Genomic DNA, 62,774 nt, shown 5'->3' with positions numbered 1-62,774 from the left:
TACAATTTAGTTCATCAGCATTTCTATCTATTTTGTCGTTTAATTCGAATTTCTTATTTGGAATCTCTTTTACTTTTCTTTTTCACTAGAAATCGACTCATATATCAATCTACGTGTCTTCCCTCGTAAAGGAAGTAGTTATGGGAGACTTTATCCCTAAAGGCAACGGCTAGGTAGGGGTCTCTTGGATAATAATATGATATATATTTCGCTAGAGGTAGGGGTCAGGCTTGTAACATCTCGCAATTTGAAATAACTAGGAAGAAGCTAATAATTGGAAATAGTCATTTTTGGAAAGAATGAAAATCTGGAAATTTTGTTAAGTTAGAATAAGTTGAGTTTTGGCCAACTTCAAACGGCCATAACTTCTAGCTCACGATGAGTTAGAGATACTTCCCCATATGGTAAGAAAGCTATTGAAATAATGTTTCCAACGCCGCTGAGTTTGCGTGATTTCGAGTTTGTATGAGTGAGTTATTCCCTTTGAAAGTTGGGTTGTTGGAATAAGGAAAGTCCAATCCGGATTTTGAAAGGGTAGTTTGGTCTTTTTCTTGCCCAATTATTTTATTTTGTTTTTGGTAATTAAGTTAGGGTCTAATCAGAATTAGATCAGTTTACGCTTTTACCAAAATATGCTAGGGCTTGGAGAAAAGAGAAAAGAAGAGGACAAAGGAGAGGAGAAGCAAGATTCGTCAATATCGTCGAGTTTAGCTTGTGGATTTCGTCGGGGGTGATCCCTACAAGGTATGTGAGATCACATAGCGTTGGGTTAGTTCACCCAAGCACCAACCATGATTCAATTCAGTGAATTTAAGTCTTTGAAAGTTTAGAAATTGAGTTCTTGATGATCATTGTTGAAGGTTTCGTTTGAATTCTTATGGGTTGTGTTGTTGAAGTTTATTGTGTTTTGATTCATGTTTTCCGGGTGTAATTTCGATTTGAATCTACCGTATATTAAGAGTATAAATTATTCTAAGTGTTTGGGGAAAGAACTAAGTAAAATTAGAGAGTTTAGAGTTGAAAAACGAAGAAGAAAATTTGGGATTTTCTCGAGAAAGGGCTGGGGCTCCGCGCCTCTCAGTGCGCCCCAAAACAGTCTCTGAATGTGGGGATCTGGGGCGACACGCCAGCCAGAGCTCCTCAACTTGTTCTCTGAATTTTGAGGATTGGCGCCCCGCGCCTCTCAGAGCGCCAGGGACGCCAATTCTCCCCATTCATTCCCCACCTTTTCATACTTGTTCCTTAGCAATGTACCTATGTTTTCTAGTTGATTCCAACACTCTTAGGTACATCTAAACATCATGAAATAATCCATAAACATGAGATCATTAACCTTGAATCCATAATCCAATTCAAGGAAAGCTAAGATCAAAGTCAAGAGAAGTTCTTAGAGTTTTCCAAATGTTTTAACTTTGTTTTAAGACTTAAAGTTCAAATTGAGAAAAGATTAAAGAGTAAAGTTTGAAGTTCATTTCTTCAAAGGTATATGGGGACTATGTATTCCGAAAGGGTTAAAAATGTTTTCACATTTAAACAAGAATGGAAACCTCGATTTTCAAAGAGCCTTTGGGATAGTTTTCAGAAAAGAGTAATCGTTTTCTAAATGAAGCAATAGAGGAAACTTTGATTTCCAAGATAGCCTTTGAGCTAAGTTGTTGAGCACTAATCTCAAATCACAGAAAGAAGTATGTTTTAAACATAAGAGCTAATATTATATTTTTGGGAGTAGTATTGAGCACTGATATGGGGGAGAGTTCAGACAACTCACATCCCCCATAAACCATAAAGCCATCATGGGTAGAAAAATGTCATACTTTTTAGATGATTCCTTTAGTGCTTTTTAGCATAGACTAGTGGATCCACTTAGTAGTTCAGGTTATATACCCTCGACAAGGTATAGGGCGGCCCTGGCAGCGTGAGGCAAAACGTTATATCATCACAATAGCTCTTACGTGATGGTTGTCGGTTAAAAAAACTCCCACAAAAGTAATTGTATTCTTAAATACACAGTTTATTGTATTTTTGCATACATTTCAGAGTTATATGTATCTTTGCATACACACAGAGTTGACATCATGTTTTAAACAACTTTTCTTTATATTGCACTTGTTTAAAACTGTTTTATATTGAAATAAGTTTAGTTATGTTAAGTTGAGTCGAGCCAGGTAAGTTCTTCAGATTTTTTTCAAGTCTATGTTGTGTTTTGCATTCCAACTAGAATACTCGTACATTCAATGTACTGATGCCAGTTGGCCTGAATCTTATTATGATGCAGACACAGGTAACTAGGATCGGCATCTGGCGCATCGTTGATCCAATGAGCACTCCAGAGTCAGTTGGTGAGCCTCTTTGCATTTCGGAGGACTCATTTTATTGCTTTCAGTTACTTTGTTAGTTCATTAGGATGTCGTGGGGTTGTTCCGACATCTATCTTAGTTGTTTTGGAAGCCTCATAAACAGTCATATGTTAGTTCTTTAGTCCTTTCATTGTCACTATCTTGTGTTAAGACTTGAGTTTGCCTTAATGGCCAAGTTGAATGTTCCATTATAACATTCCAGTTTATTACATAGACTTGTCTTTGTTGAATTAAGTCTTTCGATGAGTAAGTAAGTCAGGTCAAGGGTTCGCTTGGGGCCATCAATGGTTCTCGAATGCCAGTCCCGCCTAGGGTGTAGGCTCGGGACGTGACAAGGCCTGTCTGCAGTAGGACGTATTGGGTATTTTAAGATAGACCAAATATATATAATGACCCAACGATCAATTAAATTAGTGTTACTTTTGTCTCTCTTACTTCTCACTCCAAAGAAATAATGCATTAAATCCTTATATGTTTGTCGAAACAGTGAATTAAGCACAAATCACATCTTTGACAATATCGTTCTTATTGCAGTCTTAATTGTATAATACTGCAATTTAAATTTTCTCTCTAATACTATCAGTATAATTAAAGAATAAATATATATAAGAAACACTCAAATATTACTCTTATCAAGTAAGTCACCTTAATAAACTATTAAACATCTTTTAGCGAATGTTTGGAAAGCCACTAGGTAATTGGAATTTGTGTAATTACTAAAGTAGTAATTACCATCCTAGTAATTACACAACCTAGTAATTACATTGGCATATTTGTTTACCATATTGTACTTATCAGTGCACTGTTTGGTTGCACAATTGTAATCATAAGGTTGTATTGAATTTTAAAAATAAAAATCAATTGTCAAAATTAAAAAACAAATATTAGACAATAAGGGCCTTTATAAATTATATTAAATTGAACATTTAAGATATATATTGTCTTTTGAAAATATATTAATTATTAAACATATGTTCTTAATTAATATTATAAAAAATAATTGGTTTATATTTTTCAATTTAGTATATTTTACTTAAATTAATCATAAAAATTAAAAGCACACAATTTCTATGAACAACGTAAAATGCATGTTAGATTAATATTATAAATATAATGTCATAAAGTTGTAAAAACATTTGAAAAACAGATAACCTATCAAGTCTAACTAAAAAAATAGTTTGCAATGTAAAATATTCCGTCAATACTTCTAAAACAAATAAAATTGAAAATGTAACATAAGTTCTAAATTCAAAACAAAAAATTTAACATAATACTCTTATGTCAAGTTTCAACATAACATACATAAATATGATTTAAAAGAAAAAAAATATATGTCTATAACCTTATTCAACAATGGATTCTACTTTAATTTAAAAATTAGAGTACTGACAAAATTATACTAACGAAAAAAATATTAAAAAATAGATAATACGAAAACAAATTGCATGGAATCACATGAAGTAAAGGTTGATAATGAGAAGGAAATGAAATATAAATAATATAAAATAAAAAATATTTTTAGAAAACATTAGAATAATAAAAATAAAAAAGAATTTACAGTAATAAAAATAATAAATAAATTATAACGAAAAAAATAAAAATAAAACTAAAAGGAAGAAATTAAAAAATAATCAACTTGTAATTACCAGCGATTCACAGCATCTCCCTCTGAATTTGTATATATTTATTTTACGGAAAAGGGACTAAAATACCCTTGAAGTATTGAAAATGGTACAAAACTACCCCTCATCCACCTATTGGCTCCAAAATACCCTTGTCATCCACCTTTGGATCCAAATTTGACCACTTTTTTTTTAGAGAATTTCATTTTAATTATTTTAATATTATTTTAAATACATGGCGCTCAACCATTGGTTATAATTTAATTAATTAATATAATTTATAAACCCACCCATTACTAATTAAACCCACCCCAAATCCGACCCAACTAATAAACCCGCCCCGAATTATTATTGCCCACCTATTTGTTATCTCCTGTATTCAGATTAGCAAACCAGAAATAATAAAAAATGAAAAGAAAAACACAAAGAACTATTCGGGTCTACAGAACCCACTATGTGTCCTTAAGAAATTTAATCCCCTCAAGTACCCGAGGTTGTAGATTAATTCCTCTCAAGATAAAACGGATTAACCATTAAAGAAGTAGCTATACCTCAAACTTCGATAATTTCAACGAACTCAAAATGACAGCAACGAATCACACACACAGACACGATCGATCGATTTTGTTTTGTAAGAAATGTATGCAAAAGAAGGGAAGAATTCGATACAGAAAAATGAGAGAAAACCTCTCTATTTATAGCCAACAAAGGGTAAAGGTCACAACCCTTTGGAAAGAAGACAATCTTTCAGAAAGAAGACAACCTTTCAGAAAGGTCACAACACTTTGGAAAAGGCATAACCTTTCAAACGGTCACAATCCTTTAGAAAGGACACAACCTTTCATAAAGTTCACAACCTTTCAGCATAGTCACAACTCTTCAGGAGAGTCACAACCCTTCATTTCATGTTCACACCTTTAAAAGCCAACAATCCCCCACATGAATAGGGAATGGCTATTGTTAAAACATATACATGAAAAAATGTGTGATTCATAATTAAGGATTGATTGCCTCTGGATAAGTGGGTTTTCCTTTGAAATTTCCGTAGTGAACATATATCGGATATAGTCGGTTAATCAGTAGATTTGATATCTTTGAACCGTCGAGCTTTGGTGTATACCTAGACAACATAAGTCACACAATCAACCCTTGAACTGTTTTTGGTTCTCATTGTTTTGTTCGTTTCAGCCATGAATACGTCTCGATTTATAAGTGCGTAGAGAACTAGCCTTATCGGATTCTCCTTGAAGCGGCTTACACGTGACACTTACATATGTGATTTCTAAATGTGTTATCCCGTAGATGCACCATTTGATATACCCTGTATCAAACTTAGAAATCATTAAAAAGTCTTAATGTCTTTATCCTTGTTACTGAACATTGTCTTATCATGAGAATGGACCATAACAAATATTTTGACAATGTTGAACCATCATCAATGACTTTGTTTGATCTCCTTGAACCTAGATCTGGGGATCTCCAGTCTTCTAGGTAGAGTTACTGCCACAATGACTTGTTCTCGGCCATAGTACCATTCCCTTTGATAATCTATCAACTCCCTCTCTAGTTAGGCCTTTTATAAGTGGATCCGACACATTATCATTTGACTTTACATAGTCAATTATGATAATTTCACTAGAGAATAGTTCTCTAACGATATTATGTCTACGTCATATATGACGAGACTTTTCGTTATACATCATGCTTCATGCCCTACCTATTGCAAATTAACTCTCATTGTGTATGCATACTGGAGCTAAAAGGTTTGGGCCAAAAATCTTTCAAGAAATTTTGGAGTCATTCAACTTCTTTACCGGCCTTATCTAGAGTGATAAACTCAGATTTCATAGTAGAGCGAGCGATACATCTCTATTTGGAAGATTTCCAAGAGACTGCTCCTCCACCAAGAGTAAATACATATCCACTCGTGGATTTTACTTCATTTGACCTGGGGATTCAATTTGCATCACTATATTCTTCCAATACTGTTGAATATTAGTTATAATGTAAAGCAATAGTTTTTTTTAAGTATGTTTTAAATACTCCAAAACTCTTTTCATTGTCATCCAATGAGTTTGATTGAGATTACTCGTGAACCAACTTAGTTTATTAACAGCATATGCTATATCTGATTGCGTACACTTCATGATATTTATCATACTTCTCAATACTCTAGCACAATTCAATTGTGAGTCACTTTTGCCTTCATTCTTTTGAAGTACAAATCTCACATTTATTGGAGTCTTGACAATATTGAAATCCAAATGCTTGAACTTGTCAAGTACATTTTCAATCACATCAGTAACTTTAATGTCTTTCATATCGAAGTTACTTTCTAGCATATGCTTAGTAGCATTTATGTTAGAAATGTCTCTTTTGACGATCACAATGTCATCAACATAGAAACAAATAATGACCTTGTGATTTTGAGTGTCTTTAATGTAAAAACATTTATCACATTCATTAATCTTGAATTCATTTGCCAACATAGTTTGGTCAAACTTCGCATGTCATATTTGGGCGCTTGTTTTTAGTCCACAGAGTGACTTAACAAGTTTACAGACTTTCTTTTCTTTACCAGAACCACAAAGCCCTTGGGTTGTTCCATGTAAATTTCTTCCTCCAATTTTCATTTAAAATAAAAATATTTTCACATCCAATTTGACGAATTTAAAGGCAATATTTCGCAACTAGCGCAATTAACATCTGAATTGATGTAATCCTAGTTAGTGCTATTATCTGTCAAACAAGGCTTTCTTATTGTCTAAAGCCTATGACAACAAGTTTGTCTTTGTATTTGTCAATAGTTTCATCAACTTTCTTTTCCTTTTGTAGATCCACTTTGAATCCAAACGTTTATTTCCTCGAGGAAGATCAACCAACTCTCAAGTATGGTTGCTCAAGATTGAATCTATCTTACTATTGACAAACTTTTCTCAAAGAGAATGAGTCCACAAAGGACATAACTTTTAGAATATATGAGACTCATTTTCAAGAAGAAATGTTACAAATCAAACTCGTAGGAAGTAATTTGTCCATTGACATTTACTACGCCTCTGAATCTCTTTATTAAGTACATTCTCCTTTGGTTCTTTCCAAGGTCGTTTAGACCCTTCACTTGACTATCCAACAGTTCGGACTTATGAACCATAAATCGACATGCTTTACTATTTGTAGCATATCCAATGAACATACAATCCAAAGTCTTAGGTCTTATTTTGACCCGTTTGGAATAGTTCCCTCATTTCTATTTCTCATATGAAATAGACTGTATTGGGAATTGTTTGATCACTATCTTTCAAGAGTTATTGCTTGTATAAATTTTAAGGGACGACAAACAATTATCTATCAGGATACAACAAAGACTAAACAAACACAACTTTCTGTTGCTCCCTTTCTTAACAAACAAACGTTTTTTTTTAATTATTTGTTACTCCCTTTACTAACAAACAAAACTTTTTGTTTCTCTCTTTATGAACATACAAAAAAAAAATTGTTCTCTTTTGCTTTAATGATAGCACCCCCCACAAATTTTATAGTAAACCTGAACTTATAAATAGGACATTCAACATTTCCTTCAAAGTTCGATTTTTTCCTGTCAACAATTTCATTAGATTGAGGTGAGAATGTGCAGTAATTTGATGGATGATTCCATTTTCCAAATATATTTCTGCAAAAAAAGATTCATATTCTCTACATCTACCACTTCTAATCATGACAACCTTTTTATCCAACTGATTTTCAACTTCAGTTTTATATTGCCAATATGTTTCTATTGCTTCATCCTTACCATTCAGTAAATAAACATAACAGTATCTAGTGCAATTGTCAATAAGGGCAATATGACCCAATGTTTGTTTTACAACACAAACATAACATATCACTTTTCACCAATGTTCATGTCTATAAAAAAAATTAATAGACATATCTTTTCATGAAAAATCACAATATTTTAAAGTGAAACTTTTTCATCAAAGAATACAATTTTTTCAATGAGTAATATAATTTTGTGGTTTCATACTAGTCATATCATATACTAGTAAAGAGAGACTCAACGACCACAATATCAAATATACTCCAAGAATTTTGTGGGTCTAACATAATACAAGATTGTCATTAAATTTCATATCTTGTACTTTCAAATTTAAATTAGATAGGAAGTCTAATTTTGTCTTTATCACAAGTTAAGAACCCCCCACATTTTAAATATGTTCTCAAAAATATTTTTCAAGTATTTCAAATTATTTTCCACATATTTTTTCTCATGCTTACACATTGGCAATACGAAGCCTTCTTTTGGAGATTTAATCCATATAAACACCCATTGCAGGCACAAAAACCACTAATTTTATGTCACTAGTGTTTTTTTCCCTTTTTTTTCACAACTAGACAAACCACTTAGTATTTAGAATACTAACAATAAAGATTCTATCTTTATACAACTTGTTTCTAGTTTAGCGATGAAGTTTTTATATTCTTCTAATCGATAACCGAATGAACCTTGAATTCTGATGAAGTTTTAATATTCTTCGAATCAGTTTCACATTCAGACAGAGTAGTAAACCAAAAAGGTTTTAATCTCCAGAAACCTCAAATACAACACTTTTTCAAGCTAATGATGAAGATTTTTTTTTTTCAATCATTTAGCCTTAATATTCTTGACGAAGATTTTGTACTCTTCAAGTCAAAATATTCATTCAAACAGAGTATTTAACAAATTGGTGAAGTTTCTATATTCTTCAAACCAATGCACAATCTGATTTGTTTGTGAAGTTCTTATATTCTTCAAATCAAAGGAGAAAAAAAAATCTCCAAAAGTCAAACACAATCAAATTTCACATGGTGTAGAAAACTACAAAAGTTTTATTTTTCCTCCTCTAAACAGAATACATATTAATAATAATAAAGATATATTCTGAGATCATCACAAAATGATCATCTATCCTAACATTTATGAAATAAATTTCATAACTTATAAAGGATAGAAAAAGAAAATAATAATCAAGAAAAATAAAGATAGAACCTGATTTTTACTCTCATTGAATCATATTCTATCTGTCAGCAATAATTCCATGCAAGTCACTTTTCATGCTAATTTTTTTTTCTTTTCTCAGTTTTCATCATATTCCTATTTTCCTCAAGAAGACATTTAATTTCAACAAGAAACTAAACTCATGTTCAAATATTGTTAGGAGACAACATACTTCTTCTCATAGTTATATAAAACCAAGAATATAGGGAAAAAATTAAAGTGCTCATCTTAGCCTTTATGCACAAAATAACTTTTCTCATTGAAAATAAAACTGAAGGGGTGTAATGCTTGAATGCACTTGGGAAGAAAATAAAAATAATCTTACCGATCCAAGGAAAACTTACTACAAAAAATATACTCGAACATATTAAAGTAGTACTAATTCATCCCAAATCTCTTTTATCATATGATAAAATAATTCTCTTTTTCTTCTTTTTCTTTCCCCATAAAAAGAACACAGAAAATCGAAGTAATTTCCTTACCACAGAAAATACCAACATTAAATTTCTTAAGCTTGTTATCTCATGTATTCAGATTAGCAAACCAGAAATAATAAAAGATGAAAAGAAAAACACAAAGAAGTATCCGAGTCCACAGAACCGACTGTGTGTCCTTAAGAAATTTAATCCCCTCAAGTACCCGAGGTTGTAGATTAATTCCTCCCAAGATAAAACGGATTAACCATTAAAGAAGTAGCGGTACATCAAACTTCGATAATTTCAACGAACTCAAAATGACAGCAACGAATCACACACAGACACGATCGATCAATTTTGTTTTGTAAGAAATGTATGCAAAAGAAGGGAAGAATTCGATACAGAAAAATGAGAGAAAACCTCTCTATTTATAGCCAACAAAAGGTAAAGGTCACAACCCTTTGGAAAGAAGATAACCTTTCAGAAAGAAGACAACCTTTCAGAAAGGTCACAACACTTTGGAAAAGGCATAACCTTTCAAACGGTCACAATCCTTTAGAAAGGACACAACCTTTCATAAAGTTCACAACCCTTCGGCATAGTCACAACTCTTCAGGAGAGTCACAACCCTTCATTTCCTGTTCACACCTTTAAAACCCAACACTATTAAACAAAACCCTTCCCCCTTCATTCCCAACATCTTCTTCTTCCCTAGTTAATTTGAAGGATAAGACTGAATATTAAACGAGAAAGAGAGTTTGGTAATGGAAAAGTCACTTGATACCTTTAGGTATGAGATTTAAGCTGTAACTTTCGTATATGAAAGCTAGTATTTTACGAGTGTAGCCAACTGACTTATAATGCCTCAATAGGTTAACTCTCACTCTCCTAGTTAATTCTGTTTCCAAAATGGTCTCCTATTTAATTATGTTTTCAAAATGGTCAATGTCTTTAAGTTGCGAATTCTAGCAGGAAGTCCGGGGAAAAAATGGTTGCACTTATTTTAGAGTGTTTGATTAGGAGGATGAACCCCTAGAGGCAGTAAATAGTAATATAGACTAGTTTCTAACAAATGAGAGGTAACAGTAATTACAAAACATGAACAATATAGGAAGAAATTAACTGGGGAAAAAGAAGATGTTGGGAACGAAGGGTGAAGAGTTATGTTTAATAGGCGGACAATCATAATTTGGGGCGGGTTTATGTAGCGACCCTAAAAATTGATAGGTGAAACTAGAGCCTAACGTATGAATTTTAAAAGTTTAAGCATAAATTGGCGTTATGAAATTTTCCAAAAAAATTGGAAAATTGCCTTAGTTTTATTTGGTAAGTCCATGTGGGCAAGGGACGTTTTCGTAAATATTAATTTTAGTTAAATTAAGAAGTAGGTACATTTTATATTATTTCTAATTTCTATATATGGTATTAAAACTTTTAAAAAGGTATTGTTTTAATTCATTCTTCAAAAAAAAAGGAAGGGTTCTCTCTAGAACACCATTGAAGGCCAAGGTCAAGTTGAAGCTAGGGTTGAAGATTTCGAGTGCTTTCTTCTTCAATTTTTCGTGGGATTTCAACTTAGAGGTATGGTGACCCTTGATCCTTGATCAATCTTTCTTTCAAGGAGTCCAATCAAAAGGATTTCAAAAGTGTTTCAAAGAACAAAAATCTCAAATTCTAATCTAAGCATGGGTTCATTGGCAAAACGTTTTCTAAGCCATTATATTGATGAATTAATGTTTGATTAATGTTTTTAAGATGATTTCATATGGAATTCCTTGAAGAACCCATGTTTTCCCTAAATTCCTAAATTTGCTTATGAAGTGGGTCTTTTGCTTATGATTCAAAGTTCATGAAATTGTGTTTGGATTGGATTGTATTAGTGACTCTTATGATTTTCTACATCTATCTATGATGAATTGATGATGTATGGATGAATTGAAAGTTGTGGCCTTATCGGCAAGTTATGGATGAATTCTCTTGTGGTAAGTAAAATGGTTTGGACTTGAGTGTTGTTGATTATGGCTTTGGAGGATGGTAAGTTTGCTTAATCTCTTATAATGGATAAAATTGTTCTTGCTTGGTTTGATCCACTTATGGTGGAGGTGTTTAATTATGGAATGTATTATGAACATGGACTTGAAGGCATTATCTATTGAATTAAAGTGTTATCAAGTTATGAAATGTTATTGTACTATGTGAAGGTATTCTTATGGTTATAAGGTGATCTTGTACAAAATGTTATTGTAGTGTAATTGAAAGTATGTTCTCTTTAAATGTTCATATGTGATGATGTTGGACTATGAAGAGTCCCTATATGGAAATGTTATGACTTGCTTGGTAGACTTAGATGTCCCTTCTTGTTACTTGAAAGCTCTTTGAATGAATGAATGTCTAGGATCGGTAGACCTAAGCATGGTGCCCTTTCTATGAATGATAAAAGAGGACTTCTAGATTATATCTTGAATAGGCTAGACCTAGCATGGTACCCTTTTCATGAGTAAGTCTAGACTCCTAATGTGAATGTTAAACCTTGAAGTGGTGAACCCTAGGGGTAATGACCTTCTTCTTGTGTGAAATGATAGACTTAGAGATGGTGGACTGGAATGGTAACAAACTTTCTCTAAGAAAGTCAATGAGCTATCCTTGAATGAACCTTGATCGGCTAGAACTAAGAAATGGAGCCCTTTTGGTAGAAGAACTATGAGTTGGCCGAACTTAGAAATGGGGTCCACTCTAGTGCATACATGTGAATGAATTACTCTATGGGAACTAAGGCTAAGCACCAAGTGGATGTGGTTAGGATGGTGGCCCTACTTAAGTATGAGACTAAGGCACAATGAACATCCTTGGACATCCCCTAAACCATGTACCTACATGGGTTGCTTATTAGTTCTACCTTTGGCAAGTAGAACACCTTCCACGGAGTAGGGTAGACTCTGGATTCCATGCTTAGCTAGTATGGTCCATGTCGGTTAATGCATATTCCCATCATGTGGGATGTGCACTCTAGTTATTGGATAGGTTCTACAAAGTGTAGGTGGTAGTATGGGATGCTATCTACACATTGCACGAGTAGGCCTAGAAGATGCTAAAGTGAGTTCCCTAAGTCTAAATGGCTATTATGTGAAAGTCCCCTAAATGCTTAAATGTCTCCTAAAGTGGTTCATTAAAGAATTTTGACTTAGTATGTTATATTGTAATGGTACATTCCTTATCTATGGTAACCCTTAGGAACACTTAGGTGTATATAAAGAGATTGTATGGGCAGTCACTTCATGTTTCACTTAAGTGTGGCTTTGGGTAACTTGAGATAGAGGTCATGAAATGATGAAAAGGCTTACTTGTCGATTATGTTCATGTATTGTACATTGGTACTAGTTGAGTATGTCTATTATGTGGGTATTGTCTTATATGTGAATGATGATGTGAAATGTGTCTCTTATAATTGTGATATGAAGGTTTTATCAAAAATGGCATGAAAGCATATATCTCAAATAAATGTCTGTTTTAGCATGTTTTTGCATGGTCATCATACTTAGTACTTAATTGTACTAATTCCATATTTTCTCTATTTTCTACAAGTGTAGGTTCCGGCAAGTGAGCGGGTTCTATAGTAAGCTTGGGATTTGAAGTTCTTCCTAGATTTTGTGATATGTCCTCATATGTCGAGGACAAGACTTTTCTATTCTAGTTTTATGATAAGATTCTTGTAATAGATTTAGTAGACTTTTCTTTTGATTGTAAAGGGTCGTGCCCCTAGTATGTTTTCAGGTTTATGTCTAAGATGGCTAAGAGACTTAGTATTCCTCTTGTGTACTTTTGAAAGTTGTTTTATATATATATATATATGACCTTTGAGTCTTATGGATTTTGTTTTTAAAGAGTTCTTAATTTCGCACTATTTTACATATCTAATGTGATGAATACTAAGGGCTTGTATAAGACCTCCGAGAGGTCGAATACGCATGTTACGACTTGGGGGTGCTCTCGGGTCGTGACAGTTTATCAATTGGGTCAGATTTGGGGTGGGTTTAATTAGTAATCGGTTGGTTTATAAATTATATTAATTAATTAAATTATAACCAATGGTTGAGCACCACGTATTTAAAATAATTTAAATGAAATTCTGTCAAAAAAGTGGTCAAATTTGGACCCAAAGGTGGATGACAAGGGTATTTGGAGCCAATAGGTGGATGAGGGTTTTGTACCATTTCCAATACTTCAAGGGTATTTTAGGCCATTTTTCGTTTATTTTAATAATAAATGTTAATGTAACACCCTAAAAACTGCTAACCTAAGCTCCGAACTATTTTTTATTGGTGTATAAGGTCGTATCGGATGATTCTTAAATTGTTCTTAGGTGTCAAGGTCAATTATATTGTGTGGGGATGGATTTGGATATGAATTAAGGTCACAGGAATCCCCTAGCACAAAGTTGAGTTGAAAGCTTCCTTATCGATTACGTTTTGATATAAGATTCTCCTTAGGTCAACATAATGAATTAGGTGATTCATGACCTATCAAATGAAAGGTCTATGAGTCCTCTTTCCAACGCCACCAAGTTTATCTCATTTCGAGTTCGGAGTAAAACGTTATGGCCATTTTACCAGAGATTGCTACATTAGAATTTTCATTTTTCAGAGTCACTGACCTAAAAACCCGATCTACGAGTCGTAGAAAGAGGTACGACCCCGTACTGGTCACTCATGAAAAAAAAATGAAAGTCAATTTTTAGGTCCAATTCTTAGGAACTCATCTACGGATCGTAGAAACTTCTATGGTTGAAGTTTGAGCCGATAGAATGAATTTCTTAGCCTTAAAATATCAATATGAATTCAACGAATTTGATCTACGGTCCATAGATCAAACCATGAACCGTAGATGGCCCTATGGAAGGTTTTCGACAGCTTTTTAAGTGAGGTTTTTTTGTCTTTTCCCACTTTTTCTAAACCCAAGCCATGACGTTTAAACTTCAATTAGGGGAATATATTTCACCAAGTACTCAATTTTCTTTTAATTCTACACTCTCAACTCCCCAACTCAAAAAGAAAACCGCAAAAAAGACAAAATGTAGGGTTTCAAGGCTTCCAATCAAGTTCTTCTTGAAACTTCTTCAAGAACTTTGTTCTTCCAGGTATGTGAGGCTTCAATGAGAGTATTCCTTACACTCTCATATCTAAAGTATTTTGATTATATGATGAATTATGTTTAAATCTAGGGTTCTACTTCAAACTTCTTCAAGAACTTTGTTCCTCCGGGTATGTAAGGCTTCAATGAGAGTATTCCTTTCACTCTCATGCCTAAAGTATTTTGATTATATGATGAATTATGTTTAAATCTAGGGTTCTACCCAGTCTTCTTCAAGCTATGATTTTATGCAAAATAGAGTTTCTATGAAAGATTTCTCATGCATATCAATGAATTACTATGAACTACATGTTTTATTATATGATTTTGATTCTCTAAGTATGTGTGAAAATTATTTATGAAAGCTACTTTTGAGTATTTACATATTAGACATGATTTCAAGTAAATTGTCTCATGTTTAAAGTCATATGCACAAAAGTAAAGATATGCCAATAAAAGATATATTTGAGCACTGCCTCACAGCACTACGATTCATGATTAGTATCACAGTTGGGTATGTCATCAATGTTTAAGCACTATGACATCTCGATATGTCATCAATGTTTATGCAGTATGACTTTTCGAGTCATCAATTATCAGATCATAATATGATTTTAGATATAATTTTCATGATTACAATCTAAGTACAGGTTATTTCAAGAGTTTTAAGGGAACTTAAATGATCCCAAATATATTATTTTTACATTGAAAAAGAGAGTACTATTTTTCAGAAAATAAATAAATAAAGAGTTTTCAGATAGATTTAGTACAGTTCAATTACCTCTTAAAAAGACCATTTTTAAGTAATCATCTCAACCTAGTTAGTATTTTACATGAGCATACAAGTATATGTTTTGGAAGTAGTATTGAGCACCGATTTTTGAGTGAGAGTTTAGATAACTTATAACCCCATAAACCACGTAGCCAACATGGGATAGAATCGTAATGACATTCAAGTGATTCCTCACCGCCTCTAAGGAGGCCTATTAGTTGGATCCATGCGTTAAAGTTACGTCTCATACCCCGACAAGGTGTAGGGCGGCTCTAGCAACGTTGGTAAGATGTTGTATCATCACGAGGCTCATAGTGATGGTTGTCAGTTAGAGAAACTCCCTAGTAAAGTAAAATATATATTTTTTTAATATATATTTTAGTTCAATATTTACTATTATGGCATTCTTAAAGTAAGAACTTAAATGATTTTCATCATGATTTACAATATACTTCAATTGAATTACTTTCAGTTTTCTATTCAACTATTACATACTCGTACATTCAATGTACTGATGTCATTCGATTTGCACCATTTCATGATGCAGATTCAGGTATTTAGGGTTGTCAATGTGAGTTCCATTGAGATCACATCATCCGCTCGTCAGCTTTTGGTGAGGCGTCTTTGCTTTTTGAGGACTCCATTTTTATGATTTGTTAGTAGTAGCGTTTTGAGGTGTCGTGAGTCTTGTCTGACACCTATCTTTATATATAGAGACTTCATAGATAGACAATTTTGGTCAGTTTGGCAGTATTCAGTTTCAGATATTTTATTTAAAACTTTATGTTTAATACTCAATATTTTCAAATAGATTTGAGATTTAATAAACTATTTTTAAATGATTCTTCAGTTCTAATGCTTGTGTATGCTCGAGTTAGTTTTTCTGCTTGGTAGTCAGTAAGGACAAGGGTTTGCTTCGGGACCAACAATGATTCTCGAGTGTCGGCCACGTCGCGTCCATGGTGCAGGTTCGGGGTGTGACAATTAATTCAAGTGTATAATATTTTTTAGAAAAAAAAAACATTTTTAATCAATAGTAACAATAGGATTATTTTTTAACCAAGATATTGATGTCAAAGATATTTTTGAAAAAAAATATTAATAAACATCTTTATTCAACTTTTTGTAGTTTAAGCTCAACCCATATAATGTTATTTTACAATTTGAAGATTATAACTGTAAGAAAAATGTAATAACAGTGTAGCTAAACTCAAATATTTTACACTAAGATTTTGATAATAAAATTGAAACAACATTTTAGGTTACCATTAAGACTATACATTGAATTTGAATAAACACTAACGGGTTGTTTGGTAGAGTGTATTAGCAAAAATAATATATGTATTTAACTTTATGTATTAGTAGTCCCTTGTTTGATATACTTTTCCATGCTATGTTAATTCTACACTCTATTGTGTATTGATGAGTGTATTACTAATACCATGGATTTCTAGGTATTAGTAATGCAAAGGGATTTAATACATGTATTAGCATGGTTAAAGATTGTGGAGGATATTTTTGCAAATAAATACTTTTATATAATGCATACTATTTTTAATATACCAAACCAAACAATACATAAGTTTATGCATAACTAATACAAGCATAACTAATACAAATATTAGTAATACACTCTATTATGCATTATTTTTATACACTCTACCAAAGGACCTCTAAGATTAATTTCATATTGAATTTGTAAAAAAGACATACTAATTATTTTGACTCCCTTTAAAGAAGACTAATATTAGCATAATGTATAAATAATAATAATGGTCTCCCTTCAGCCTATGAACACTCATGATTAGGAGTATTCGTGGTTCAATTTGGATCAGTTATTGGTTAAAATCAAAATCAAACTAATTTAGTCGATTTTTAAAATTCTGAAACCAAACCAAATCACACAAAAAAAACTGTCGATTTGGCTCGAAATTTTTTATTTATTTTTTCAATTTGAAGGTAATTAATTAAATTTTTTGAGAGTATAGTACACATATCAATAGACATTGAACAATCCACAATTTCTTGTGGATTCAATTAAGCAATACTAAAGTTATTATTATACGAATAAAAAAATTCAATTAAGAGAAAGTGTGACTATCTAATGTGACGTAAGGTAGGTAAAGATTAAAGTAATAACTTTTGATGGACTTGGTCTTAGGGTTTTAATAGTTGGGACAAAATTCAATAGTTGAGCTTGAGAAAATGGTAAAGCTAAGACTTAAGTTAATTAAAATTTAACAAAATATTTATATTGTTTTATTTAAAAATAGATGTAAAGGGAAAATGACTTAGTTTTCGAAAAATCGATTAAACTTATAGTTTAAGAGAAATCGAATTTCCAAAATGACAGAGTCGCCACTTAATTTTTAGTAAAAATCAATAAAAATCTTAAGGTTTTTTTCAAAAGATTTAAAATAGATAAAATCAATTGAAAAGGGTTCAAAGTTCAATGTACATTCCGAGAAGGTGTTAGGCCCTCGAAATGCCCGCTAACTTGCGGTTGACCGGCGATTTGACTAAAAGTGATTTTTTGACTAACTTTGAAATTTTAACTAAATAAAAGAACTCATTTATATTAACAATATATTTTTTTGAAATTTTAACTTAGTAAAAGAACTAATTTATATTAACTATATATATTATTTTTTTATTTTTTTTTTGAAATTGACTTAGTAAGAAAACTAATTTATTTTGAAATTTTAACTTAGTAAGAAAACTAATTTAGTTTAACTTATTTATTTATTACCATTATTATTTTTATCACTTTATTTATTTTAAGGGGGAATGAACTAAAGGGGAGTTTTCAAAAGGGGAAATAACTTAAGTGACAAGACAAATAAAATTAAAGCTAAGTATAAAACAAAATACTTTAATTTACATACATACATATATATATAAATAAATGAAATGGCCATCTCGGGGATTTTAATATATATATATATATATATATAAATGAAATGACCATCTCGGGGATTTTAATTAAATTAAACCATAAGAAATAAAGATGTTAGTTGATATAATGACAAATAATAAGAGCAAGAAATCTAAAACTAAAGTTTGCTCCCAAACAACAATGGACTTTGGCCCATTTTCGCCTCCCTTTTTACCCTTGAAATTCAGTGTATACGTTTAGCGTATACCACTGTATATGGGCTGTATTTTGGTCCATTTTCGTGTATATTGGTCTGTATACCAAGTGTATACAGCCCTCTTCAACTCCTGCAACCTGTATTTCCATTTTTAGCCTTGTATTCGCTGTTTTCCAGCTGTATACTAATGTATACAGCAGGTATATCAGCCTGTTTTTGACTTTTCCGGACGTTGAAAATTCAATTTCCAGCATTTATCTCGCTGTTTTCAACATGTACACCAATTTCGCTGACCCGGTAGTGAGGCCAACTCGAGCAAGGAGAGCAAGTTTGGGCCTTCACGGCCCAAATCGGAATGCAAAGGGGAATGGAAAAGTCCATGAGGACCCAAGGCGGATTCAAACATAGAAAAACCACAAAAAAGAAGATAAGAATTAGTCATGGAGGACATTTTAAATTTATACAACACAACCAAGATACATAGAATAGAAACAAGGCAAAGATGCACATGATTAGTTCACCGTATCAATGTTATACAAAGAGGATCAAGGGAAGCACATAATATTTAGAGGAACCAATAAATTAGATTAATTAGTAGTATAAAATAAACTAATTCCATACCCAATGACTATAGGAATCCGACGGACACACATTTAGATTTTTTACAAGGATACATTAATAATACACGCTTGAAAATTAAAGCAAACTTCACTAATGCAAATCATAAATAAATACATGCTATGATATGCAATGCTAGGAAGTTGATTTATATTACTACCATTTTTTAAAAAAAAAAAAAATCTGCAGCTAATGCATCTTTAATGAATCGCTGCTACATAAATAAAATATGTGCCTCAAACTAACTTCTACATGGCATATGGGAACTTGGAAAATTAACTAAAGCAACTTCCGACAATTTAAGCAACTTTCAACACCTTAAAGTAACAAACACATATAATTGGACAAATAAAATTAGAGGTCATTCAAGGGGGGAAGAAAATAAGAGCAGATTATACTACAAGCATCAATAAAGAAACCAAACATGCTGGTGATATAGTAATGAAAACAACTTAACTGTAACATGTAGTCATGCTTCCAAATTTGACCCAATTGACACACAATTCCCAGGGAACTAAATATAACAAATTGTCGGAGAATCGACGTAAATAAACTCCGACATTTGAAGAAATAGAAACATTTAAGATCCACCGAGCTTAACAGCTAAATCATCTCGACGTCGAACCAAAAAGAAGGGAAAGACATAATAATAGGAACAAGAAGAGAACTTAGATGCGCAAAACAATATTTTTACTACTGAAAACGAAAGCAAGGAAATGACAAACAGAGAATTTAGCGCATAGTTATCCTCTAAGCACAAAAACAAAAGGAAACTGTGAGGAGATATAGTCTCAAACAGACAAGAAAAGTGTGACCAACTTAGATGATGGAGCCAAAAATGCTATTCGACTAGATTACCACTAAATGAGTTTAAACATAGAGAAAGATAAATGTGAGAAAACGAAACGAAAATCAGAAGCTCCATCATTTAAAGAGTCCTAACTAGTGCAAGAGCAACTAACAACAGTCCAAACGAAAGGAGAGAAACATCAAATATGCTTATCCATACCTCAGCGAGCTCAACAACAAAAACATAATTTCGGTCCAGACTAAGAAATCTCCGTTAAGCGCAAAACAAAGGGATACATAATCAAACAAACAAGGCTAAGAGGAGAGGTTTTTACCTTCTTTAGGGCAGCGAAACTCGGACGGCTACGAACAGGACGGAAACAAGCCTCCACCACCGAGACGTGATTCCCAAAATTCCGATGAACAACAAGAAAACAACAAGAGCAAGAACTGAAACCGAAATCGGAATTCCAAGAGGTCCTAAACAATGGTGTAGCTAACAATTTTTTTTATGTATATTTTGTCTTTAAAAAGTTAGTCGATTCCTTTGTATTTTCCAAATTTTCTCTCCACTAGAAGAAACTCTCCAATCTTTTCAACAACGTTCTCTAAAAAAATTCCAACTCTCCAAAAAAAAAAAAATCCCCCTTCAACTGAAACGAAAAAAGGAATATATAGAAGGAGATAGGGTTCGATTTTGGGGGGGGAAAACGGATCCAAATCCGAACAAAAGGAGCCCAAATTCAAATTCAAACTTCAAAATTTCTTTCACCAAATTAGGCGAACCCCTTTTCCTCTGAGATTTCAACCCATTCCGTAAGAGGAAAGGGGGAGAAACGTGTGCTTGTACCCTGCTACGATATTAATAATCGAAAGGGACGCGAGAGAAGAAAACAAAAAATCGCAGAGTATCGCCTGCTGTGTTGACCCCGTTACTGCTTTCCGTCTATCGCCGTGAGATTGTCGTTTGTGAGAATGTGGACGTTGGAGCTGGACTGGGCTCGTGATTTGCTGGGCTACTCACGTTGTTGGACTGGTTTGCTGTTCATTTTTGGGTTTAGAAGGAAGAAGAGGAGGACGCAGGGGTGGGGCCGGCTGGTACTGTTGTTGTATATTGTTTCTGGGTTCCTTTGTTGATGAAGGAATTGGGCCGGGTCGGGTAAAGGAATGGGCTGAGAATTGAAGTGGAAAAATAAATGGGCTGAATAGAGGGTGAGTTGGGTCGGCAAATTTGGATAAAAAGTGGATTGGGATTGCTGGGCACTACTGGAAGCAAGTAAAAAGGCCCAAATTTGGCCTTTTGATGGGTTTTAAATTGAAATTAGAAATGGTTAGGTTTGTAATAATAATAGCCAAGTGTATTACGAATTTAGCCCCAAATTGAATGTTATGCAGTGAATTTGGATAGAATTTCAAATGAGATGAATTAATATAATTAATTTAGGAGCTTCTCAATCTTAACGAAATAAAATAATTAATTCAACTATAAACCAATTAATTTTTAAAATTAACCATAATTTAAACTAAATTAATTTTAATAGAATATTTAAAATAAAATCTTTTTGAGATGATTTTAAAATTTTTATGAAATATACCGATTATATCCATAAAACTATATGAAATATATTTACTATTTATAAATTATGAAAATCGACTAAGATCACTCAAAATGACTTTGAAAAGTATTTGAATTTTATAAAACTAATTATTCTAAATCGTTTGAAAAATCAAGAAGTTCGGAAATTGATTATCACCGGAGAGGGTCAAAATTGGGTGTCAACATATATTTTATTTATGAATAATATATAAATAATTATAAAGATTATATATATAATTTATCAGTTTGATTTTGTTATTTTTGCGTTTTTTTAAGTAAAATCAAAATCAAACCAAATAATATCGATTTTCAAAATTTAAAATCAAACCTAACCAAACTACACCAAATATCAATATTTTTAATCAATTTAATTCAAATTGCAATTTAGTTTAATTTTTCAACCATAACCATGAATAGCCTACTCATGATCTCATACCACAATACATAAATTATGTCCGTCTTATAAAATATGCATAAACTTGCACACACCTTTACAAATATGTATAATACTCTATTGATATTTGATTCCATATTTCAGTACTATATTGAGATAGTTTAATCTTAAACTTTTACATACACCTTTACAAATATACATTCTCCTTAAAAATAATTGTTCAAAATGAACTTCAAACATGCCAAAATATGTTTGAAACTAACAGATGAACATGTCAAAATTTAATTAAGAGTTTATTATAAATCAATAAGGTGAATATTATATACAGTTGGAGAAAGTACACAAGTGCGCAGACTTCTTGACAAATAAATGTCACAAACAATTTTTAAAAAATTGCTTGTATGAAAAATGCAATCAAGAAAATGAAGTTGACAAATTTAAGCATAGTAGCTTATGAAAGATTTTAGACTATTTAAAATTTTATCCTAAAAAAGTAAGTTCAAGCAAATGATTTGTAACTATTGTCATATGTTAAAAAATATATTTCTTCCAACCAAAAATTAATATACTAAAATTGGAATGACGTTCCTCACTTGACTATTTTGTGATAATAATTGTATATACACCGTCTTTTAAAAGAAAAAAAAAACTTGTCTATTTTATAATAATAATGACTATTTTATTTTATGTATTAAATTAAGAGTATATATATACATTTGATAATGATCTATGGTTCGACAAGATTAATCAACACGGATGAAATTATTTTTTTAATTCAAGATAATGACTTTCACTATCTAGGGGCGTCACATTTAATTATTTGACTAGATCCACCTACTTCATTAATTATAAATTAAAAAAATTGGTAGAAATTATAAACAAGTTATGCAACCTTAAATCAAGTTTATTATATATTGATAATTAGTTTGCTCCATTAATTTATAGCAAAAAAGTGTCTCTTGAGAGGGTGTTGAAAAATCTATCATTTCCATAATATCTGAAACATTTTATTAATTAATACAAGAAATATAGTGTTGATCTTTTCTCCAAATGTTTCCGTCCCTTAAAAGATTGGACTCGTTTAGTTGGAAACAAGTTATTTTGAAATTAATTATTTTGAGATAAATTAATTTGGGATAAACTTTTTTATCAAATATATGCGGATGCGATAACTTATCCCAACATTAAGGTATAAAATGGTGGAATAAATAATCTCAAGATTGCCTAATATCTCAATAGTTTATAATTTATTCTCTAGCAACTAAATATTTATTTGGGTTAGCTGATCGTAAATAATTGATAAGTTTCAAGTGTTTGGAATTTAGAAAGTCAAGCGTTGGATAAAAAATTCAAACTAAAAATAAGTAATTGATGTGTTTGACACATAAATAAATGCTAATAAGTTATGTTTTTGTTAAAATGACTAGAATACCCTTCTTCTATGTAAAAAAAAGACTAGAATACCCTTCTTAATTGTAAAAAAAATCTTAATTTGTGAAAGAAAAGGAAAAATGATGGATGTAGGATGAAGAGAAAGATTAGGATTTTATTTTGGACAAAGTATTTTGAGAATTAGAAAAAATTAATAATAAGGATAAATTACGAAAAAATTGGTAAAAAAAATTAAAAGTGCTTACAAATTGAAAACTCATAAGTTAGGAATAACCAATTTATGACTTTTGACAATGTTAACTTATAAACACTTTAAATCTTTATCAAACATATTAATAAGTCAACAAAATATTTATAAACTAATTTGATCAGTTTATAAGCTTAGATAAATATCCTCTCTGAAAATATTTTTGAATTTATGTTTATTTGAAACAAATGGAGAAGTTACAAATGTCACCATTTTTTTTATTAATAAATAAAAGCAAATAAGTAAAGAAAACTTCAAAATATAGTGCACTCCAGCATGACTTGAGGTCAAGTCAACCATTTTCACAACTTCAAATTTATAACACGGTTTGATAAGATAATAATATAGTTTAGAGGTGGACTTGCTTCTTAAAATTTACTTGACTTTGACTTATTTTAAAGGGGTTTTTGTTTACATAAACAAATTAATAGCATGTACAAAATCCTTTGTAAAAATTAAAGATTTTTCTAATTTTCTTGACTTCTTTACTCGTTAGGCCAACAAGCTTTACATAAGATGCACCCTGGATAAATCATTATTTAACTTGAATAATTTTAAAAGATGAAAAAGAATGTAATAAATTTTAATTTATATTTATACTATATTAAAAGCGAAAAGTTTCAAAATAAAAGCTGAATTAACATAATGGCTATCAAAACTTGGAGAGATCGTTTTATCCTTTACTCAAATACTATTTCTTTGATATTTCTCTATCAAAAAAGTAAATTTATTTTTCAATAGATAAAGTTATACTAAATATATCTTCAACAATAGTTGGTAAATGAATTTAATTGCAATTGTGTTTGGAATTTAATATATGTACCTGAAAACTTTTAAAGAACTTATTATAATTTATGAATCCAAACTTTTAACAATTTTCGATACTAAATCGTTTATATTTTTATTTTTTATAAATTCTAAAATAATCCGCAGTCGCTATCATCTCTGTCACATTATTGCTAAAAGGTAAGTTCACTATTGATAAAAGGAGCAAATTTTCACTTAAGTTTTGCAATGTTGGCACACATTCGACAACAGGCTTAGGAGCAAAATGCAATTCAAATATTGGTTACTTTAAAAAGTAGTTTTATGAGTGAGGTCAGGAAAGAAATATAATAGTGAAAGAAGTAATGCAGAAAATAATACTAAATGAATAATAGCTACAAAAAGTAATATCAGAACATAGAAAATAACATGTAATAATAAAATAAAAAAATAAGACAGTAGAAGAATACTAATAATAATATGGATAAGGGAAACTAGACAACACTCGACTACCTATTAAATTTCCATTTTTATCATTGAACTACATATCCTCTTATCTAGGGTCATGTCCTCAATAAGTTGCAAGTGTGTCATGTCTAGTCTAATCACTTTTCTCCAATACTTCTTCGGCCGACCTCTACCTCTCCTCTAACCCACCATAGCCAATCTCTCACACCTTTTCACGGCATATATTTGTGCTTCTCCTCTTTATGTACGAATTACCTTAGTCTCATCTTCCTCATTTTGTCTACCACAAAGGCTACTTTCACCTTATCCTGAATATTCTGTGTTCATTATTTTATCTCTTCTAGTGTGCCTACAAATATATCTCAACATCCTAATTTTCGCTACTCTTATTTTCTGGACGTGCGAGTTCTTGACCAGACAACGCTCCAATCCATACAACATATACTTAATCTAACAACCACTCTATAAAACTTAATTAACTATAAGTTTTGGTGGCATATTCTTATCGCACAAGACACCAAATACGACCCATATCCATAGAGCTCCAATACGATGTGAAACGTCATCGTTAATCTCCATATTCCTTTGGATTATTGACCCAAGCTATTGAAACTTCTTCTCTTGGAGATGACTTGTGTATCAATTCTCACCTCCATAACTGCCTCACGAGTTATGTCACTGAATTCGTACTCCAAGTACTCTATTTTAGTCTTGCTCAGCATGTATCTTTTAGAGTTTAGGGTTTGTTTCCAAGTCTCTAGTCTATCTTTAACTTTGCCTTGTGTCTCGTCGATCAACGCTATGTCACATGCATGCGAAAAATACACCATAACACCTCCCGTTAGATATGTTATGTCAATTCATCCACCATCAAAATCAATATATAAAAATGGGTCAAAAACTAATCCTAGTTTAATCCTATCAAGATTGAAAAATTGTTCTAGCTAGTCTCCTATTATAGTTACAACTAGTAAATGGGCCGCGCTTTCCGCGGTTAGAACATTCTTCTTTAAAATTATTAGAATAGGACTTTTCTTGTATTTTGATGTTATAGTATTTTTATATTAATCTATTTTTAAGAGTACGGTGGTTATTCAATTGTAGTTTACCATTTGTTTTATTAAAAGAAAAGTCAAAAGTACAAATGATCATAACATTATTTTCTCCTAGTTTACATAATTTTATTTTATAGATTCATTAATTTGTTTTTGAAATTTTATAATGGTTAGTTTATTTTTATCATCTATATGCATGGTTACATAGTGTCTTTAATTAGAGAGTAAAATAAATATTTTTCTCAATTTTCTTCTTTGCAAATTTCGTTAGTATAACACTATCAATTACTTTCAAAATATTAAATATTTTATTATATATATATATATAACTAATGTGTTTATCAAGAGCAAAGGTTCCATAATCATATGATATATCAATAGGTAATAATGTAGTCATTATGTGTTTTAAAATTAAAATGCAATCTTCCAAAATCCAAATTTCATATGTAATATAATTATGATAGTTTGTGGAATTGAAGTTGTGCACAAGCAAAACATTAGGGCATGTTTGAAAGGCCACAATGGAATTGGGAATTGGTGTAATTACACCAAGTAATTACTTGGTAAGAGGGGAATTGGGTGTAATTGAAGGGGAGTAATTACACTCCTCAATTCCCAAGGGAGGGTAAGGAATTGAGTGTAATTACACCATGTAATTACATGAATTTTTTAATATTATATTTTTTTAATATATTTTTGTTTGAAATACCAAGACACTTCTTCCTTTTTTGTCTGGACATTTCCATTTCTAAGAACGGCAGCACCGCAACAAGCCCTGTACTTCTTATTTCAAGTAAGATTTATTTCTTGATTCATTTTACTTTCATATTTTGATGTCTAGGTAGATTATGTATGAATTTTATTTTTGTATTTTCTCATGTTAGTTTTGAGATTAAAAAATATGAGAATTAATTTTTTTTCTTTAATTTCTGATAATAATAATAATAATAAAAAATTAAAAATTAAAAATCGATTCTAACAATCAGTTATACATAGTAATATTATTTATTCAAAATCTGATCTATTTTAAAATTTAACTGTGTAATTACATTCGTCCAACCAAACAGGACAAAGGAAATTACACTGTAATTACATTGTGACAACCAAACAGGTCAATGTAATTACTAGACTGTGTAATTACTAGGCTAGTAATTACTACCCTAGTAATTACACCAATTCCAATTACCAGGTGGCTTTCCAAACAGACCCTTAAGGATCCTTGAAAAGGGTGAAAGAGAAGTAAGGGATAATGAGAAAAAAGTTCAAAAAAATACTTTGATGTGAGAGAATAGTCATCATTGTGTATCATGTAATTGTAATTAATTGTTAGTTTTAATTCTATCATTTGACTTTCTATTTTTTTACTCCGGTTAATATTAACATTATTATGACAACAACAAAAAAACATATAATTTTTAGGCTTGATTTCTTGGAGAAGAAGATATTTCTTTGGAGAATGTTATAAATAAATGTATTATGTAAAAAGTTATTTGTGAATCTGCAGTAGTTGGATTTACATAGAGTCTGTACTAACAAATACTTACAACAATAATTTTACTGAAACATAAATAACAAAGTTTAAAACATGTACTAAAAAACAACAATTAATATCATAAGTATAAATTAATGACTGGAAAAAAACATACCAGTATCTGTAACAATAGAATGAAACAGAAAGGAAAAATCGAGCCCACTGAATGCACAATGTCTCCTTAAGAAAATCATTTCCTCTAGTACCCAAGGTTTAAATAAATCCTCTCAAGATGAAACGATTTTATTCACCAGTGTAATGATACAAAACCAATAGTGTCAGTGAGCCACTCAACATGAGCAAAGTACACAAATATTTAATTGTGCAGAGAAAGAGAAAGAAGAAGAAGTTCAGAATCAAATATTTAATTGTGCAAAAGAAGAAGAAGAAAAAGTTCAGAATTTTCGTTGTTTTAAAATGAGAGGAAATTCCTTTATTTATAGACAACAAAGGGTAGTGTGAACAAATGCTTATTGTGCCTTACCGAAAAGGTCACAACTCTTTGGAAATGCCACAATTCTTCGGAAAGGTCACAACCTTTCATAAATATTAAAACATTTCATAAAAATCGCAACTGTTCATAAAAGTTACAACTTTTTAGAAAAATCACAACTTTTAATAAAAGTCACAACTTTTCAATAAAAGTCATAATTTTTCATAAAAGTCATAACTTTTAATAAAAGTCACAACTTTTCATGAAAGGAAAAAGTTAATTTTGGAAATAAATAAATTAAAAGGGAATCCTTGTTTGTGATGGCGCCACGTAAGTGGGCCTAGGGTTTTCTTTTTATATATATATATACATGATATATGATGATTTCTAGCATAAAGTAGCTATTTACATGAAATAATTGTTTCTTCTATCTTTGATTAGTTAAGGACTATGTACGCAAAATTGAGTTCTCCGTAAAAATGTCAAAGAGCAAACAACTAAACACAGTGTAAATTATTTTAAATAATATAATATAAATTGTAAATTAAAATACTTAATTTAGTACTAAATTAATTATTTTTAAATATAAGTTGTAAATTAAATTAGTGTTTTAAATTCACTTGTGTGAAATGTCTGGAACGTGAAAGATTACTATTTTTGTAGCACAAGTTACACCTCCACTAGATTCCCCTGCATGAAGGAAGTGGCCAATCAGAAATAGATATTACCTCCATTTTAATATTTTTTTTCCAATTCTTTCTAAAAAGAATGTTTATCTCATTTTGTAACTTCTTAACCTTAATTTTATTCGTGACCAAATTAAAATTATAATAATAATTTGATATATTTTAATTTATGATCATAAGAATTTAAAATAATTTTATTTTTTAATTTCATGTCAAATTTAAATCATCAAACATATTAAAAAGCGAGGAAGTACAAATATGGTGTTCTTTTGTTTTTATTTATTTGGTGTTCGATATTTATATTGAAATTCAATTAATTCGAAGGAGCGTTCCTTACCAATATTTTTTTTATACTCAAAGTTTAAATTCGAGACCTCTCGTTATGATAGTTTTATATGTTCCAAAAAAATAGACTGAAGTGTTAAAATACATCTAAACTATCTATTTTTTTGAGATAGTGATATTTTCATCTTTAACTTTTAACACTATAGATATAAAATTACACTTTTAATAATTTAAATATAAAAATAAAAATTTATATGAATTTTGACGATAAACTATTGACGGTCTTAAAAAGATGTTAAAGATTGTTTTCGTATGTATGAGTGTCTGAACTCAAACTGTATTCCATTTCGGCGGCTCCTTTTTGCTTCAATACCAATACCCCCTCACCCCCTTCCCACTTCCTATAACGACCTTTCTTCGTTGCTTCCTATTTTCCCTTTTCCCCTTTTTTCTACCGCTCTTTAACCCATATACACTTTACTCTCTCTCTCTTTCTGTTGCCCTCGTTTTCCCCCTTTTTCTTGCCAAAATCTTGAACCTGTTTTGACCAAATCCAGTTTTCTTTCATTAATCCAAAACTTTTTGATTCTTTAACCAACCCCCAGTTCAATTTTTAAGTGGAAGCTCAACTAGTGTTTTAGATCGGAGCTGGGTTAGTTCTTTTTGTATGGTTTTGGAGCTGGGTTCATGGCAGACAGTAGGCGTTATGGTCTTAATGCTCAATTAGGTAACTTCTTCTATTGGGATACATTTAATTGCTATCGATTTTACTGCTGTTCATTTCTTGAACTCTGTTAGGGCTTTGGTTAATAGGAATCAAAGAAGCATACCCTTTGAAGCATTTTAGTGAAAAGACTTAAACTTTGGACTTGAATCTCCAAAATCACTGATTTTGTTAGTTTCAGAACAGTGAAGAGATAAATTGATTAGGGAATTAGTCTAATTAGATGTTATCATGGCTTTTAGTTGAGCATGTTTACTATAGTTTTAGTATGTACTGTAGCTGGAGGATTGGTTGGTGTTGGTGCATGTTTGTTGAGGAAGTTTGTTGTTGAATGCAGATATTGAGCAGATACTTTTAGAAGCGCAGCATCGATGGCTACGCCCAGCTGAAATTTGTGAAATTCTTAAAAATTACCAGAAGTTTCGAATTGCTCCAGAGCCTCCAAACAGGCCTCCAAGTATGATCATATAGCTGATTTTTTTTCCCTGTTGTTAAATGTGGATGTTGTAGTTGAAATGGGGTTTTCTTGCTTCTACATGTGCTTCCTTGATAGTGAATTTTCCAGTCTACTATATGCAGATAGTCGTGCATATGCTATTTATACCAATGTGTATGTGTCAGGATAAATGCACTTATGTAACATATGCATGTCTGTGTGCATACTTGAGGCGACATGCTCGGCTTTTCTGTACGTTACATACCCTTCTGCAGTTCTGCTTGTGAAAGTGGGTCAACTTCTTCTTTTCTTTTGGAGGAGTGCGCTGTACCATATACCCAAAATAGTGAAAAAGTTGTTATTGCTAGTCTTATCCTAATTTCAATTTGGTCTGATGACGCTGTTACTTTTTTCCCTTTCAATCACTCAATTCACTACTTGTTGTCGACCAGTAAAGCTCCTCTAGTTCTCTTTCCCTCCTTCCTCCTATTAGATGGAGGCTATTTGTTAAAGTATTCTTATAATAATCATTGACGTCTTTTTTTAGCTCAATTGACTAGCTTTCAATGTATAGTCTTTGTATGTGCTGTAAATTGTATTTCACTTTTGTGTTGCTCCCTTCTTTAGCCCTCTGCCTAGATCATTTACTGCTTGTCTTGAGACCACCCTCGGGACAAAAAGACATGTTCCTCTTCCATCAGGCCTATACTCAACTCCCTTCCACCTCCATGTATAGTAATTTCTTAGGTTTTTCAGAAATATTTTCTTATTTTAGTTTCCCTGTCAATATAACTCTCGTGGCCTGCTCCTTGGCTTAAAGATTATTAGTTGCCTCCCTTATGAGAACATATACATAATTGGTTTTGTTTCACATAGGTCTAAGTACCGTCATCTTGTGCAATCAACATTATGGTCTGTGTACTCTTTACTTTTCTTCATTATATTTGTTTGTAGTGAGGAGAGCTTTCAAGGACATCTAACTATTCTTGAAACTCAAGCTCTGTTTAATTTATTTTATGTTTTTTAATTTGCTTGTATGGCCCTTCAGGTGGTTCATTGTTCCTTTTTGATCGGAAGGTTTTACGGTATTTCCGCAAAGATGGCCATAGTTGGAGAAAGAAAAAAGATGGAAAGACTGTGAAAGAGGCTCATGAGAGGCTCAAGGTAAAGTTGATGAGAATCTTATGATTGTGTAGAAGCCTATTAAATTTATATATCCTTGATTTCGATGTTGGTTTGGGATTGAGGCGTAATTGTTGTTGTACTCAATTTCAGTGTTTCCACGAGTGTGCTACCTTCAAAAAGGCAGAATGCTGTTATAGAATCCACTATTTTATAAATAGAATAAGCTTTATGTCCTAACCAGGTGACGTGGGGCGATAAGGATGCTTTATCTAAACTAGGCTAGAGAACTTGATTAACTTTGCTACTTTGATAGCATCTCTGAACGGCAGGTACCGACAACTGCTGTAACAAAGGAATACGGAAGCTAGTAGAAATATGCTTTATTAGTGCATTACAAAATAGAGGAAATATAAGTTACCATGGGCAGAATAGTGGTACAATACCACTTATTCTTTGGAGACCTTTGTTCTTGTATCAGGGTGCTGATCAGAAATTAATATTCTTGCAGGCTGGAAGCATTGATGTGTTACACTGCTACTATGCTCATGGAGAAGAGAATGAGAATTTCCAAAGACGCAGCTATTGGATGCTCGAAGAGTAAGTTAAAAGAGTATATTGTTGTTTTGAGTACTCAGATTTGCTATTATAGGTGTTTCGCTCCAACATTGGAGCTAAAAGTCAATTCAGACTGTTGATATTCGTGTCTTAAGAATTATGATCAAGTAGACATCTTTAGTGGACATTTACATGCTAATTGCATGTTAGGTTGGTTCAAGTTCACCTTGTTCATCTCCATAATGATAAGAGTGCTATTCTGGCACTGTAAAATTATTTGTTGTCATGCTTGATAAGTGTTACTTCTATATGATATTTGGCTTACCTTTTTGCTTCTGATATTCTTCATGATCAAGATAATTAGATGCTCTATAATGCTGAGGGGTCATTATTCCTTTAAAAGGTTGACGCAGGATCGACTAATCTATTAAAGGGTATCTTGTGCACTCTTTGCGTCTAAAACAAATAATCTTATTGTTGTTGAATAACATGTACTCCTTATTTAAAACTTTAAATCGTTAGAGAAGGACACACTTATTTATACATTATAGATCTTTCACAAGCTCCTTCATGTACAAATCCAAGTTTTTTTCTTATATCAAACACATGAAAATAATTTTTGTTAATGAGGGGGTGGTGATCAGAACTTTTTTGCTTGTTCTAATTCCATGTTGCTCGAACTCTCCAAAAATGTTGCCACACCAGTTCGGATTCTCCAAAAATGCACTACTTTTGGAGTATCCAAGACATTTTTGAAGAGCCCAAGCAACATAGCAATATTGCCTCTTTGGATAATAATACCCCTGTAAGTTAAAGGGACACCATATTGTTTTGAATCTTGAATAGCATGGACTAAGTTAAGATTTGAAGAGGTAAAGTTAAGATTGTCCAAATGAATCTGCAATTAAGTTTACTGTTGTGCGGTAAAGTCCCGGAGAGCACGCACACACACACTTCCACACATACTTCTTCTTTTCCTCTCATTGTTCTTTTTCTAATTGTGTATTTATGTTTCACTCCCTATGAAATGTTATTCCCCCTTGAGAATTCTTTGGAGTTCACAATACAATAAGTGTCTCACTGTTGGTTCTGTTAACCCAACATGCGTAAAAGTTTGTTTTGGTTGGCGCATCACTCACTTTAATTTCTAATCATCATTACCTTCTTCAAGACCAATTTCTAACCATTGCTCAGCATGCTAATTCTGTTTACTTTTCCAAACACTTATTCAGGGAAATGTCACATATTGTTCTTGTCCACTACCGGGAAGTAAAGGTATATGCTTGCCATCCTCTAATTCTTTCCTATATTGCTTCTTTTCTTTGACCTTTTTGTTTTTCCTTTAGTGTCAGTTGTAACTTGTAACAGTCAACTTACAGCTGAGAAGTGGTTATGTTTCCTTCCCCCAGTTTCTCAAGGCAGCATAGTATAGAAGAAATTCATATGATATGATTTACGGGCACAATTTTAAATGAAATAAAGAGTAGGTATAAAATTGCAGATTTGCATTGTAAGGAGGCCTAGTCATGTACAGGCAATTTGTATGGTAGGTTGGAGGACAACAGGCTCTCAGTTCACGATGCTAGTATGGTATCTTAACATCAAAGCTGTGTACTGCTTGTAATTTAAACGTGTTCAGAAGTTCTCTTTATTCAAGAATATTCATCCAACATTTTATCTTAAGAAAGTGAAACTGATTTCATTTTTTTGTAGTAAATATACCTGGCAGAGTACCTAGTAGTTCATGTTACAATTTTTTTCAAAAATAAAGTTTTTACAGAATGAATGTACTAAAGAATAATGCAAAAATAAGATCTAATTATTAAATTAGGACTTTTGAGAAGTTCTAATCGAGCCTACAATCTGACAAACTAAAATAGCTAATGTTTAAACTGAAAATTATAGAACTTAAGTGTGATCTATGCTTCTCCCTCCACATAATCTGGCTCATATCCTTGAAACTGATTTCATTATTAAAATAAATTTCCTCATTTTTGTTTATAGATTTGATTGCCATGGTGTTTTCCTTCTGTAGGGTAACAGGACAAATTTTAGCCGTATTAGAGAACCTCAACAAGTTACTCCTGATTTGCAAGAAACTGATGAAGATGTACACAGCTCTGAGGTGGACAGTTCCGCGTCTACAAAATTTTATCCAAATGATTACCAAGTGAACTCACAAGTCACTGACACAACTAGCCTCAGCAGTGCACAGGCCTCAGAATATGAGGATGCCGAATCAGGTATATTTTTAATCAATTTTTTCTGGGTCAGATTTTAAAATAAACTGCTCTGGTACATTGGAAGGCATTTTGGACTTGTAATGTATCAATTGAGATTTCCTTTTTATTTTTAGTTAAATATTTTTTAATTTTTGTTTGGGAACACAAACTCACCAGTGTACAATCAACATCCAACTTCTGGATTTCACTCATTCCTTGATGCTCAGTCAAGTGCTGGAGATGGACTTGCTGTACCTTATCATCCGATTCCCTTCTCAAGTAATTGATTCTTGTCCTTGTATTATCAGTTGTACTTAGCATTTTTCGCCTCTTTTAAAATGCTCTCCAAATGGTTCAGTGCTTCTGTCAACGTGACGTGACACATGTGAAAACCTTGTTTGTTTATTCAACAGATGATCAAGTACAGTTTGCAGGAAGTTCTGCTACAAGTTTCTCCTCAATCCCACCAGGAAATGGGAATAGAAACACAGCAAATACCTATATACCCAGTAGGAACCTTGACTTCCCATCATGGGGGACCATTTCAGTTAATAATCCCGCTGCATATCAGTCTCTCCATTTTCAGCCTTCTGGCCAATCAGGTGCAAATAATATGATGCATGAACAAGGAAACACTACAATGGGACAAATATTCTCAAATAACTTCACGAGGCAGGAACATGAGAACCACATTGATGGCCTGGGGAACTGGCAGGTAAGTAACACTAAAGGAGTTCATCTTGTGCATCATTATTTTGCAATGTCCATTTCATGCACATCACAGAGTTGTATACTTGAGGGAGAGGAGAAGAGGCTCAGTTTATTAGCCCCTGTGCATGTATTCCAAAGCTTTCCGTTCAATTTTCATGTAGTCTGTCGTCCATAAATACTGTTTTTCGAGACATGGTTAGTGGTATTTCACCAGATGCTGAGGAAATTTAAATACATGACTTAGAGCCTGTTTGGTGGCTTATTTTAAGTGCTTTTAAGCCAAAAAAAACTTTTAAGCACTTTTGGAGTGTTTGAGTAATTTATAAAAAATGCTTATAAGCACTTAGTTTAAGCTAACATGGTAAAAATAAGCCAAAAGCCATAAGTTACAAATTCTAACTTATGGCTTATAAGTCAAAAGTCAAAAGCCAAAAGCCAAAAGCCAACAAACAGGCTCTTAGTATAGGACTGAAAAGGCAGGCAGGAGGAATAGGAGCATTGTCCACTTATTATCTTTGCACCTTGTTTCTTTGACGGAATTCAGGGAAAAAGCCTTCTAGCAGTCATATAGAAGTCTAAGTGCCTGTTTGGCATAAATACTATCCCAGGATTTGTTAATACTTGTTTGGCCATGAAATTAGCAAATACAGACAGTGAGACGTTGAATTACAATTTTTTCTGTTAAAGCCCCTTCTTTTCTTCCCCATGACACCATACCTCTCCACCCCATGTCACAACCCCTTTTTCCCAAAAGAGAGCTCACTACCATAACTCCTGTTAGAATAGAAATAAGTATTTCCTACTTAGAATAGAAATAAGAATAGGAATAGGAATAGGAATAAGAATAGGAATCCTAGTTGGAAAAGGATTCCAATGTAGTGTCTATAAATAGGGTCTCAATGTAACTATTTAGATACACAATTCAATAATATTTTTCGTATATATTTCTCACATGGTATCAGAGCATTGGTGAGAACAAACAAGTCACCGTATGTCTATGTCAATTTCCGGTGACTGTTGGGTCTGATTTTGTTATACTTTTTTCTTTCTGTGGGTGTTGTGCGAAAACCAACACCACCACGAGGCTCGGAAAGCCCCCGCGACCAAACCCCAGCCAAAACCACCGGAAAACACCACCCCACGCGCTCTCACGCGCCTATCGGAGGTGGCAGTTTCCGGCGAGATCTGTCTCACGCGCCGGCGCGTGAGGGCTTTTCTGATCATATTTTTTTGAGATTTTTTTGACAGTTGGGGTCGTCCAGCCAATCTGACCAGGCCCATACTGTTTTTTGACCAGATCCGATCGCCGGAATTAGAGTTCCAGCTATTTCCAGGCAGTTTTCGGCGACTTTTCTTCGAGATTTGAATTTTCCGAGACAAATTTAGCATAATGTCTTTTGGGTGTGATGTTTTTGGTTCCAAAAATATGGGGATTGGAAGTTCTAGCCCTATAATCACTTCAGAACTTTTATTGGGAAGTTCAAACTATTTATCTTGGGCTTCCTCGGTTGAGTTGTGGTGCAAGGGTCAAGGTGTCCAAGATCACTTAACGAACAAGGCTTATGAGGTAGATGTAAAGGCAAAGACTAGCGAGGAAGATGCAAAAGCCAAAGCACAATGGGAGAAAGTAGATGCTCAATTATGTAGTCTCCTATGGCGTTCTATTGATTTCAAGTTGATGCCCTTGTTTCGCCCATTCCAGACGTGTTATACAGTTTGGGAAAAGGCTCGTGCTTTATACACTAATGACATATCTCGATTCTATGATGTGATATCTCGATTGACCAACTTAAAGAAACAAGAATCCGATATGTCTACTTACTTAGGACAGGTACAGGCAGTCATGGAGGAATTTGACACATTAATGCCAGTTACTACGAATGTGGAAAAACAACAAGAACACAGACAAACATTGTTTCTAGTTCTTACTCTTGCTGGACTTCCTCCTGATCATGATTCTGTACGTGATCAGATTTTAGCTAGCCCTACAGTTCCTACAATCGATGAATTATTCTCTCGTCTCCTTCGTCTTGCGGCACCTCCCAGTCACAAGGTAGTTTCATCACCCACTGTTGACTCATCTATTCTTGCATCTCAAACCTTTGAAAAGCGTACATATCAATCTATGGAGAATCGGCGAGGAGGAGGGCGTTTTGGGAAACCTCGATCCAAGTGTAGTCATTGTCATAAGCCTGGACACACTCGTGATATATGTTATATTTTGCATGGTCCACCACCCAGTTATGATCCTATTGTTCTAAAGGAATATAATGAGTTCCTTCGAAATCGCGCAAGTAAACAGACATCTCCACCAGTAGCATATGGTGCTCAACCTAATCAACCATCCAATAATGCTCATATTGCTCAGACAGAATATGATGAGTTCCTTCAGTATCGTGCAAATAAGCAAACGTCTCCACAAGTAGTTTCGGTTGCACAACCTGATGTCTCTGTTGCGGGTAATTCTTTTGCTTGTGTGTCGCAATCTAGTACTCTTGGAACATGGGTCATGGACTCTGGGGCTTCTGATCATATCTCTGGTAATAAATCACTTTTATCCGATATTGTTTATTCACAATCTCTTCCAGCTATTACTTTAGCCAATGGGATCCAAACCAAACCAAAAGGGGTTGGAAAAGCCAAACCCCTATCTTCTGTCACCCTAGACTCTGTTCTTTATGTCCCTGGTTCTCCTTTTAATCTAGCATCTGTTAGTCGTTTGACGAAAGCCCTACATTGTAGCATAACTTTTTTCGATGATTTTTTTTCTCATGCAGGACCGCAATACGGGACAGATGATTGGAACAGGACATGAATCACAAGGCCTTTACTATCTTACCTCTTCAAATTCCTTAGCAGCATGCTCCATTACAGATTCCCCAGATTTAATTCACAAACGTTTGGGACATCCGAGTCTATCCAAACTGCAAAAGATGGTGCCTAGTTTGTCTAGTTTATCCACATTAGATTGTGAGTCGTGTCAACTTGGGAAACACACTCGTGCTACGTTTTCTCGTAGTACTGAGGGTCGTTCAGAGTCTATTTTTTCATTAGTTCATTCTGATATTTGGGGTCCTAGTAGAGTCAGTTCCACCTTAGGATTTCGTTATTTTGTTAGTTTCATTGATGATTATTCAAAATGTACTTGGGTTTTCTTAATGAAAGATCGTTCTGAGTTATTTTCTATTTTCAAAAGTTTCTTTGCTGAAATACAAAATCAGTTTGGTGTTTCTATTCGTACTTTTCGTAGTGATAATGCCTTAGAATACTTATCCTCCCAATTTCGGGAGTTTATGACTCACCAAGGCATTATTCACCAGACTACTTGTCCATACACCCCTCAACAAAATGGTGTAGCTGAAAGAAAAAATCGGCATCTTATTGAGACCGCTCGTACTCTTCTCCTTGAATCCAATGTTCCATTGCGTTTTTGGGGAGATGCAGTTCTTACGTCTTGTTATTTGATAAATAGAATGCCCTCTTCTTCTATTCAGAATCAGGTTCCCCATTCCATACTGTTTCCTCAGTCACATCTCTATCCTATCCCTCCTTGTGTCTTTGGGAGCACATGCTTCGTTCATAACTTAGCCCCAGGAAAAGATAAATTAGCTCCTCGTGCCCTCAAATGTGTCTTTCTTGGTTACTCTCGAGTCCAAAAAGGGTATCGTTGTTATTCACATGATCTTCATCGATACCTTATGTCTGCTGATGTTACATTTTTTGAGTCTCAGCCTTACTATACATCTTCTGATCATCCTGATGTCTCTATGGTCTTACCCATACCTCAGGTTTTACCTGTGCCAACCTTTGTGGAATCTACGGTTACTTCTACATCTCCAGTTGTAGTGCCACCACTACTAACTTATCATCGCCGTCCACGTCCAACCCTAGTCCCAGATGATTCATGTCATGCGCCAGACCCTGCTCCTACTGCGGACTTGCCTCCTCCTAGCCAACCGCTTGCACTTCAAAAAGGTATACGATCCACTCGAAATACTAACCCACATTATACCTTCTTAAGTTATCATCGTCTATCATCACCCCATTATGCATTTGTGTCGTCTTTGTCCTCTATTTCCATTCCTAAGACTACAGGTGAAGCACTTTCTCATTCTGGATGGAGGCAGGCTATGGTTGATGAGATGTCTGCTTTACATAAGAGTGGTACTTGGGAGCTTGTCTCCCTTCCTGCAGGTAAATCTACTGTTGGTTGTCGTTGGGTTTATGCAGTCAAAATTGGTCCAGACGGTCAGGTTGATCGACTTAAGGCTCGCCTTGTTGCCAAAGGGTATACTCAGATATTTGGGCTAGATTATAGTGACACTTTCGCTCCTGTGGCTAAAATTGCATCTGTTCGTCTTTTTCTATCTATGGCTGCCGTTCGTCATTGGCCTCTTCATCAGTTGGACATTAAGAATGCTTTTCTGCATGGTGATCTTGAGGAAGAAGTCTATATGGAGCAACCACCTGGTTTTGTTGCTCAGGGGGAGTCTAGTAGCCTTGTATGTCGATTGCGCAGGTCACTCTATGGTCTAAAACAGTCTCCTCGAGCTTGGTTCGGGAAGTTCAGCACAGTAATTCAGGAGTTTGGCATGACTCGTAGTGGAGCTGATCACTCTGTGTTTTATCGGCATTCTGCACCAAGTCGATGTATCTATTTGGTTGTTTACGTTGATGATATTGTTATCACCGGTAATGATCAAGATGGTATCACCGATTTGAAGCAACATCTCTTTAAGCACTTCCAAACTAAAGACCTTGGCAGATTGAAGTATTTTCTAGGTATTGAGGTTGCTCAGTCTAGATCAGGTATTGTTATTTCTCAGCGCAAGTATGCCTTAGACATTCTTGAGGAGACAGGGATGATGGGATGTAGACCTGTTGACACTCCTATGGATCCGAATGTTAAACTTCTTCCAGGACAGGGGGAGCCACTTAGTAATCCTGAAAGGTATAGACGACTTGTTGGAAAGTTGAATTATCTTACAGTGACTAGACCTGACATCTCTTTTCCTGTGAGTGTTGTAAGTCAGTTTATGACTTCCCCTTTTGATAGTCATTGGGAAGCAGTTGTTCGTATTCTGCGATAAATAAAGTCAGCTCCCGGTAAAGGACTACTCTTTGAGGATCAAGGCCATGAGCATATCATTGGATATACAGACGCTGATTGGGCAGGATCACCCTCTGACAGACGTTCGACATCCGGATATTGTGTTTTAGTAGGAGGTAATTTGGTGTCGTGGAAGAGCAAGAAACAGAATGTGGTTGCTCGATCTAGTGCAGAATCAGAATATCGAGCAATGGCGACAGCAACTTGTGAGCTAGTTTGGATCAAACAGTTGCTGGGAGAACTAAAATTTGGCAAAGTTGATAAGATGGAACTTGTGTGTGATAATCAAGCGGCTCTTCATATCGCATCAAATCCAGTGTTTCATGAAAGGACTAAGCACATTGAGATTGACTGTCACTTTGTCAGAGAAAAGATACTCTCGGGAGATATTGTTACGAAATTTGTGAAGTCAAATGATCAGCTTGCAGATATCTTCACCAAGTCCCTCACATGTCCTCGTATTAATTACATCTGTAACAAGCTAGGTACATATGATTTGTATGCACCAGCTTGAGGGGGAGTGTTAGAATAGAAATAAGTATTTCCTACTTAGAATAGAAATAAGAATAGGAATAGGAATAGGAATAAGAATAGGAATCCTAGTTGGAAAAGGATTCCAATGTAGTGTCTATAAATAGGGTCTCAATGTAACTATTTAGATACACAATTCAATAATATTTTTCGTATATATTTCTCACACAATTCCCTCCTCTTCCCCCGTAACCGGAATTACAAGTCCCCACTATTAGTCCTTGACAATCATGCCAATCCATCTTCTCTCTGCTTAACCAAACTCACAAAAACTCCCATCTTTTCATCATCATGGCTTCTTTTACGTTTGAGTCCTTCCCCAGAACATCACCCATAGGCTGTTCAAGGAGGTTTTAGACACGGATCTTACAAATTAAAGTGTTTGATAAGTTGTCCATAAAGAAAAGGAGTTTAAAAGGAATTTTTGTGCAAGTTAGTGGGGGAAGTATTTATTAAGCTCTGCTTGTTCTTGAAAATGTTGATTTGTTCATGCAAAAGTGCAAACTAGGCACTTGCTGTCGGAAAGCTTTTTTGCCACTTTATTTTTTTTCTCTCAAGTGCTTTGAGAATGCCCGAGTTGTTTGATGTATTTGTTTTTAGTATAAGCATTGATATTCGACTGAACCAGCTCTACAATAACTTAGTGATGACTGATATTTAAAATCAACTGGACATTTATTACCTGTTTGCATGTAAGACTAAGTGCAATGCTGTTGATACATTTTTTCTTATTAACTGAAGTTGCCAACTTTGAGATGCAGACTTCTGAAGCTGATTCCTCATTTATATCCAAGTGGTCCATGGATCAGAAGTTGAATCCAGATTTGGCATCTGGTCAAACCATTGGGTCTAGTGGTGTATATGGTGTAGAACATCACAATTCCTTGGAGGCTTCTCAGGTACTTCCTGCGCAGCAAGATAAACACCCAATGCAGAATGAACTTCAATCACAGCTATCAGATGCAAATATTGGAGGCTCTCTAAATGCTGATTTAGATCACAATCTAAGCTTAGGGGTCAAAACCGATTATTCAGCTTTAAAACAACCTTTGTTAGATGGCGTCTTGAAAAGAGAAGGTTTGAAGAAGCTTGATAGCTTTGACCGGTGGATAAGCAAGGAACTTGGAGATGTAAGTGAGTCGCATATGCAATCCAATTCTAGTTCCTACTGGGATAATGTTGGAGATGAAGATGGAGTCGATAATTCCACAATTGCTTCCCAAGTGCATTTAGACACCTATGTGCTAAGTCCTTCACTCGCGCAGGATCAAATCTTTAGCATTATTGATTTCTCACCAAACTGGGCATTTTCTGGGTCAGAAATTAAGGTGAACATTTATGTCTTTCCTGGACATTCTACCTTGTGAGCCAGAGTTCTGATTAAATTTTTTAATGTCTCACTTCTTTTTTTATTGATGATGTACAACTTTCCTCTTAATTAATTTGATGTCTTATTGATGTATGGGTAATAACTCTTTGGTTTTTTCATTAACAGGTCCTCATCACTGGAAGGTTTTTGAAGTCCCAGCAAGAAGTGGAGAACTGTAGTTGGGCATGCATGTTTGGTGAGTTGGAAGTTCCAGCAGAAGTAATAGCTGATGGTGTTCTTCGCTGCCATACTCCGGTTCAAAAGGCTGGAAGAGTTCCATTCTACATAACATGCTCCAATAGGTTGGCGTGTAGTGAGGTAAGAGAATTCGAATTTCGGGTCACTGAAGGCCAAGATGTTGATGTTGCAAATCCAAATAGTTGCAGCTCCAGTGAAAGTCTTCTTCATATGAGATTCGGAAAGTTATTATCTCTGGAATCCTTTGTTTCCCAAACTTCTCCACCTATCAGTGAGGATGATGTTTCCCATATATCCAGTAAAATTAACTCATTGCTAAGAGACGATGACAGTGAATGGGAGGAAATGTTGCACCTTACTAATGAGAACAACTTTATGGCAGAGAAAGTAAAAGACCAGCTCCTACAAAAGCTTCTAAAAGAGAAGTTGCGTGTTTGGCTCCTTCAAAAGGTTGCTGAGGGTGGGAAAGGTCCTAACATACTGGATGAAGGTGGTCAAGGAGTTCTACATTTTGCAGCTGCTCTTGGTTATGACTGGGCTGTACCACCTACTATAGCTGCAGGCGTAAGCGTCAATTTCCGAGATGTGAATGGATGCACTGCACTCCATTGGGCAGCATCATATGGAAGGTATTATGTTAGATTTTGTCTGTCTTTATCATGCAACTTTTTTCTGATTCATTTTCTAATTTTTCTTTTTCATCTCTTTCTGTGGCGTCTTTCTCCAATTTAATTCACACAAACATATTAGAAACTTGAAAGGAGTTGAATACTGGGTGCTCTTAGAATTTTAGTTGTGTTGTGAAGTATTTTTGATAAATAGGGTTGTTGATGAAATTGCTTTCATCTACTATGACTTGTTTACTGATTAGCTCCATTTTTCTTTCTTTTCCTTTTCGCCCATTTGATGTATCTTCGAAATTTGCAACATCAGAGAGCGGACAGTGGGTTTCCTCATCTCCTTAGGTGCAGCTGCTGGAGCATTGACAGATCCTACTCCTAAACATCCTACAGGCAGAACACCTGCTGATCTAGCTTCCAGCAATGGACATAAAGGAATTGCTGGTTACTTAGCAGAGTCTTCCTTGAGCTCCCACCTTTCTTCTCTTGAGTTGAAGGAAAAGAAGCAGGGTGAGAATGAACAAGCTTTTGGGGAAGCTGTTCAAACGGTTTCTGAAAGGACTGCTACACCAGCTTGGGATGGTGATTGGTCACATGGAGTCTCATTGAAGGATTCTCTTGCAGCTGTTCGTAATGCTACTCAAGCAGCTGCTCGTATTCATCAGGTCTTCAGGGTGCAGTCATTCCAGAGGAAGCAGCTAATAGAACACGGTGGCAGTGAATTTGGACTATCAGATGAACGTGCTCTCTCACTTCTCGCCATGAAGACGAATAGGGCTGGCCAGCATGATGAGCCTCACGCTGCTGCTGTCCGTATACAAAATAAATTTCGCAGTTGGAAGGGAAGAAGAGATTTTCTTCTAATCCGCCAACGAATTATTAAAATTCAGGTATTGTATGTGCTTTTGGCCTTATACATGCATAATCCATCTTTTTGCTAAATAATTAGTCAACTCAACGTCTCTACCTTATTTTTTCATTTTCTTAGCCATTCTTCGTTTTTCCTTTTGTTTAAAGGCTCATGTGAGAGGACACCAGGTAAGGAACAAATACAAAAACATAATATGGTCTGTGGGGATCTTAGAGAAGGTAATTTTGCGATGGAGGCGGAAAGGAAGTGGATTGCGTGGATTTAAACCAGAAGCACCTACTGAAGGAAGCAACATGCAAGACCAACCAGTGCAGGAGGATGACTATGATTTCTTAAAACAAGGCAGAAAGCAAACTGAAGAAAGGTTGCAGAAGGCTCTGGAAAGGGTAAAGTCGATGGTTCAATACCCTGAGGCTAGGGACCAGTATAGGAGGCTGCTGAATGTTGTGTCCGACATGCAAGAACCCAATGTAAGCATTGTTCGATTTCTGATGCTAAATGAACTACATATGTTGATCCTGTAGATGCATTTTATCATTTGGTGCAATGGTTCCTTATTCCAAAAATAAAATAATAAATCATAACTTGGCGCTTTTGATAAAGAGACTAGCTATATATGTACTATCTTTTTTCCCCTTTCCAGCTTTTCTTTTATTCTTAGAAGTTAGTTTTAGAGCTTTTCAGCAATAATGAAAATTTGCACTTCTCTTCTTTTGAACTATTTGGTCCATAATGCAGAAGTGAAAATTTCGTTCATACCTCATAAATAATGTATTTTGTATTTTTCTCTTAGCATCCAATCATAAGCAAAACTCAGTAACAATATTAAATCAACTAGTCCTGATTTTCATGATCTGCTCACCTTGAATGAGAGAGAAGCTTTAAAGTTTCGTGAACTGTTGCTTCTTAAAACAATGAGCATGGTCATACCCTTGATGGGGTCATGGTTTTGTAGATGTTTCATGATTTCCCATCAACCAATTCTAATTTATCATCCAGCATTGTCAACCTTCACATGGGTTTACCTGGTAGAATTGGCGTTTCACTGGGTGAGTTTGATACACTTATTCAATACACCAAGTTTCTTTCAGTGTAAAGTTTTGCTATTAGTAGTTGTATCTCTGGCTTGGTTTCTTAAATGTGAGGGGATTTTTGAAAGGAACAACATAACAAGACACCAAATTCACATGTGGTCATGTCTCATTTTGTGTTGCAGAGTACAAATGATGGTGCAGCCAGCTACAACTCAGCGGAAGCAGTTGATTTCAATGATGATTTGATCGATCTTGGTGATCTATTGGATGACGATACTTTTATGCCTACAGCACCTTGAGTTCTGTGTTAATAATATACCATTTGTGGATTAGTATTTGTTATACATGGCTGTTAGGGTTGTTGTATACATAGGCTGCACTAACTAGTTTGTAAATGTGAAAATCAAATCCATTGTGCAGATTGACAAGAATTTGAGATTTAAAGGTAGTAAGATTGTGGTATGTTTGATGTTTTCTTTTCCTTTTACATTGATAGTTTTGTACCATTTACGTTATTTAATTTTGAATCTCAAACCAGGTCTTCTCTCTCTGCCTTCAATTGACAAAGAAATTTTAGGTTCATTGTTAAAGGACTTGTCAATTTGTGTCATTAGTTCTCCCAAAGATTATTTTGGTTAAAAAGTGTTTCAAGAGCCTTTTTGTTTTTCCTTTTTCTTTCTGCAAAAGCTTATAGGAACACCTGGAATTTCACAAAAAATGACTGGTTATTCGATCATAATTTTCAGTACAAATAGTCGGGGAATTCTATCTCTTAACTTGCTTCTGCATCTTCCAAGGTACATCCATTAGTGTTGTTATTCTCGTCTGGTAGCGTGTATTAGCATAATGCATGCATTAGCTTTGTGTATTAGTAGTTTCTTGTTTGGTACATTTTTTCATGCTATGTATAATTAATGCACACTCTATTGTGTATTGAGGAGTTTATTACTAATACCATGAATTTCTAGGTATCCATAATGCATATGCATTAGCATTTGTAAATAAATATTTTTATACAATGCATTTTTAACACCAAACCAAACAATGTATAAAAAGTAATCTATGTATAATTAATGCAAACATAACTAATATAAACATTACTATTTAGCATTATTTTTATACATCCCCCTAAAACTATAATAATAAATTGTCAGCTGGAAAGTATCAATTTAGGGCGTGCACATGAAGAAGGGTGAAAAGTGGTGTTTGCAACAAAAGTAAGACAGTTAAAAATCAAAGAGAAAATGAAAAAAAAGGAAGACATTTTCCATAACATGTACAGACTACAGATACTTTTAATCAGCAAGCTAATTGAAGCCAACAAACAATTCATCTTGTATCAATTTTTGATGAAGAAAGGTGACAAAGCTCTGCACTAAAGGGAGAGCTCCAGAACTAGGAAACATTCTCTACAACTTCTCCTATATAACATGTATTATTACCTACCCTTGTTCAGACAATCGTAAAATAGGACCAGAAATTCTCCTTATGGGTAAAATTGCATACCACTGTCCACGTGGATGTCTCACCAGGAATGACCTTGAGGAATCCCAATCTCATGTTTATTCCACTTTCAAAACTATTTTCATAAATTCGTACACGAAATAGCTTATTGCAGCTGATGGTAAAACCTGAAGAATACAAATTTAAAGAGGGCATGTCAATATCGAGTTCCATATCTTATTAGTGAGTCAAATAACAGAACAAAGAGGCTTGTGCAATAAAAGAGGGTAAAGAAGCTAGGCCACAAAGTTGTATGCACAGTGTTACCAGATGTAAAGAATCAGACAGATAGTAGGCACACACGTATTCTATGTTTCTCAGACTATTCAAAAATACACTGTGTCAGATCCTCCAAATAGTGCATTTAGAGGATTTGACATGGGTTCGTCCAAATTTTTGGAGTTCGAGCAACATATAACTAGTATTTGATACAAAAGACAATAGAGAACGGGCATTAGAATCTAAAGGCAATTTTATAATAGCTCAATGTTTTTTTTTTGTTGATAATCAAGAAATCCTCATGAACCAATGACACAAGGTTCGAAACTCTGGATAACAAACACCCCATCACCCCTTCTCCCATTCTCCACTAAAACACTAGACTTTTGTCTGTGGCAAGGTTTGAACTTGTGACATAGCCCAACTCACAAGTCACACGTTGTGCTCTTACCACTAAACCAAACCCACGGGTAAAAAAATTTAACATTTAAAGTGATACAAGTTCCAATTTCCAATTCTTTATATCTAACTTCCCTCCTGGAAGAGAGCCCTGACAGCCAGAACAACTGGTTACCAGGCAATCATGCAATTAGACCTTGAGGTATTGCAAGCAGACGTAGTTGTTGAAATCCCAATAAAGTGAATGTACACTAGCATGGTAGTCGCTTGATAAATTTATCTAAACTTTTAACAAATCTACCTACCTAGTTAATGGTACAATGAATTCGGATACATCATATCACAGGATGTGTATGCTCATTTTCCACAACAGAAAAATTGTTGTACTTTATTAACTAATCTTCAAGGGCTGTTACAGAGAGACAGTTCTGAGTTCTAAATACCTTTCCTGTATGAAGGGAACTACAGTCAAGAAAATGCTTCGTTAACTTACCTGTAATAAGCTGGGAGTCAATCCAGTATAGAGCGCAGGGATACCACCTTGCTCAACGATCTTTAGGGTAGTTGCCAATGTACTCATCTTAGTGGCCCGGACCTGCAATTGAAGCTGTCTCCTCACAACTTCAAAAGGATATGTAGCAGCTTCTGCACAAGCACCAGCAATTGCCCCATATACCAAAGTTCTAACTGTGCCCAACTCCAGTTGATCCAGGGCATTCAGGTCTTCACCTTGTTTCATATTTTCTAGTCTTTTCCTCCCTTCAGGTGAATGCAAATACGCTGATTTTAATATATCATAAACTCCATAGAAAACTGCACCTGAAGGTGCCATGCTCATGATCGAGGGTACTAGGCCCTTGTAAAGAGAGAAAAACCCCTCCGTCTGAATCATATGCCGGGATGTACCAATTAAGCCGCCCAAGGCTTCTCCCCCAGGTGCAACCATTACTGTCCTAATCTGAAAGATTGACATTTTCCAGGAAGAAAGATGAGAAACATTTTATGATCATTAAGAAAATGGTAAAGCTTGAAATATTTTGTCAATGTATGAAAAGGAAAAGCAAAAAACTGCACGAATCAGTAAGAAAAACAAAAAGTACACTACAGACTTGAAAAAAAGACAAAGGTAGAAGAACATTTACAGAAAATGAAATGACTGAATTATCCTATTCCTTAAGAATGTTGTACAGTAATTCAATCAATTGATTTAATATTTCTATCAGGAATTGAACCATATTTTGCACTTCACACAAATAATTATAAGAAAATGATTCAGCCAATCATGCATAGCATTGAAATTAGGTAGAGCTTTTAATCACATTTTCTAACTTCATTACTTACCATATCTCATCCAAATCAATGATGTATCTGAAGCTTCAGTGAGCATCAAAATCAACTTGAATTGTTCCTGATGTCATCCCAAGTCAATTATCTAGAATAATTTCCTGGGCTTGGAAAATAAAATTTAATCTAGTTTTTTTTCCCTTCTAATATCATAGACATGACTCGTCTAACTAAATGAGTGCATCAAATTCAGAATAGTTGGGACAGCTCAGCTGGTGGAACAGGAAACCAATATTCCTTGTCTCAGCAGCTTAAACTACTATCATATCAACAATAATAGAAGATCGTTATGTTAACAACAAGCTCAAGTAAGTTCCAAGCATAAATTATCGACAATTTTCAACTCAAGAATAGGCTAACAATCAAAACCAATACGTGGTTCATTTCAACATAGTTACACATATAATAAGCTATGTCTAGCAAACTTTTCCAGGGCTTGGAAAATAGCATTTAATCTAGTTTGTTTTCCCTTTTAATATGATAGACATGACTCGTCTTACTAAATCAGTGCATCAAATTCAGAATGGTTGGGACAGCTCAGCTGGTGGAGCAGGAAACCAATATCCCTTGTCTCAGCAGCTTAAACTACTATCATATCAACAATAATAGAAGATCGTTATGTTAACAACAAGCTCAAGTAAGTTCCAAGCATAAATTGTCGACTAGGCTAACCATCAAAACCAATACGTGGTTCATTCTAACCAGATGGTGCCGCTTGAAGAAATTAAGTGTCAACCTAAGCATTCCCGATAATGTTGTTTATCTTGGAAGTACTAATGCTAAATTAAAGAGGGTTTATACATTTAAAAGTAGTAGAACAATCATCCAAAGTCTTGAATCTAAGCTATCCAAGAGCTAGTTGCACCCCTGGGGCATACATATAACAAGGATAGCAGAAGTAAGTTTTCTCTGTAGTGTCAACTTGATAGCTTCCACTTATACCTGTCCATTCCCTTTCCTAGCATTATCATACAAAGATATGTAACCAACTTAGCCAAGAACTGACATACTTACTGCAAGGGATCAAGAAAACAAAACAGAAAACCCTGAAGTATCTATCACTCACAGTGTCCATAGGTATGCAGAGCACAGTAGCTGTAATTCCTGCAGCTGCACCAGCAACAAACCTTTCAATATTAGTTGCCTCCTCATTACCAGTTATTTTGAGCAGATGATCTCTGTATTTTTCATAAGAGTAGAAGTGGATAGCCTTAAATGGAGCTGTTCGTAGAATATTCACAAAATTCCCCTTCCAAAATCCCTTGATCCCTTGAGTAACTGCAATTGTCTTGATGAGCTCAAAAAGATTCTTTTGTTCACCACGAACTATATATTCCAGCTTTAGTCTCTCCAGTGGGGCAACAAAAGTTCTGAAACAATGGCAGTTCAGCTACTAATACATAGACTAAGGCCAAAAAATAAATGAAGAACAAAGAAATTGCAGATCACATATACGGTTCCATTTCAATGCTACAAGAGTAACAAAGTTCCAACATAAGAAATATTAGGATTTTTATATTGTTTTAGTCAGTGGAACAACCCAGAACTCACGAGCAGCATTTGATGTGTAAAAGATATTCTCATCCCAAAATACATAAAAATTGTTCTGGATCAGGCATGGACATGTAAAGATCCCTTTTCAACAACGGGGTAGAACAACCATGCCTAACTAGAATTGGAAGATGCAGACCTCGATTTCAACTTCTGTGGTTAAATTCTACTTAGAAATAGGTGATAATCTTATTCTCCATAATAGACTAATAACAGATGATACTTTTAATTTAAACCTTCCTAATCTGGGGCACTTGGTGCTTCTAAGCAGGATAGATTTCTTACTTTCTGTATGAACCATTGACATACAACAAAATGATTTCCTCAAAGGAAAAAAAGAAAAAGAAAAAAAGAGTCAAACTATAAGAGAGAATAAGTATCCTTTTCTTGATGCAAAATAGACACGACACTGGAGAAGCCACCAGTATTAACCATGGAAAAGGGTCCCACATATTCATGTATAGCGAAGGGTTAGCCCATTATCAAATCAATTTTAGTTTGCCACTTCTCACACTGCTATTGTTTACTACTAGTTAATGCTCCTACATGAGGTAACATTGCCTCTCATACCAAATGTATTACTCAGCAAAGAAAACATTCAACTAGTATTTTCATACCTATGCATAAACATTCCTCAACCATGTCGAACAACTTCAAAATTTCAGAATCTTACATCTATACTTTTTTCATCTTAAATCAAGTGCCTTGATATCCCAATAATATAGAGCAAACTACTGAGTGTGTATTTCATGGTATAATTTTTTTTTTTGGCAACCAATGTGACTATTACCATTAACAAAAACACCACATACAGAATAGTCTCATCCAACCCTCACCACCCTTACTAATGAAGGAGTAGTAAAGGCTGGCTTCAACAAAATAACAAACTAATTACATAACTTTTGCCAAAAACTTCTACATCTATTTGCTTTCTTTGTATACTTATACATCTCTATCCTCTCCACAATTTCACGGATGATTGTACTCACTATCTCTGTATGTTGTATCTGTACTTTCTTAAACTGTTTCCAATTTCTTGCTTTCCATATGTGATATACCATTGCTCCGAAAACAGCAGCTATCACTTGTTTTTTAAACCTCCTCCAATGTTTCAATTTGATCAGCTCCAGTGTAGTCTTCAAATCTCTTGCCGGTACTGAAATTTTTGACCATTGTACTAATGCATCTCTCACTTTGACAGCATACTCACATTCCACAAACAAGTGACTGTTTGTCTCTAACACTGCAGCTTGACACAAGCAACATTTCATGTCATCTACCTGAATGTTCATACTCAACAGTCCGTCCTTTGTAAGCAATTTATTTTGCATTGCTTGCCACATAATAAACCTGTCTTGGTAGTGATACAGAGTTCCACACTAATTCTGCTACCTCCAGCTTTGCTTGGTTCCCTATCAGATCAATATAACCACTTGTAATGGAGTATTGCCTATTCACAGTAAGGTTGAATTTTCCTCGCATATAGTGCTTCATTTTGTGCTTCAGAGAGTTTATTTTCCTCCAGTACCAACTACTATCTACTCGTGCTTTATGGTCCCAAAATGTCTCTGATTTGATGTAGATCCCATGTACCCATTTTACCCACAGTGACTCTTTATTCACAGCCAGTTGCCATATTAATTTGCCTACAGCAGCCACATTCCAATTCCCACATACCTTTGATGTTCAAACCACCTTGCCTCTTAGGAAAACACAACTTTTCCCAAGATACCAATGATATTTTCCTTTTTCCTTCACTGCCACCCCACATCATTCTCTACATTTCGTATCGACCTCCTTAACAAACAGATCAATATAGCCACTTGTAATGGAGTATTGCCCATTCACAGTAAGGTTGAATTTTCCTTGCGTATACCAGTGCTTCAGAGAGTTTATTTTCCTCCAGTACCAACTACTATCTACTGGTGCTTTATGGTCCCAAAATGTCTCTGATTTGATGTAGATCCCATGGTATAAATATTACTCACTTTGTTTCAATTTGTTTGTCTTAGTTTGACTTGGCATTGAGTTTTAAGAAAGTAAGAAGACTTTTGAAACTAGTGGTATTAAACATATGTATAATGTACAAAAATGTCTTTAATTTTCTAGTCTTAAACATGCCATGTGGCATGTTGAAATTAAAAAGTTTCCAAATTAGGAACGAGATTTTCTTTTAGCAAACTAAAAAGGAAATTAAGACAACCAAATTGAAACAGAGGGAGTAGCTATACGTCATTCCAACTCAAATGACACAAAATCGCCATCACTAAACCAAAGCAAGTTGAACCTATTGGTCCAAACTCCTAAGCATCCGACCTTTCGTCCTGATTTTGAATCAAGAAAGACGGGATCTAAAGGCACACAATTCTATGAATACTTAAAAATACATTTCTCTGTATAGAGGAGAATGGACATAGAGGATGCAAAAGGCTGACCCCCAATGAATTCGGGATTGAGGTCTAGTTGGTTGATTAGATGATACTAGCTTTTTTTGTGCCTTGAAACTGTACATTACCACAAAAAGACATTTAAAATTGTTCCATTGACAAACAAGAGCAACAGTTTTTTGGGGAAATCCACTATTTCCAGTTTCGAAATTCAATTGATAAAGGGCTTGCACTCCATGCGCCTCTACCCTTCTGCACTGACATACCATACTTGGTTCACCAGCGAGGATTCTAACCCGGTGAATGTGGGCATACTGTACATCCAGCACGATGTCTCCTTTGCCATAACCCTAAGGACAACAACAATACTACCCCTTTGTTGCAATTTGTTTGACCGGTTTCCTTTTAAATCTACTTAGGAAAAGAATGTCACTTCAATATTTAATAACTCTTTACCCAACATCATATTCCTATATATCATATTTAACAACACAAGATTCAAATGACATTTTGGTATATTACACACTTCGTTAGTTATTTGTGCCGAATCAAACTAATTCAAGCAAATCGAAACATAGGGGAGTAAGATTTTATGGAATGCATAAGAATGAAAAAGAACATTCCTCTTTACCTTGACACCATGGCAGCAACAGCTCCAGACCAAAGATGCTTAGTAGTATTCAATGCACCTCCAGCTCCAGCTCCACCATGCAGCTTCCCTTTCTTTACTTTTTCAACTTCCTTACACACATCACTCTCCGCCACAGCAGCTTCCCCATTCTGCTCCAAAATCTCATTAGAATCTGAAAGTGTCACCGACAAAAACCGTCCCCTTCCTCTCCGGCTACTCCTCCGTGCACGTAACATACACTTGGAAGGAAAACAATTTTCCATAGAAATTAACGAAACGAAGGATTCTCTGGCCGAATCCTCGAGGAGTAATCCTCCATTGTTACCATCAAAACCAATCGAATTCAGACACAAATCACTACTTCTCAAACTCAAACACCGAACCCCATTTGATTTTGACTCTGATTGAATCAAACCCTTCAAACGAATCTCTAAATCACCCATTTTTATTCAAAAAAATATCAAAAATTCACTGATTAATGCTTCATTTTTTGTGGAGTGAACTGCAATTTTCTCACCGAGTTATGTAGAAGAAAATGGGATTTGAAAGAGAAGAGAAAATGTAATAAATATAAAGAATGGTTTGCTTCCATCGCCGCGCGCATTTTTCTTCGCTCTCTTTCCATGCTGTGTGGTTTTCGGGCCTTTTTTTCATTTTCATGTAATGTGTACTTTGGTGTCACGTGGTTCAAATATTATTCTTTGTCTTAATCCGTTTAAAATTTTATGAACTAGATCGAAAATATTCCATAGACAATAATGTTTAGAAGTATATTTATCGTATGTAGTTATATTTAGATAATTACCATATTATAAGATTTAAAAAAAAATGACTTATGATGTATCAGTTCATGACGTGATTATATTTGTGATACAAATGAGTGAAAAAATTAAAAATTTCGATAAATTCTTTTAAAAAACAAAACACGTAAAACATGAGAGAAAATAATGCAATCCCCATAATTATGCTCGTGTGTATCTTCAATTCAAAATAGAACATGCAATTGAATATTGTCTTCTTCTTTTTTTCAAGAGAAATTCAAACACTGATCGACATGAATTTTTTTTTTATAAAAAATAGTCGAACTCTACATCTGACAATACATTGATATATATAAATTATTTGATTGATTCAACTTGGCAGGAAATTTGAGAATTCTAATTATACGTATTAGAATTTGATTACTCTAGTATTTTAATACTTCATTTGCAATGTCATATATTCAGAATGCCAAATATTATGGTATTGATTTTGTTATTATGAGCCGTGGAATATTGAGAATGTTTTATCGATTACATTGTAAATGATATCATTATCAAAAATTAGGTTTTATATGAATACCTTGTTATTGCAATAATTATGAAGCAATTAGAAATCAAGAATACTTGTAAAAGTATACAAAAACAAATACACCATGGAAGATAATTCTAGAATTAAGAAAGAAATGTAATGATATGATCATGACATTGTACGTTAAGTAGAAGAAACAAAATATGTGCTTATGTATCCTAATTCGTTTATTAGAATGCACAAGTTCCCTCAAAATGAGTTCATGTATATATTTTATATTGCTAATAGTATTTATTTGAAGTTTCAATTACTGTAGATTCATCGTAATTATATATGACATACATCCAAAATCAACACATAAGAAAACATTTTTCAATGGGCATATTATGACGGTGAAGGTAAAAAAATCCAATATATACCACTAAAAATGAAAAGTAATACACAAATATATATACTCGAAAATGTAATTTTCACAACTTTTTTGATAAAACTTTTCACAACTTTAGAAAACTTTTTTTATGAAATGTTAATAATCGACAAGATGAAATATTCTTGTATTACGGTATGTTTATATTATGTTTTCAATTTATATATTGATAAAGTTGGATTACTGTTAATCTATATTTGAGTATTTCAAATACAATATATAGTCAAACCTCTTTATAATGATAATATTTTATCTGTTATGAAATAAAATAATAAAATAAAAAGAAGAAAGGTAGAGACATGAGCAGTAGTAGAAAGAAGTGGAGTAATTTTCCTTTTCTATGTCATCTTCTTATTGTTGTGTAACTACCCCTTTTATAGGGATAAAGTTACTTGGAGAGGTTGGCCTCCTACAGTAACAAATATATATTATTTACAATATGACCCATAAAAATACACTATTTATAACACTTTCCCTTGAATGTTTATGTACAAAGGAAAAAAGAAATGCCCATAGTTATTTATAATACAAATTATTTGCTGCCTCATTAAAAACCTTATCAGAAAATTCAATGGGATAAAATCTTGGTTAAGGAAAAAAGAGTGCAGCGCGTATTTACTCCCCCTTATGATGATGTCACTTAATGTCTCGAAGATAACACATTCCAATCCTATGTCTCAGCTTCTCAAAGGTTGAAGTTGGTAATGCCTTGGTAAATATATCTGCTAAATTATCATTGGAACGAACTTGTTGAACATCTATTTCACCCTTCTTTTATAGATCATGAGTAAAAACGAATTTTGGTGAAATATGTTTTGTTCTATCTCCTTTGATGTATCCTCCTCTTAGTTGAGCTATACATGCAACATTGTCTTCAAATAATGTTGTTGGGATGTCTCCTTTTAAGGGAAGACCACATGTTTCTTGGATGTGCCGAGTTATTGATCTCAACCACACGCATTCTCGACTTGCTTCATGAATGGCTATTGTCTCTGCATGGTTTGAAGAAGTAGCAATCATAGTTTGTTTTGTTGAACGCCATGATATAGTTGTACCTCCATATGTAAATAAATAACTTGTCTGAGATCGACCTTTATGTGGGTCAGACAAATATCTTGCATCTGCATAGCCAATTGATTGTGAATTAGACTCTTTTGAATAAAATAGTCCTTGAAGGTATCTAAATATATGTTTAATACCATTCCAATGCCTTCATGTTGGGGAAGAACTAAATCTTGCTAATAAATTTACAGAAAAAGATATATCTGGTCGAGAATTACTAGCAAGGTACGTCAATGCACCAATTGCACTAAGATATGGTATTTTAGAACTAACAAGTTCTTCGTCATTTTCACGAGGTCGAAATGGATCTTTATTAATATCAAGTGATCTCACAATCATTGGGGTACTTAGTGAATGTGTTTTATCCATGCAAAATCTCTTTAAAATATTCTTAGTATATGTTGATTGATGAATAAATGCTCCATTTGTAAAATGTTCAATATGTAGATCAAGACAAAATTTTGTTTTTCCAAGGTCTTTCATTTCAAATTTCCCTTTCAAACATTCTACTGCTTTTGAAAGCTCTTCGCGAGTTCCACTGATATTCAAGTCATCAACATATACAACTATAATGATAAATTCAGATCCAGACCTTTTAATAAATACACAAGGACAAATTAGGTCATTCTCATACCCAGTGACGGAGCCATGATTTTCGTGGAGGGGGTTCAACTTATAAGAAGTAAATAAGAAAATGGAGCAAAACGGATCGGGAAATTAAAAAATTATCCTCAATCCATTAAATATAACTTGCCTTGTCATGCCACATTTAGCGTTTCTTCCTACTTTTACTATGCTTCATTGATTCTTTTTTTTAAATGATTTTTTTCTTTAATTTTTTATTATTTTACTTTATTTGGAAATTTTAAAATAAATTAAATTAGTGTTCATTCAATCATATGTTACTTTAAAAATTGTTTAATACTCTTTAAAATGTGTAGGGATTGAGTTACTAATATTATAATGCATATTAAAAGAATAAATAAATGGCATCGCCAATTTTTTGTTCATTTATTCAATTTATAAGGTTTTCCATCGGTAAAAAAAATTAATAAATCATATCAATGTAGTTTACGTCTCTCTAGAATAGAACTGGAAAAATGAGAAAGAAATATGATGAATAATCATGTCTTTCAAATTTATTCGTTCGATTAAGTTTAACTTATCTTTAATGTTTTTTTTCTCTATCTCAATTTCAAGTTTAAGAATAATTGACAGTTTTTTAAAAAGTTCCTTTGAATTAGTATATAAAAAGAGAGTTACGTAAAAATAAAATGAGCAATGGAGACAAAAATAATAAAATTCAAAAATGAAAATAAATGTGCCTTAGAAATTCGAAAAAATGAGAAATAACATTAAAAAAATAAAATAAAAAATAAAAAAACAATAAAGCTCCAGCCCAAAAATATTGAGCCCATCTCAGCCTTGCTATTTGATTTTTCAAATGAAGAAAACAAGAAAAATTTTAGGAAAGTGTTGTTGCGCAAAATCAAATCCATGACGTCCAAGCGAATTCTTGAACCCCCTTTACCACTGAGCTAGCCTCTTTACATGTGTTTAGGGGGTTCATTTTAATATATACACACATAAAAACAGAATTTGACCTTATATATACCGTGTAATTTTTTAACGAGGGGGGTCGGGTGACCCTTCTAATCTCCATGTAGATCCCCCCTGCTCATACCCTTTCTTTAATAGATATTCACTAAGGCGATTATACCACATGCGTCCTGATTGTTTCAATATGTATAAAGTTTTTTGAAGTTTTATTGAACAACTTTTCTGGGAATTTTATATATTTCAGGCATTTTTAATCCATCAGGAATTTTCATAAAATTATCGTTGTCTAGTGAGCCATATAAATAGGATGTAACGACATCCATCAGATGCATGTCAAGTTTTTCATGAACTGCCAGATTTATAACATACCTGAAAGTGTTGCATCCACCACTGAAAGATATGTCTTCATATAATCAATACCAGGTCTTTGCGAAAATCATGCCACAAGTCATGCTTTATATCTTACGACTTCATTTTTCTCATTTCGTTTTCGCACAAAGACCCATTTGTACCCCACTGGATTTGTACCTTCAGGTGTTCGAACTATCGATCCGAAAACTTCACATTTTTCAGGCGAAGTTAATTCAACTTGAATTGCATCTTTTCATTTTGGCCAATCATTTCTCTGTCCACATTCCTCGACAGATTTTGGTTCAAGATACTCATTTTGTTGCATTATTTCTATAGCAACATTATAAGCAAAAATATTGTCGACAATTATATTATTTTGGTTCCATATTTTTCTTGATGAGACATAGTTTATTGAGATTTCTTCATTATTTTCAGGCGCCTGAACCTCTTCCAAGGTTTCGTCAATTATTATGTCTCCTTGCTCTTCTTGAGCAGGTTCTTTCATATTATGATCATCTTGATTGTTAGCTCCTTTTATTTTTCGAGGATTTTTATCTTTGGAACCAATTAGTCTATCACTTTTTAAGCGTGGTTTAGATTTATTTGTATTAATTAATTGTCCTATCGGGATGTCAACTCGAATTGGAGCATTATCAGCTGGAATATGAGATTTAGTAACTCTTGATAGGGCAGTGAATGCATCTGGCAGTTGATTTGTAATATTTTGCAAATGAATTGTCTTTTGAACCTATTGTTCTCATTTATTTGTAGGAGGATCTAAATGAGATAATAATAACGCATTCCAATCTATTTCCTTTTTCAGCTGCTTATTTTCTCCCCTCTAATGTTGGGTATATTGATTCATCAAAATGACAATCAACAAATCTTGTCGTAAATAAATCTCCAGTCATAGGTTCCAAATACTTTATAATAGAAGAAGATTCATACCCAACATATATCCCCAACCTTCTTTGGGATCCATCTTTGTACGTTGTGGTGGAGCAATTGAAACATATACCGCACATCCAAATATTCTTAGATGGGAAATGTTCGGCTCCTGACCAAAAGCCAATTGTAATGGGGAGATTTTATGATAGCTTGTCGGTCTGATCCGCACAAGACTTGCTGCATGTAAAATAGCATGATCCCATAATGAAATGAGAAGCTTTGTTCTCATAAGCATTGGTCTAGCAATTAGTTGGAGACGTTTAATCAATGATTCTGCTAGACCATTTTGAGTATGAACATGAGCAACTGGATGCTCAACTGTTATCCTAATTGATACACAATAATTATTAAAAGCCTGGGATGTAAATTCACTAGCCTTATCAAGACGAATTTTCTTAATTATATAATCTGAAAATTGTGCTCTTAATTTTATTATCTGAGCAAGTACACTTGCAAACGCCACTTTGCGAGTTGATAATAAGCACACATGTGACCATCTTGTAGATGCATCTATTAAAACCATATAATATTTAAATGGTTCACATGATGGGTGAATGGGCCCACATATATCACCCTGTATACGTTCCAAAAAGGCTGGAGATTCAATTCTCACTTTGATTACTGATGGTCTAGTAATCAATTTGCCTTGAGAACATGCAGCACAAGATAATTCCTTAAATTGAGGAATTTTATGGTTCTTCAGAGATTGTTCATGTGAACTCTCAATTATTTTGCGCATCAGATTAGAACCGGGATGGCCCAAACGGTCATGCCAAATAATAAAATCATTTGATTTAGTAAACATTTGATTTACAATGGCATGTGTTTCAATCATGCTAATACTTGTGTAGTATAAGCCAGATGAAAGAGCGGGTAACTTTTCAAGTACAACTTTCTTACCCGACATCATTGTAGTAATATAAAGATATTCATTCTTCTCATCACTTGTAGTCTCAATATGATAGTTATTTAGACGAATGTCTTTGAAACTTAATAAGTTTCTTTGAGACTTACTACAATATAATACTTCATTGATTATCAAATTAGTTCCTCCAATAAGTACTAAATTTACTTTTTTAAAGCCTTCAATTAATTTTGTACTATCAAATATTTAATAACATTGGCTTCTTTCATAATCAAATAAGAAAAATATTTCTTATCTCTTAAAATAGTGTGTGTTGTGGCACTATCTATAAGACATATATCATCATGATTGATTTTTTCTCCAACTGATAACTAGGAAATTTTCATATTCTTCATAAAAATAAAATATATTATAAAAACATGAAAAACTAACAGCATAAGAAACTTTAAGAAATTATACTAAAACTGTTGAAATTAGTAAGACTTAATGCCTTAAAAAAAGCATGTAAGAAGAACAACATAGTAATAAATATAATAGAAAATAACAATTATTCTTTTTCATAGATGATAAGTTCTTCAATCAATATTCTCATAAAAGTCTTCAGCTTCCAAATGAGTAATATTTGGGAGGCCTTCAAAATCATCATCTTTACAAGCAAGATTTGCCTCAATATCATCATATTTATTTGAGGGAGTTGCTTCATTATCATCATTTCGAAAGGTCAAGTGTGCCTCAATATTATTATCTTTTCTTTTGAGAGAGGCTTGATAAAGTTTCACAAAATGATCAGGTGTACGACACTCACGTGCCCAATGACCTTTCATACCACATCGGTGACAAATATTGATTCTACCTCGAGAAGGATTATTTTGAGAAACTTTATTATTCTCATGTTTATTTTCACCATAATGACGATAATTATTTCGTCCTCTATCACATCCTCGTCCACGTCCACGATTGTGATCACGGCCACGATAATTATTTTGTCTTGGTTCAAACTGATTATGTGTTGCTACAATATTCACTTCAGGGAATGGAGCAGAACCAATAGGACAAGCTTCATGATTTTTCATCAATAAAGTATTATTCTGCTCAGCCACAAGTAGGCACGTAATTAATTCAAAATATTTCTTAAACCCTTTTTCACGATATTATTATTGTAACAACACATTTGAAGCGTGAAAAATGAAAAAGGTTTTCTCAAGTAAGTCATCATCAGTGATAATATCTCCACATAATTTTAATATGGAACTTACTTTATGAATAGCAGAATTATACTCAGTTACAATTTTAAAATCTTGAAATCGAAGGTGTATCCACTCATATCGAGCTTTTGGTACGTAAACACCGTAAGTTTTAGGTGGTCATATCTGTCCTTCAATTTAATCCATAATTCAAGAGGGTCTTTCACAGTTAAATAATTATTTTTTAATCCCTCATGGAGATGATGTCGGAGAAAAATTATGGTCTTCGCTTTATCCTGGCTTGATGCTTCATTTTCTTGTTTAATAGTATCACCAAGACCTTTAGCGTTAAGGTGAATTTCAGCATTAAGGACCCATGACAAATAATTCTTTCCGATAATGTCAAGTGTCACAAACTCAAGCTTTGATAGATTTGACATGTTGAAAACTAAAATAAGAGATGAGTTAGAAATAATAAATTTGACTAAGACCAAATTTCTGAAACAAATACATATGAATAAATTCTTAAGTTATGCTCATATAAAAATAAGTTGGTCACTATTATTTTCAGCACATAGATGTGTGTAGAAATATCATTAAAAGACCTCTTTAAAAGTGGCATAAAGTATTGTTAATCAATTACTAGTACATACTTAAGACAAAATTTGTAAACACTAATAATTTCAGCAATTCGTTGGTGTCACTGTTTAACTAATTTTACATATACTTTTTAACATAAATTCTTGAATATTGCCATGTAAAAATAAAGGAAAAAAAATTACGGAAAGAAGCATGTGAATTTAAGGTACATAAGTCATCAATATAGAAACACATAAATAAAATCAGCAATATAAAAATACATAAATAATATTTCTATTGCTAGGTACATAATTTTTTTTAGCTATAATAATAACATACATAAATAAAACTTTATATAGTATCTTAGGACGTTTAAAAAATAAATTATGGTGAGATTATTATTTTATAAGAGTAGTTGAGAGAAAGTTGTATACATACTAAAACTAATATAACCAGTAAATAATAATAGAGATAGATATATCAAATAAAGATCATCAAATTAATTTAATCAAAATAAATAAATAAATAAGGAAGAACTAACATGTAAAAAATATATAAGACATGTGTTTATTATACCTGAAATATTCAAAGAAAATTAGAGCTTCGTGTTGATAATGTGTTATGAAATAAAATAATAAAATAAAAAGAAGAAAGGTAGAGACAAGAGCAGTAGTAGAAAGAAGTGGAGTAATTTTCCTTTTCTATGTCATCTTCTTATTGTTGTGTAACTACCCCTTTTACAGGGATAAAGTTACTTGGAGAGGTTGGCCTCCTACAGTAACAAATAATATATTATTTACATATGGCCCATAAACATACACTATTTACAACATGATCGAATATTTCATGATTGTTATTAGGAGTTGCTACTATTATATATGTATATAGGCATTTCACGTTTAAATCTTATTTAGTTGTTATACCCAAAAATATGCAAAAAATAAGTTAAATAATTTTGTTTACCAAAAAGAAGAAATATATTTGTCAATCAATTTAACCAAAATGATAGAAAAGGTATGAATGTAAAAAACAAACATTAATAATTTGTTCTTCTGAAGTTATGACCATAATTGATGGGTACCATTTAATTACATTTTTTCCCTTTAAATATTGTACTTAAAATTACTATGTTCATGACATTAATGATGATTATTATAAATATTTAACATTTTATTTTATACATAATATATTTCTTATAAAATATCATTATACAATATTTATGTATGACCTATATAGAGGTAATTTTACAAAAAATATTGAATTTCGTTGTTGTTATAGATAGAATGCTTTTATAGGGAATTAAAATATAATATGAAAAATCAATTGTGAAGAAAATTAGATTGTTATAATAAAATATCGTTATAAAAAGATTTGATTGTATTTGAGAACGCAATATACATTAAATTGTATAATTATATATATACTTGTGAATTGTGAAACTAATATTTAAATAAATGTTATATAGGTGACACCTTCAACACATTACTTGTACATAGTAAACGATAATGGTACGTATTTAATTGTTTGTCTTGATAAAAAAGAAGTGCTATTGTTAAAGATTCCAATGGAATGAGGTACCATGATCATATGCATGAGTTGTTTTGAAGAGCAAGATTTGAAATATACCAACATACATTTTGAAAGAAGTGGTTTTACCATCTATTTACAAACAAAAGGTCACTCAGAAGCCGGGCTGGAGCTACGTGAGAGTTGGGGATTCACCCGAATCCCCTCGATCGAAATATTATATTGTATATATAAGGTCAAATTTGAATATTCTGTGTATATAATATAAAATGAATTTCCTTAGAAGGACAAAAAATATAAGATACAAGTTATTCAATGAAACACTATCGAAAAGTAATAATGCGTTTATATCTCTTGCATGAGAGTCAAGTAGAGCAAACTAAGTATATCCTTATCTTAGACACAAATATGTTATGTGGTACGCATCCTACTCTTCTTAATCCACGTTTTATCTTTAACTTTCTTCTATCAAGACCGATTAGAGATTATCTATTTATCTTATTGACTGTGAATCAATAGAATAGTAAACAAAAGATTAAGAAAACAGATCATATGATAAAAAAAAAGATAGAAATAACTACTATACATTAGAATACAAAGTTCATACTATATCATTTAATTACGAAAGCTCTATTTCACGTAGTAACAAGAAATAATGTTAGGAAAAAATATGAAGAATTAACCTAGAATTTTACCTTCACTCACGACCGTCTTAACCCCTAGGCCACTAAATTCATCGCTTGGGGTCCCATATTTTTGGAAG

General features: G+C 33.4%; 3 protein-coding genes and 1 long non-coding RNA gene across 6 annotated transcripts; 1 reads left to right on the top strand and 3 right to left on the bottom strand.

Moving 5' to 3' along the window:
* The first annotated feature begins 29,118 nt into the window (after positions 1 to 29,118).
* LOC125829454 (calmodulin-binding transcription activator 3-like) lies at positions 29,119 to 44,671 on the top strand. Of its 3 annotated transcripts, none has more exons than XM_049508668.1 (13): positions 29,119 to 29,405; positions 29,740 to 29,859; positions 30,887 to 31,002; positions 31,472 to 31,560; positions 32,751 to 32,793; positions 33,554 to 33,761; positions 33,918 to 34,019; positions 34,154 to 34,455; positions 40,854 to 41,420; positions 41,588 to 42,288; positions 42,593 to 43,169; positions 43,297 to 43,620; positions 44,367 to 44,671. In XM_049508668.1, the coding sequence occupies exons 1-13, from the start codon at positions 29,366 to 29,368 to the stop codon at positions 44,481 to 44,483; spliced, it is 3,306 nt and encodes a 1,101-aa protein (XP_049364625.1). In that variant the 5' UTR covers positions 29,119 to 29,365; the 3' UTR covers positions 44,484 to 44,671. The 3 variants fall into 3 exon arrangements, with proteins under 3 accessions (XP_049364625.1, XP_049364623.1, XP_049364622.1); XM_049508666.1 differs by lacking the exon at positions 44,367 to 44,671 and adding an exon at positions 44,106 to 44,271 and having other exon boundaries at positions 34,175 to 34,455; XM_049508665.1 differs by lacking the exon at positions 44,367 to 44,671 and adding an exon at positions 44,106 to 44,271.
* Positions 35,193 to 40,562, bottom strand: LOC125829536 (uncharacterized). Its single transcript, XR_007443101.1, has 2 exons — positions 40,260 to 40,562; positions 35,193 to 35,225 (listed from the first exon to the last, which is right to left on the bottom strand). It is a non-coding gene; the product is annotated as an uncharacterized LOC125829536 (long non-coding RNA).
* Positions 44,672 to 45,704: 1,033 nt separating the features above from the next.
* Positions 45,705 to 52,661, bottom strand: LOC125829492 (probable mitochondrial adenine nucleotide transporter BTL3). The gene is made up of 4 exons (XM_049508706.1): positions 52,219 to 52,661; positions 48,716 to 49,019; positions 46,799 to 47,263; positions 45,705 to 45,815 (listed from the first exon to the last, which is right to left on the bottom strand). Exons 1-4 carry the CDS (start codon positions 52,659 to 52,661, stop codon positions 45,747 to 45,749), a joined length of 1,281 nt encoding a protein of 426 aa, XP_049364663.1. The 3' UTR covers positions 45,705 to 45,746.
* A 6,635-nt stretch (positions 52,662 to 59,296) lies between these two features.
* Positions 59,297 to 59,794, bottom strand: LOC125829601 (uncharacterized). The gene has a single exon (XM_049508806.1). It carries the CDS (start codon positions 59,792 to 59,794, stop codon positions 59,297 to 59,299), a length of 498 nt encoding a protein of 165 aa, XP_049364763.1.
* Between the last annotated feature and the right edge of the window lie 2,980 nt (positions 59,795 to 62,774).

The sequence above is a fragment of the Solanum verrucosum genome, unplaced genomic scaffold (genome assembly GCF_900185275.1).
Source record: "Solanum verrucosum unplaced genomic scaffold, falcon-dt-bn FXZP01000031.1, whole genome shotgun sequence".
Taxonomy (NCBI): domain Eukaryota; kingdom Viridiplantae; phylum Streptophyta; class Magnoliopsida; order Solanales; family Solanaceae; genus Solanum; species Solanum verrucosum.
Note: the sequence above shows the minus strand (reverse complement) of the source record. Positions and strands in the feature narration are given on the sequence as shown.

Bases quoted from the DNA above. Each gene is read 5' to 3' on its own strand.
- LOC125829454 (XM_049508665.1), top strand. From the start codon at position 29,366: ATGGCAGACAGTAGGCGTTATGGTCTTAATGCTCAATTAG. The intron at 31,003-31,471 runs GTAAAGTTGATG...ATATTCTTGCAG, and splicing joins AGGCTCATGAGAGGCTCAAG to GCTGGAAGCATTGATGTGTT. The intron at 31,561-32,750 runs GTAAGTTAAAAG...ACACTTATTCAG, and splicing joins AGCTATTGGATGCTCGAAGA to GGAAATGTCACATATTGTTC.
- LOC125829492 (XM_049508706.1), bottom strand. From the start codon at position 52,661: ATGGGTGATTTAGAGATTCGTTTGAAGGGTTTGATTCAATCAGAGTCA. The intron at 49,020-52,218 runs GTAAAGAGGAAT...CCATTGTTTCAG, and splicing joins GTTGCTGCCATGGTGTCAAG to AACTTTTGTTGCCCCACTGG. The intron at 45,816-46,798 runs GTAAGTTAACGA...TGTATTCTTCAG, and splicing joins TGACTCCCAGCTTATTACAG to GTTTTACCATCAGCTGCAAT.
- LOC125829601 (XM_049508806.1), bottom strand. From the start codon at position 59,794: ATGAAAAATCATGAAGCTTGTCCTATTGGTTCTGCTCCATTCCCTGAA.